Raw genomic sequence first — 59,408 nt, 5'->3', positions numbered from 1 at the left:
ATCCAAGGAAGGGACAAAACATAATGATGTGATATTAGAAACTCGTCCAAGAGAATTACAAGCATATTCTTACCGTTTAAACCTTATATTGCAACACCCACCGCTAGCCGATATTGTTCTCTTTGGGCTTTCCCTTCAAGGTTTTGAAACATGTTTACTAAGGAGAGATTTTCACACCCTTGTAAGGAATGTTTCATTCCTCACTTCAACCGATGTTTGATGTGAGATCTCACAATACACCTCCCTTGAGGACCAATGTCTTTTCCACACCCTTACAAGGAATGCTTCGTTCTCCGCTTCAACCGATGTAGAATCTCCCAATCCACTCCTCTTGAGAAGCCAACGTCCTTTCCACGCCCTTATAAGGGATATTTTGTTCACCACCGATGTGGGATTTCACAATCCATCCCCTGGGGTCAACGTCCTCGTTGGCGCACCGCCCGATGTCTGGCTCTATTACCATTTGTAACAATCCAAGCTCACCGCTAGCAGATATTATCCTCTTTAGGCTTTCCGTTCAAGGGCTTCCTCTCAAGGTTTTAAAACGCATCTACTAGGAAAATGTTTCCACACCCTTTTAAAGAATGCTTCGTTCCCCACTCTAACCGACGTGGGATCTCACAATCCACCTCCCTTAGGGGTGCCAGCATCCTTGTTGGCACACCGCTCGATGATTAGCTCTGATACCATTTGTAACAACTCAAACATACTGCTAACGAATATTGTCCTTTTTGGGCTTTCCTTTCAATGGCTTCCCCTCAAGGTTTCAAAACGTATCTAAGAAATGCTTCGTTCCCCATTCCAACCGATGTGAGATCTCACATATATCAAGTCAAAATACGAGCATTCAAAAATAGAAGGACTTGCAGCCGAGACCATGGCCTGAAGGTTTCAATAGAATGCAAAACTTCCTTTATCCTATCTGTTTCCTTCCTCCTGGATAACAAAAAAAAAAAAAAAAAAAAAAGGAAAAAAACTACACATTCCTAGAAAAGATGAACAAATACAACATGAACCAAAAGAATATCATCACCAGATGCATGAATCCCTCATAACAGACCATTATAAAAGCATAAGAATCTAGGGAAAACCATCAGGCAACATGAATCAAGAACACCAGAATCCTCTTTAAATGTGGCAGGAAGCAACAAACTATAACTTTCAGATATCAACACTAAAGATCTCAAAGTGTATAACTAGCTAAATGCATCTCAGCTCAGGAGTAAAGTGAATGGCAGTGTAAGAACAGAACAACCAGGCAAAAGGCATTGCAGCTTAAAATGATTTGTATACTACAATAACAAAATACAACATCAAGAACATAAGGAAGAGTCTTACTTCAAGAATAACATCCAAGAGCCTCACTAGCTAGCTTTGACCTTATCATCAGCCACAGCATTAAGTATTGGCAGACTACTCAAAAATTCATCAAGCCCCTCAAAGAACCCAATTCCTTCAATGTTATCCTCCCCATGTCCTCCACTTACGCCTGTGGCAGGTTCTTCAACCTCATTGCTGAATTCCACATTCAAATCCAACTTCCCTACCTCCTTTGGCCCTTTTGATCTATGCTTCTTCCCAGTCCCCCCGGCGGCTACCACAGCCTTCTTACTTGACTCGCCCTTCGTGGCGTTCGACAAACCAAACCGCACCAACCCATTCCTATTCTCAACTTCATCTACATTTCCTTGGTTCCCTTTCAGCAAGCTCTCAGAATTTGTTCTCTTATCACTTCTAGTAGCTAAACTTCTCTTAGGCTTCTTCTTTTTACTTACCCTTCCCCATTCTTCATCAGAACTGTCACTTGGTTCTGAAGCTTGGATGTAAAGATCATCCTCTTCACAAACAAATCTCGGTGTGGATTTCTTGGTGGGTTTAACGTTTTTAGCTTTCCCTGGCTTTGTTCCTCCCTTATCAGGCAGAGGACAGGAAAACATAGCTGAAAATGGCGACCAGGGTGCAGACCCCATTGGCCCTTTAGCATTGGGAGAAAACCCAAGTGGGAAAAACCCCCAGCAGCAGAATGTGGAAGCATTTTCAGCTACTGGTGGTGATGGAATAACCAGTGCTTGAAATGCCTTGCCACAATTCTGGCATCTAAGCACACAATCTTCGTAAACCTTGGGGTACTCGTAGAGATTGTAACAGTAAGGGCATGCAGTCCAGAAACTTGGAATGCTAGACTCAGTCGGCAGGGGAGACTCTGGCTCCCGTGAGGGGCGATTGGAATCAATGTGCTGCTCAGTAGCTTCCTGAGCTGACTCATGGACATCACTGACATTTGGTCTCTCTTCCTCTACAATTACTTCCACACTCATTGATTTGGGGGTTTGGGGGGTTTTGGGGGTTTTTCTTACAAATTGCTGCGGATCTTCCTGCTGCTGTGGTCGGTTAGGAAGTTGTGGCTGCGGCTGCGACGGTGGTTGTAGTGGTGGAGGTTGCGGTCGTTCTGGCGACGGCGGCTGTAGGAGTTCCAGCGGTGGCGGATGCGGTCGTTCTGGTGGTGGCGGCGGTGGTGGTGGCTGTTCTTGATGCTGCTCTACCATCATCCTAATCTCCTTTCTCGGACTAGTTCTAACAGGCTGCGGAAATTGGGGCTGCGGCGGCGGGGACTTCGGTTTCTGATTCGACCCAGTCGTTCCAGGGCTAAATTTGGAGTACATAAGATAATCATTATCGTACAAGGCTTTTCTCAAGGGATTCGAAAGCACACACCAAGCATCAGAGATGAGCCTGAAAGCATGATCTGCAAACGCGACTCTGTTCGCCTCAGGGTGAAGAAGAAGCGCTAGTCGCCGATACTGCGTTGCAATTATCTCCATGCTGTGAGTCGGCTGCGAAATTTGCAAAATACCGTACCAATCATACTGATTATTGATCCGTCCCTCCGCCGCTAGCAGCGTATCCGCGACGGCGATTACTCTGTCGGCCGCCTCCAGCACTATAGGGTCCGATTCTCTCGCCCGGATCGCGAAGCTCCTCGTTCCATAAAAGTCACGCGCCGCCAGAAGCTTCTCCGCTATGCTCAGCCACCGCAAAGCCTCCGCTCTATTCCCACCACCGTCGTTGTGCTCCATTTTCCGGCCGTCTCTCTCTCTCTCTCTCTCTCTCTCTCTCTCCTCTCTCTCTCCAGTTTCCACTGATCTGGTGCTCTGTTCATCACTGTAATGAAGACAAAAGAGGTAAGGCCTTTGGATATGTGAAATGACGAAAAAGTCCACAAATCTATACAGAATTACGAACCAGTTGAACTGCATTTGGTAGGTCTGAAAGGGTATTTTCGTCTTCCAAAAAACATAAAAGGATAATTTCCTCTTTTCAGTTCGCCATTGACGCAGTTTTTGAGATGAAAATGTCTGATCCAGTAAGTAACGGAGTTCAATAAATTACAGACGACCATTTCTGAATTTTTCACTGTGGTAATTTTTTCTTTCATCTTTTCTACATGGAGCTGATTAACCCCGGGGTAAATTTTATTTTCCCTTTTTAGTGAGTCAGATTAATTTCAAGAAAGGTCAGAAAATTTGAATTTGTGATGTAAACTTTATTTTCCCACGTGTCGGGCAATGATAAGATTACATCACGTGTCCCGTGACGTGCCCCCCACGTGCACCACGGTTTCCCAAAGAGATGGTTTATTTTAATTATTTAAAAAAAAAACAAATACTTTTATAATTTTACTGAAAATTCAAATGCTTTTTTTTTTTTTTTTTTTTATATAATAACTACAATAAAAATAAATAAATAAATAAATCAGATTTAAAATTTGATAACATGGTAACATAAATAAATAAAATAATTTAAAATTGGAAATTGTGTTATAAATTTTTGCATTTTTTTAATTTTATTACAGTAAATAATAAATAAAAACAAAAACCTATTTTTAAATTTGGAGGATAAATTAGAATTTAATCATTTTTGGGTGAAGTAATGTAAGGGAAGGAAAAAATGGGAGAAAGAAACCGAGAAAAGATAGCAGATTTTTTGAGGAGAAATTGGAAATGACATTTACTTCACGGCAGTAGATTTAATGGGAAAGAGATAAAAAGGTAAGTTAGATCTCTCATCTTTTATTTTTTTTACAAAGAGGCAGAAAAGTTATCTTACTATCTCTTTTTCAATTATTTAGATATATATATATATAATAGTCATAAAATTTTTAATGCTCACATGAAGTTTAACACATGGTAAAATTTAGAGAATTGAAATTGAAATTGATGTCATGGTTCATATACGTTAGCTTGGATACAAAGAACAAAACCAAAGTTGATAAATTGGTGATATCCGTGGCCTTACTATAGGATAGGCTAAAGATTGTTTGAATTATGATGATGTATGAATATGACGTTGTGCTGTGATATATGTTAAATGTACGTTATTTAGGTTTGATACATGACGTACATGTTATATTTGATGCACTTAATGGCTTCTATGATGAGTATGATGTATGCATGACGATGTTATGATGATATTTTTCATGTTGAACATGTCTTATGATGTTGTTTACCATATTGCATCATGTCGTTAGATTGACATAGGACACAACCCTAAGAGTATGAAAATGATATTAATGTAAATATCCACGAGCACGTGTTAATAGTGTAACCGACATAGGACACAACCCTAAGAGTATGAAAATGATATTAATGTAAATATCCACGAGCACGTGTTAATAGTGTAACCAAGAGATGAGGCTAGAGGGTTGTGTCAGAAGAGATGTATATTTGGACTTAGAGGGACCTCATGCATATTGTATGTTCATACGCATAAGGCTACTTCCCCTAGAGATGATGAATGCGGACGCGCACCGTATGATGAGCGCAAATGCGCACAGGTGCGAATGCACACAGATGAGGGTGTTCATGAGGCGCATGACACTATGGGGTCCCGCTGACGTCCAGACGTCACTACAGATTAGCTTGACCAGAGGGTCCAGGGGGTGTGCGAGTGCCTTGGGGATTCACACTCGCATGTGTGAGTCGTGTATAAGGAAGTACTGCACATCCAATTTGTCCGAGACTGGAGGCCACCCTTAAGATGATTAGAGGTCTCTAATTCATAATTGCATGTGTTTGCATTAGCATGGCCCCTATAGTGGGGTTACTTACTGAGTATTTCTATACTCAGGCCGTGTGCCATATTGTTTTTCAGGTAAAGGCAAGGCGCCCATGTACGGTTGACGGCGGCATCGTGACCAGAGACTGTGGCGCATGCATAGGATAGTTGCATATTTAAAATTCCTAGTCTTGGTTAGGATAGAGTGTTTGCATTTCATTTATTTAAATTATATAATTTGTAATTGTTTTATCTTATTTTGAACTCCAGCATGATATTTGAAACATCTGTTTTCTAATGTTTTAATGTATTTTGAAATTTTAAATTTTTCCGCCAATAAAGATGAGCATTCTTATAGTTATATTCTGCATTAGAGATGAGCATGAGACAGTAGTGGCGACTCTAGATATGTGGAAATTTAGGGTCGTTACAGTTGGTATCAGACCCAGACATCGGACGATGAGCCAGCCTTCTCGCTGTTCTCCAAAGGGGGTAGACACGAGGCGGTGTGCCAGTAAAGACGCAGGGTCCCAAAGGGGGGGTGGATTTGGGGGCAGTCCCACATCGATTGGAGGAAGGAAAGAGTGCCAGTGAGGACGCTAGGCCCCAAAGGGGGTGGATTGGGATGTCCCACATTGGTTGGGAGGAGAACAAATCACCATTTATAAGAGTGTGGAAACCTTACCCTAAGGAAGAGTTCAAAGAGGACAATATCTCCTAGCATCTGGGTTTAAATGGCATAATTGTAAATTGATAAAATAAATTGGTTCTTTTTTAGATAATAAAGACTAACATTTATACTTAGTATCTAAAGATAAACATTTTAAAATATTTTAAATCTAATAAATATTTTCTAAGTTGTTTGAAAATTAATATAAATTCTTGTCCTTTTTTCATATGGTTTAAACCTATTTAATTTAATTTAATTTCCATTATTTAATCAAATCTAAAGGCATCCTTACCATTAATGTTATATTTTTTTAGATAAAGAAAAATAAATGGGTAAAAAATTGTGTAATAAACTATAGCCATTTTGAAAAAAAAACAAATCAATGTTAAATTATTGCAACGTGACACGTGCACAATAACATTTAATTTCATACTTTTTATACGATAATTAGTTTAATTTTCAAATGTCCATTTCTATGATAATTATAATTTTTCTTCATATATATATATATATATATATATATATATATATATATATATATATATATGATAATTATATATAATTTTTCTAGTGTAGAAACGCCCATCAATAAAAAACATAAAGTCTTTGAGTCGCCCGACTGACTTCTCCACCCTATTCGTCACCTCTGTGCCACAGCGTTGCCTGAAAGTCGTTTTAAACAGGGTTAGTATTAAAATAGTCAATAAGGAACTCTCATGTTAGGTCAAATACATAAATCATGACATGATTGTCAGACAGCGGTAATTATTACTCCATGAAAATCGACATCCAACCAATCAAAATTACTTAATCTAAATCATACCATCTAAAATTCGAGTCAAGGATGGCATTTTGTTAATATTTGATATTTAAATTTAATAAGATTTTAGTTTTTTTTTTTGTTGGATTTAATTTATTTCGGGTCGATTCTTGGGTTGTCATTTTCTTTTGTTTGATCAACCCAATCAACCCGAAAATAGAGTCACAATCCAACCCTACCCTATCTTATTTTTAAGGTTATTATAAAAATTAATAATATTTAACATCGATATTTTTTAAAATAATTAAAAACATAATTTCACAAGTACTCAAATCTTTAAAAAATTTAAAAGAATAATTAAAAAAAGCGTAAGAAACAGACCTCTCACATGCAAAAGTGGGTTTAGACCGTTACAAATGGTATTAGCGCCAGACACTAAGCCGTGTGGCAATGAAGACGTTGGCTTCGAAGGGAGGTAGATTGTGAGATCTCACATTAACGAAGCATTTTTTATAAGAATGTGGAAATCTCTCCCTAACATACGTGTTTTAAAATCGAGGTTGACGGTGATATGTAACGAACTAAAACGAACAATCTCTGTTAGTGATAAGTTTGGACTATTACACTTAACGCTCACGTTTATTGAATGTCAAACATGTGGCGTACAATGACAATGAATGGGAATGCCTAATAGCCATAATTTCAAGAACTTCCCAGTTAATCCTGCATTTATTTATTGTCTCAGGCAAGAACACCCAAGCACCAACAGGATAATCTATATTCCGACCATTGCAACTCAGGAAGTAACTTGTAACGTCCCAAGTTTACTATGGGTAGATATTGTCCTTTTTTAGTTTTCTCCCGAGCTTCTTCCCAAGATTTTTAAAACGCGTATGCTAGAGAGAGATTTCCACACCCTTATAAAGGGTGTTTTGTTCCCCTCTCCAATCGATTTGGAATTTCACAATCCACCCCACTTCGGGGCCAGCGTCCTTGTTGGCACTCCTTCCCCTCTCTAGTCAATGTGGGACACCCCAATTCACCTTCTTCAGGTCCTAGCATCCTCACCGGCACACCGCCTAGTGTCCACCTCCTTCGAGGTTCATCCTCCTCACCGACACATTGTTAGGAATCACGGATCTACACAATGATATGATATTGTCCACTTTGAGCATAAGCTCTCATGACTTTGCTTTGGGCTTCCCAAAAAGGCCTCATACCAATAGAGATATAATCCTCAACAATCCTCCCCTCGAACAAAGTACACTATAAGCCTCCCCTGAGACTTATGGCTCTCAAATAGCCTCCCCTTAATCGAGGCTCGACTCCTTTCTCTGGAGCCCTCGAACAAAGTACACCCTTTGTTCGACACTTTAGTCAATTTTGACTACAACTTCGAAGCCCACAATTCTTTGTTCGACAGTTGAGGATTTTATCGACATGGCTAAGTTTAGGGCATGGCTCCGATACCATGTTAGGAATCACGGGTCTCCACAATGATATGATATTGTCTACTTTGAGCATAAACTCTCATGGTTTTGCTTTGAGTTTCCCCAAAAGGCCTCATTCCAATGGAGATATAATCTTCAACGCACATCACCCGGTGTCTAGCTCTTACCATTCGTAACACCCTAATCCACCACTAGCCGATATAATCCTCTATGGACTTTCCCTTCCAAGCTTCTCCTCAAGGTTTTTAAAACGCGTCTATCAATGAGAGGTTTCCACACCCTTACAAAGAGTGTTTTGTTCCCCTCTCCTACATGAGATCTCAAACGCCCCAAATGTGAATATGGAACAAAAGATCACTGCGAATCAATCTCGAGCCTAAACTCCCTCATTCTTTCAAGGATCGTTCCTCACATCAGATCAGATCAATGACATCTATAGCAGAAATTCTCTCAAGAATCTAACAAGAGCTCTGAGCTCAATCCATTCCAGAAACGTCTCCATATGGATAGTATGAGGCATATCATGATCTTAGGGTTCCATAAATCTTTCCCAAACCCTAGAAATTGCGTAATCAGAAACTATTTCATTCCTATACTTTGGATCTTTGAAGGTAGGAAAGGATTTCATAAGAAATTTCACAGCCAAATACTCTGTAAGCCAAATTACAGATAATTTCTACCAAATACTCTGTCTCTAAATGCTCGAAATCTACAAAAATAACATCGCAAAACTAGCATAAACGAAAGCCTAAGGAATAGATCATTACAGACAAGAACATTCAACCAACCAGATTTGATTCAAAGTCATTTCACCTCAAATTTCAAGAACAGGCACGCACACACATACCTAGAGGAGAAGGAGCTTCATCCCGCCGAGATTGGTTCGAGCCGAAACCCTTTTCCAGCCCTTCTCTCACTCTGTTGTTCCTCGTTTTTTTGTTTTTTTTTTTTTTTTAATCTTTATGTTAAATTAATAAAATCCCAAAAATATTATTAAACTTCCTAAATTTCAAAAATATTCTTAAATTCTTAAAAATTAAAAATAAATAAATAAATAAATACCCTTGCAATTTATTCTAAAAAATATTACTAAACTTTTCAAAATTTAAAAATATTCTTAAATTCGTAAAGAAATTAAATTAAATACCATTACAATTTTTTCTAAAAAATATTACTAAATTTTTAAAAATTTAAAAATATTCTTAAATACTTCAAAAAATTAAATTAAATACCCTTACAATTTTTTCTAAAAAAATATTACTAAATATTTCAAATTTTAAAAATATTCTTAAATTCTTAATATATATATATATATATATATATATATATATATATATATATATTATTATTATTATTATTATTATTAATTTTAGATAAAAAAAAATAAAAAATAAAAAAAAGTCCACAATTAGTTTAAAAAATACCATTTAAATTTTTAAAAATTTAATTAATACTCTTAAAATTTGTTTATTTTTTTATAGAAAATTTAAAAATATAGTTTCAAAAGTACACCTAATTTTTTTAAACACAATATTAAAAATGTTAAAAACAAAAGTCCTAGTGATCCGACGGTGCTCGGATCATCTAAGAATTATTCGAGCTATATAAAGGGAAACTCTCACGTACAATTTCTTTTTTTTTTATTTTTTTTTTTTTGGGGGAGGAGCCCGATAGGGTACCTCACTGACTGTTCCCGAACCTAAATTTAAAAAATTGAAGGGTAATAATGTTTTCGAAACATGGTTAGAATTTTTAATAGTATTTTTTAAACAAATTACCAATAATTTTCATTTAAGCATATTTTTAAGATTAATTTTAAAGATTAAGGACTCCCTCAATTACATTAAATAAATTTAAAATAAAAAAAAAAAAAGTGAAAAATATGGGTGGGCTGTCGGCCCAAGAAAATGGAACAGAAAGCGGGCCCAGGCCCAGAATTACATAGTACGGAAAAATAAATAAAAAAAAAAAAAGGAAAAGAGCGGGAGAAGTGCGGGATTCACGAGAAAATAAGATAAGAGTCAGAGTGTGGGGAGTTGAGACAGGACGGGTACGAGGGTACAACGTCGTGACAGCGATGCAACACCGGCTCCCCCTCGTACGGTCCACCTCGGAAATTACTCTCTTTTTTTTATTTTTTTTATTTTTTATTTTTATTTTTTTATTTTATCCAAACTTAATAATAATAATAATATTATTATTATTATTTTCACCCCAATATTATAATAATAATTGATGAGTCAGATCCACTTCCCAAACTTCCAAAGTTAATTTTCCCATTATTGGAAAGTGCCTAGATTTTCTCTTTTTATTTTTAATTATTATTTACCTTTTTATTTCCTAATTTTATATTATATTTTATTTTCATTATTTCCCTCTCACTTTTCTATCCAATTATCATCTTAATATTAACATTAAATGGATTTTCATTTTTGGTTTATCACATTATATTTTATCGTCCTTCTCGGTTGCTTTTTCGTGTTACGATCTGTGACTTCAGGTTTTTTTCTCTATTCTTTCCCGTTTTACCCTCACTCGTGAAGACAGAAAACGAGGGCGATATCTTCGTTGCATTTTTCTTCATCGTTCCTAGTATCTAATTATATTACACCTTCTATGTTTTTGTCTCGAAACACAAAACCCTAGTTTCATTCCCTGTAACAGTTCAGTTTTAAAATAAAATACGTCTATTAGGGAGATGTTTCCTCACCTTATGAAAAATGTTTCGTTTCCCTCTCCAACCGACGATACTAGCTTGATTCACTGACTTGATTCGCTAGATGACGATGACGATGGATGTCGAGAGATTTTTAAAACTATTTAGGTCTAGAGAGTTTGTTTTGGATCGAATCGGGGTTTCTGAGTTTAGGAAAGGAACGTGAAGAGGAAGAAGAGGAGAAAGGAAAGTGATCGAGAAAACGAAGAGGGACGGTGGGGAATAACGACCACATGAGAAAGATAGGTGTTATGAACGAAGGACCCGAACGAAACTAAATTCAAAACTCAAAATATTTAATTTCATTAAAACTTAAATATAATATGATTTTGTTGGGTTAAACTAAGTTTTCAACCAACGTTCTTGTATTATAGAGACCTATGATTTATTGATGGGCCACCAATAAATAAACAAACCTACCTTCAACCCTAAGGAACAATAAACCATTCTTTCATATTTTGTGGAATCAAATTTTTTAGGGTAACAAAAAAAAAAAAAAAAAAAAAGTAATCGTTCGAGTTGAGAATTTGTAACAGCCCATCGCTAGTAGATACTATCCGTTTTTGCCTGTTACGTATTACCGTCAATCTTGCGATTTTAAAACACGTCTGCTAGGGAGAGGTTTCCACACCCTTATAAGAAATGTTTCGTTCTCCATTCCAACCAATCTGGAATCTCGCTAGCACGCTGCCCAGTGTTTGACTTTGATACTATTTGTAACAGTTCAAACCCACCGTTAGCAAATATTATCCGCTTTGACCCATTATGTATCATTATCAGCCTCACAATTTTACAACGTGTCTGTTAAGGGGAGGTTTCCACACCCTTATAAGGAGTGTTTCGTTCTTCATTCCAACCAATGTGGAATCTCATAATCCACCCCCTTGAGGTCCCAACGTCTTTGCTAGCACACCGCTAACTGTCTGGCTTTGATACTATTTGTAACAGTTCAAATCCACTACTAGCAAATATTATCCGCTTTGGCCCATTATGTATCATCATCAGCCTCACAGTTTTAAAACGTGTCTGTTAGGGAGAGGTTTCCACACCCTTATAATGAGTGTTTCGTTCTCCATTCCAACCAATGTGGAATCTCACAATCCACCCCCTCGAGGTCCCAACATCTTCGCTAGCACATCGCTAACTATCTGGCTTTGATACTATTTGTAACAGTTCAAACCCACTGCTAGCAAATATTATCCGCTTTGACCCATTATGTATCATCATCAGCCTCACAATTTTAAAACGTATCTGTTAAGGAGAGGTTTCCACACCCTTATAAGGAGTGTTTCGTTCTCCATTCCAACCAATGTGGAATCTCACAATCCACCCCCTTGGGGTCCCAACGTCTTCGCTAGCACACCGCTAACTGTCTGGCTTTGATACTATTTGTAACAGTTCAAACCCACCGCTAGCAAATATTATCCACTCTGATCCATTACGTATCACCATCAACCTCACAGTTTTAAAACGTGTCAACTAGGAAAAAATTTCTACACGCTTATGAGAAATGCCGTAAAATTTTCAACCTAAATAGTCCTTATTAAATAAAAACACTCAATCTAGCTCAACCATAATTATTGAACTCAACTAGATCTAATTTTTAAAAAATTCATAATAATTCAATTTAAATAAATTAAACCCAATTGAAGGCACTAAAATTAAATGTTTTCTAAAAAAAATTATTTCTTACATAATGCTTTCGTCATCCTTTCCTAACTTTAGAAAAAGGCATGAAAATTGGAAAAAAAAAAAAAGAAAAAGAAAAAGCTTCTATTTTTGTGGTTTAAAATGGGTCGACGTTGCACAAATTAAAAGAATAAAAAAGGAAAAATGAAACGTGGAATGTGTGACAATAATAATAATAATAAATTAATTAATTAATTAATTAATGACGACATTAATATCCAATAATAAAATCCAAACACAATACCGGAAGAACATGACGTGGGACACTCTAATTGACTCATAGCTGATTTAAATAGTTTTTGAGTCAACGTGGCATTTTTATAAATTATTTTTTTAAACTTATATTTTAATAAATTTCAATAATAATTCCCTTTTTAAGTTAATATTTTGTTTCATAAATATCATTAAACTTTTAAAAATAGTTTAAAAAATACCTTTGAATTTTCGGAACTTTCATTGATAACGTTAGATTTGTTTAAAAAGTTCAAAAATATTTTAGTGTGTGCGGTGGACGTATCGAACCAAAATAAGATCTCAAATACGACCTATCACAAGAATAGTTTGGTTAGTAGGACGATATTGCTGAAAAGATAGACAGATGGGCTGTGTGTGGTGTGGACGTATCGAACCGAAATAAGATCTCAAACACGACCTATCACAAGAATAGTTTGTTTCGTAGGATGGTATTGCTGAAAAGATAAACAGATTGCCCATCTTTTCTTTAATCTCGGGAGAAATATTCAAGTCCACCTGCCTATGCATCTCTAGTGTAACGGCTCAAGCCCACCGCTAGCAAATACTATCATCTGAGCAGATACTGTCCTTTGTTAGGGAAATGTTTTCACACCCTTATAAAGGGTTTCCTTTTCTGGCTTCCCCTATCCTCTGAGCAGATACTGTCCTTTGCTAGGGAAAGGTTTTCACACAATTACAAAGGGTTTTCCTTTCAGGCTTCCCCTCAAGGCTTTAAAAGTCGTTGCTAGGGAAAAGTTTCCACACCCTTATAAAGGGTGTTTCGTTCTCCTCTCCAACCGATGTGGGACCCCCACCAAATCCACCCTTTTGGGCCCAGCGTCCTTACTATCACATCTCCTCGTGCCTACCCCTTCGGAGAACATCCTCCTTGCTCTGATATCATTTATAATAGCCCAAGCCTACCGCTAGCAAATATTATCCTCCTTTAAGCTTTCTCTTTCGAGCTTCTCCTCAAGGGTTTAAAACACGTTTGTTAGGGAGAGATCTCCACACCCTTACAAAGAGTGTTTCATTCTCCTCCCCAACCAACGTGGGATATCACATCCAAATTGGGGCCAACGCTATGCGAACAGATGGTGCAGGTTCCCCAATCTAAACTACCACATATGTTTTTAACCAAGATGTCAGTGATTCAAAGTTCCCCGCTAATTTTTACGCAATAATAATGACGTCAATTTCAATTTATTTAATAAAAATAAAATAATTTAGGTATTTGAAATTAAAAAAAAATGAACAATAGAATCATAAATATATATATATATATATATACATATATATATATATATATATATAAATTGAAGTAATTAAGAATGGGCGTAGGATGTCAGAACTTGGTTGAGGCCTTTGAGAGCTCGTGTTTCTCGTGATATACGTTTTCTACTGCGTCAGTCAACCTATCCTGCCACTCACTTCACAGATAATAAAATCAGTTTTTTTTTTTTTTTCCATTAAAAAAAAATATATATATTTTTTAATTTTAATTTTTTTTTCATGTTTTTGTGTATTTAGTCCATGAAATTAAATAATTTTCATTTTTTTTTGTTAAATGTCATTTATTTTTTTAATTTTGCGTCTAAAATTATTAGATTTAAAGCGGAAAGTTTAAGGTTCGATATCTAATCAATTAGCTAATTTTTTTAAAAAAATCAAATATGTTAGCGACGTTTTTAGAATTCGATTTACAAAAAATTATTAAGATCCCATAATCCGTTCGAAGGAGAACGAAACGTCCTCTAAAATTTTCCCTGTTAGACGCGTTTTAAAGCTTCGAGGGAAAGCCCAAAAAAGACAATATATACTAGCGATGGTCTGGGTCGTTACAGGTTATAAAGTTTAATAATTATTTTATTAATTTAGAAATTTATTATACACTTAATATTATCTATTTGTAAAGAAAATTTTAAAATTTCATAAATCATTTTAAATATGTTTTTGAAGAAAAATAAATTTATCTAGATAATTTAGAGTTAATTTTATATATGAACTTTAAAAATAATTATAAATTATTTAATTAATATTGAAAAAATATAAATTAAATTTTTTTCTAAATATTAAAGCATGAACTATTTTTTATTATAATAAACTTGGAAAAAAAGAAAAAGTGAAAAAAATGAAAATATAAAATGACGTCATATTTATTTGAGATGGTAAGAAATTGGACGATAAAGTGAAAGAAAATACAAGAAAAAGATCTCATAGGACACTATTAGATCTTGTGGCCCACCATTAATATTCAACATTCAAACCAATTTCACTCCATTTTTAAGGTTTCAATTCATTTAGTACTCAATTGACAATGCACACAGATCGAGTTGAGTGAGACCAACCTGTTGGATGATGGAAGTCCCACATCGACTAATTTAAGGAATGATCATGGGTTTATAAGTGAGGAATACTAACTCTATCGGTATGAGGCATTTTGGGGAAGCCCAAAGCAAAGCCATGTGAGCTTATACTCAAAGTGGACAATATCACACCAGTGTGGAGAGTCGTGTTCGTCTAACATGGTATCAGAGCCATGCCCTAAACTTAGTCGTGCCAATAGATTGGTAAATCCTCAAATCCTTAAATATCGAACAAAGAACTCCTAAAGAAAAGGAGACAACCCCCTCCTCGAAGGCAGTAAAAAATGACTAAGACTCCAAAGGAGTCGAGCCTCGATTAAGGGGAGGCGCACTTTGTTGGATGATGAAAGTCCCACATCGACCACACAATTGTGGAGAGTCGTGTTCGTCTAACACAACCCATTTTGAGTTAGTTGAGTTAGTGACCCGAGCAGATACATGTTACATTAATGACTAAAGTCATATAAAATTCAAATATCAAATATCCACAAGGTCCCACATCGACCACACAATTGTGGAGAGTCGTGTTCGTCTAACACAACCCATTTTGAGTTAGTTGAGTTAGTGACCCGAGCAGATACATGTTACATTAATGACTAAAGTCATATAAAATTCAAATATCAAATATCCACAAGGTCCCACATCGACCACACAATTGTGGAGAGTCGTGTTCGTCTAACACAACCCATTTTGAGTTAGTTGAGTTAGTGACCCGAGCAGATACATGTTACATTAATGACTAAAGTCATATAAAATTCAAATATCAAATATCCACAAGGTCCCACATCGACCACACAATTGTGGAGAGTCGTGTTCGTCTAACACAACCCATTTTGAGTTAGTTGAGTTAGTGACCCGAGCAGATACATGTTACATTAATGACTAAAGTCATATAAAATTCAAATATCAAATATCCACAAGTCACAATGCATGCATCACTAAGATCCACAAGTCACAATGCATCACTAAGATTGTAGTTTGTATTCTAGTTAAACGATGTGAACATTAATGAAAATCAGACTTTTGATCTCACTGATGTTTCTCATTCTTAACATTGTATCAGAGCATCATTCTTAACAGAACACCTATAATTCTCAAACGTTTTAAGACCTTTCAATTTGTGTTAAGTTGATCCGTAAATTTTAAAAAATATGGAACAAAAAAGGAATTCGTGATTTGTCCACAAATAATGATTGTGTCTCATGAAAGAACATGGAGGTATTAAACCCAATGGAAATGAAGAACCATGAAGATGAAATTGATACTCAATGAGGGAGCCAACAAAGAAGAAAAAGGAAAATGATAGCGTCCAATGGTAACGCAAAAGAATCTTATCTTATCTTATCTCATTCAGACACTCTGCACTACTGAACCTAAGCGTACCTCCTTCCAAATTCATGACCCTCTCGAGATCCCCATTCCCGTCGCCGAGCAGCCAATGCGGCGGCGCCGCCAGGATATGGTGGGGTTAGTGACTATCAGCTGTTGGAAAGTCGGTGGTGAGGGAAAGTTTGGCGGCGGAGCTTTTAAGTTGGTTGAATGTGGTTATACATTCTCCTCCTAATGGTGTTCATATGATGCACTAAATAACATTAAAGTTGGTACATTTTGAGATTATTCTCCAAATTTAATCTAATGATATACTACTAATCATTATGATCTCCGATTTTATGTTTGTTTCGATTTCACAAGTGGTGATAAGGCCCAGTTCGGTTTGGCTTGGCTTGGCTTGGCTCGACTCTCTCCTCTCTTCTGAATTCCTTTGCTCCCTTGGTCCCCGTGTCTCTGATCTCTCCTCTCGCGTTGAATCTCTATCTCTTTTTGGTTTCGTTGTGCTCTAGTGCTTCACTTTCGGTGTCACTGTAGCAAGATTAGTCGATTGAGTTTGAGTCTTGTGATCGATTCAACAAAGGTTCTACTTCAGGTCTCTTCTTCGTTAATAGATATTGTCATCTTTAGGCTTTCCCTTCGAAGATTTCACTTCAAGGTTTTAAAATGTGTCTGCTAGGGAGAGGTATCCACACCTTTACGAGGAATAGTTTGTTCCCCTCTCCAATCGACATGAGATCTCACAATCCACCTCCCTTCAGGGCCCAGTGTCTACAATGACTGTCTCTGATGCCATTTGTAACAGCCCAAGCCCACCGCTAGTACATATTGTCTTCTTTGATTTTTACTTCAAGGGTTTCCCTTCAAAGTTTTCAAGCGTGTCTACTAGGGAGAGGTTTTCACACTCTTATGAGAAATACTTCGTTCTCCTCTCCAATCGACATGAGATCTCACAATCCACCTCTCTTCGGGGCCCAGTGTCCTCGATGACACACCGTTTAGTGACTGTCTCTGATACCATTTGTAATAGCCCAAGCCCACCGCTAGTACATATTGTCTTATTTGATTCACTTCAACGGTTTTCCCTCAAGGCTTTCAAGCGCGTCTACTAGGGAGAGGTTTCCACACCCTTACAAAAAATACTCCGTTCTCCTCTCCAATCGATGTACGATAAGTGTGAGTGATCTCTTAACCTCGTGATCTCCAAACAAACAAGTTGTTTGGAGATCATCCAAAGTAAAAGCTAGTGAGATGTGGCACTCAAATAAACGAGGGGTACACGAAAAAAAATTGAAACCAAATTTAAATGAGAATGATCCCGAGAATATAAAATTATCGTTAAACGAGTCATCATGGGAATATAAAATTATCGTTAAATGAGTCATCATGGTAATGATATCAATAGAGGATTCATTTGATGATTAAGTGCCAACTATTATCCATTAGAGTTTAACATAAAACCTACCTAAATCTCAATAGAATTGGCAACAATAGATTGATTTAATTTTCATTATGGCCAACCTAATTATGAATAATTCACTAGGACCACGTTACGAATCGGTAAGCATATGCATCTTTGACTTTAAAAGCGAGATTCCTTTTAGAATACTTTTAATTTTTAACTATTTTCAATGTTTTCTCATCATTATTATACTGATGTTCAAGAATCGAGTAACGAGAATGTTTGTCAATTGTGGTATGAATTTTAGGAGTGTTAAAAAAATTTATTGACCTAATAACTCGAAAATCTTGATCAACTAATTCCCTTTATGATGAGTACGTGTTCGTACTCATCATAAGGGGAAGTATCCCGATGCACGTGAGCATACATTTATGCATGAGGTCCCAACATTTTTCATGCTAAACAAATCATGCAAGACAACCCGTTTTTCAATTTCATTTCACTCATAGCATAACCTTTAAAACATGTCTTAGGGGTTGTTGTACATCGTAAACCTCCTTTTATCTTAAAACATTTCGTTGCATGTCATACATATCATGACCTTACTTAATCATGTCACAGTACGTCATGACATTTCATAGCATTTCATAATTCATCAAAGCATAATATGACATCCATTCATATTATGAAGTTATTTGACATATACAGGCATATCAAATAATAAACCATATCATTGAAACATATCATATTATAAAACATAACAAACATATCAAACATATGACATGTGCAGGGTCACTAGGCACGTGTCATCATACATAAGACAACTTTTCCAACCATACCAATAGTAGAGCCGCTTACTTAGTTTATCTAGACCGAAACTACTATGACCCTTGATTGCTAGCTTAATGTTGTTCTCTGAAATTCAATTCTGTCTAAAGAATCCCACAAACATAAATTAGGATTTCTACCGTGAGTATCAATTCACCTAATTTCGCATAAACTAATTTAAACTAGCTAAAAAGTAGTCATACTAACCTTAAACGCTTCTGAAGATTTAAAACTAGTAGAAAAAGGTCTGAGCACTAGTAGGAAAAAGTCTGATCGTATCAAACCCACATCAGATTAGCTGAAATGTTAGCCTAGAGCCATCAAAAAGTGTACTCTTCGACTGGCTTCAAACCGTTCAAGTGAGTTAAAATAAAAATGAAGGGGCTTCCGAAGAGTTGAAACTAATAGAGACCCAAGCCGAATACGCTAAAATGTCAGTCTACAGCGACTGGCGTCAAACCGTTCAAGTGGGTTAAAATAAAGACCAAGTGACCTCCTGGTCCCTTTTCACAGCGGAGTACAACTCCCCACTTTCTCAACCTATTCAATGTGAGACAACTTATTTTATTTATTGGGTTATTACCGATACCTCAACCTCAACAACAATCACACAAACAACTCAAGTAACATAACTCACCTACAAAGAGATCGACATTAAAGGCAAGACGAAAACCAACCATCCACACCTCGACACAGCCGAGAAAAAAAAAAAAGAAAAAAAAAAGGGAAAAAGCAAAGAAAACCTAAAAAGTTGCTAAAGATTTAAAGTGCCAACTGTATATATCTATCTCCTCAGTAGTTGAAGATAGAATAGAACAGAGAGAGCTGGATTTCATCACCCATTGCCCAATCGCCTCCAAACACAACAACAAGTGAAACAAAGCTCTTTTATGGGAATTGCTTAGCCACAAAAAGTAAAAACGTTTAAATATCTTTACCTCAAAGACTTTTTTTTTTTTTTCTCTCTTTCTTTCTTTCTCTCTCTTCAACCCATTGGAGGGTTCTCCGAATAATGGTATCTTGTCTGCAACCCCTTCTCTTCAAGCTGTGTCAGTAATTAACCCCAAAAGCTACCAACGCCATTACCTCAAATTTAACCCAAAAATAAAATCAAATCAACACCTTCTTCTCTTGTTTTTCCTTGGAGAATCAAATTTTGGCATCAAATCTGAGGTGGGTTTTTGTTTTTGAGGCTCAATTTCTCTCTCTACAATGATTTTGATCCATTTTTGTAAGAAAAATTTCATCTTTTTTTTTGTTTCTTCATAGAAATCTTGCATCAAATCTGAGGTGGGTTTTTGTTTTCAGCTTCAATTTCTCTCTCTACAAGGAATTTGATCCATTTTTGTAAGAAAAATTTCATCTTTTTTGTTTCTTGATGACAAATTTTGCATCAAATCTGAAGTGGGTTTTTGTTTTTGAGGCTCAATTTCTCTCTCTACAATGATTTTGATCCATTTTTGTAAGAAAAATCCCATCTTTTTTTGTTTCTTGATAGAAATCTTTGTAGAAACCATTGTTTTCATCAAAGATCAAAGCTTTTTTGTTTTGATTTTTCAGGAAAAGGAATTGAAATATGACGAGGAAGAAAATTCAGATCAAGAAGATCGACAACATAGCAGCAAGACAAGTAGCATTTTCAAAGAGGAGAAAAGGGCTTTTCAAGAAGGCTAAAGAACTTGCAATTCTTTGTGATGCTGAAATTGGCCTTCTTGTTTTTTCTGCTTCTGGCAAGCTCTTTGACTACGCAAGTTCAAGGTTTCTTCTTCTTACCCTTTTTTTTCTAGAGAGAGAAAGAGAGGAGTGAGAAAACAAATTTGCACTTTTTAAGCAATTAAATAATAGTAAAGAAGCCATAAACATGAGGGGGATGTGAATTTGATGATGAACTCGATCTAAAATCAGACTAGGTGAGATTTGAAAGCCCTTCTTGTAGAGATCTTCCCCCTCATAAAATATAGGGTAGATTTGAAATTTGAGGTGAAATTCATGAAAGTTTTGCATGAGATTTGAGGGAATTTGCAAGTTTTGAGAGATGGGTTTGGTCTAAATTTGAATTTAGATAATGGGTTTTGTTAGAACATAGAAAATTTGTTCAAATGTTCATATTATGTTCATATTATGTTCATATCATGTTCATAGCATGTTCATATCATGTTCATGTTCATATTAAGCATTGTTTTCTTTGTTATGCATCAATTTTGTGATTGTTTCATTCAATTTCTGATATATATGATTCTCTAAACCTTGTTTCTACTTTCATTTAGCTGTTTTTTCCATTCAATATGAGAATAGAAATGAAAAAAAGAACAGAAAAACACATAAACATGTAAGCTTCAATCATAAGATTTAGTTTGTAGTCCTTTTTCTTAACAAATTAGAGCATTTAGGCCCCAAAAAATGGCATTTTTCATCATGGGTTCTCTTGTTTTCTCTTAAATTTTGGATTTTAGAGAAGGATATAGCTTAAATCTTCATTGTTCTTAGTAAATAAAACATGAAATATACAGAATCTCCCTTGAAAAATTATACTCAAACAGTGAAAGAGATTGAAAATGGTTCTCTCTCTCTCTCTCTCTAAACTCCAATAACTTTTTCTCTCTCCATAAAGTACTCACTATATTTTCTTTTTAAATAATCTTCATATGCATAAGCTTCAAAGATTTTTGAAATTGTAACAAAGGACAGACAAGCATGTTTTGAAAGAATAACGTTGTTATATGCTAAAAACATGTTGAAAGAAAAGAATAATGTCTTAAGATCTTGAGATCTTAAGAACATTATAATTATCTTTGTCAAATATGAAGACAATGTAGTTATTAGGGTTTTGTTCGATAGTACTTTTGTTTATGATTTTTGTCCTCCCTATCCTATGATGTTCTTTCATCTAAACCTAACCCTACATGTCTATGTTTGGTCCTTCAATAATGGAAAGCTATGAAATCTCATCTTATGTGTATAAGATTTGCATCTAAGAACATGTTTGGACACAAGTTTTGCCCTTTGTAGGTCAAAAAGTTTGGTTGGGAAGGAACCCCACTAGTCCTTTTTTCTATAAAGATGGTTTCGTGTAGAACTCGGCTAGGATTTTTAGAGGGTTGGCGAAGTTGTTCGAGGAAATGGGGGAAATGGGTAGGTTTAAAGCGTTTTTATGAGCGTTTGTTCATCGGAGTTTTCTCAATTTTCATGTTGGCTTAGTGTTTTTTTAGATTTGAATCCGTTCTTATAGTTTTCGATGTTGTATAATCTTTCGTTTTTGTTAATGTCTTGATGTTGTATAATCTTTCGTTTTTGTTAATGTTTTGTTTAGGACCTACTACCCTAAACTCTTTAGAGTCCCTAGTTTCCACCCCTAACTAAAGCCGTTATCCGTTTCACCTACCTTGTCTTCTTCGTTCGCTACGAATTGGGGTTCAATCATTATGTTCGAGATCTTCTATGTCTTATTTCACTTGATTAGAGCCTCTTCTTATTGTTCCACTCCTTGTGAACTTTATGTTTAGATGATCTTGTATTTTTTTTGTTCTTTCTCATCGAAAGTTCGACATTAGCATACGTAAAACGAATGAGAAAAACATTACACGAAGATTGGTACAAAGCATTAAGAGTTTCACAAACAACAATAAGATTGGACTTAAACCCTATGACTCAATTAGCATTCGCCTAATACGTCCTTACTATGCTAAGTTATAAAAAACTCGGTTAGTAATCCCTCTAATAGAGTCAGACCTACATGCACACGTGACTTATGTCGACAATTAGCCCATTGGATTGAGCTATGTCGATTATCTTGTGGTGCATAAACAAGAGTTTTGGGACACTATGCCCCAACAGATGAGAATTGACACCTAGTTAGTAGAGCCAAGACTCCCTCATCAAATCGTCTCACGATAATAGATGGGTGCTTATCATGATATAACAAATGCATGCACAAACATCGAAATTATCACTATTACGATGCGCACTACACTTCATGACCTAAGACCATCCATTAAGAGAGCCTACCTGAATCCAGAAACCCAAAACGTGGTTTTTCCCACAATGCACAATCAACAACACTGGTAACTGGGCGTGCAACGGTGGTGGTGGTGGTGGGGTGCTGCCTGGTGGACCTAAAACGAGAGAGAGAGAGGGAGAGAGAGAGAGAGAGAGGCGGAGAGAAACTTATAAAGACAATCAACATGGGCGGCGGTGCAGGTAGACCTCGGAGAAGGCAGGAGGAGGGCGTCGCAAGGGGTGATCAGAGGGAGAAAAGATGAGCGAGATAAGAGTGAGGGAGAGAAAGGTGATATAAAAAAATAAAAAAAAAAAAGAATTTACTATATATATTTTAACCTAACCCTAGTTAACTTTACCTTGGTCAACCCTCAAATTTAACCATTATAACTAGAATGTTTAGAAGACCCGATCACTTGAAGAACCTGATTAACCCGACCCAATTGTTTGTATTGAATTATCAATTTATTTGAGTTGGACTCGATTACTTGAAGAACCTGATTAACCCGACCCAATTGTTTGTATTGAATTATCAATTTATTTGAGTTGGGTTCGATACAAAAAGAAATTTATGAGTTGAATTGAGTTGATGGACCGAACTCATAAAAATTTTTACTTATAATATATTTATATATACTTTAATTTATTATAATTTTTTTCTTCTAATAATAATTTTTTTCTTCTAATAACTATTTTTTTATTATTTATTCTTTTAACTATTGGTAAAAATTCAAACTTTAAATCATAAATTTTAATTAAATATTAGAATTTTTTTAAGAATTTTATTAAAAACAAAAAATTAAATTAATGATTTGATCAAACGTGAATATTTTAGGGTTGAGTTAGATTGAGTCGATTATTTAATAAAGGTTACTTGTTTTTGAGTCTAGAAAAAGTTTAAACTCGACCTAACCCAATTCATTAACGTTCTTAATTAAAATCCAGGTATTTGGACATTCTTAATTTGACAATTCTAACCCTCGACCAACTTAATTGAAAATTTATACTTGAAATGAGAATTTTAATTTAAAAAATAAATGAAAATAAAGTTGAACAATTGAGAGCATAAGTATAAATTTTCCTGACTGGAGCTTGAGACGTTACAATCTCCCTTAAGAAATTCCGTCCTTAAAACTTCCTAATCCTTAAAATGTTATGTATATTTGGTCCTCGTTCATCTTCTCATTTTCAAGTCGCTCGAACTTTATGGCATGAAATGGATTTGTCATGTACTTCCATAGCACAAGAACACGAAAAACATTATGAACTACACATAGAGATAGTGGCAAAACTGAACGGTAAGCTACTAGATCAACCCACTCAAGAATTTTAAACGGTCTAGAAAATGTCGCTCAACTTCCTCTTTCCTTTAAACCTCGGAACCTTTTCATAGATGTTACTTTAAGACTTAACTCTTCTGTCTACTCTGTGCTATTTGCATCTTTAACTCTAATATTTTAGATGACCTTATTGAACTTAGATTAACTTAGGGCCCAACTACTCGAGATCTCCTACCTTGTCCTAGTGGGGAATTGCACAGTTTCTTAGATAGGGCTTCAAATGAAGCGATGTCAAGTGTTGCCTAATAGTTGTTATGCGAGGATTTCGTAAGTGCACATGAGAGTCCCAACTACTGACGAGACGAAACTCAACTTGCAAGCGAATAACATGTCTTCTAAAGTTTGATTCAACCACGCAAGTAAACGCTATCAACTTTTAACCCTAGCTACAACTCCAAGAAATATTAATCTTTGTTTGGATTAGAAAATAAAATTTTAAACCTAATTAAATTAATTTACTCAAAACACCGACCACTGACCATATGTGAGTTAATAAGCTTAATTTGTACATGATTTAGCTTTGCACACGATTTATTAATCGTGGATTATTTATAAGTGAAGTTATTAATCTTGGTACATTTACCGTAGAAGTTATTAGGGTTAGGTTAAAAGTTCTCGAGTGAGAACACTTGAGTTCTTTTCCTGTCCATATTTCTCCTGGCAACTTGAACTCTAAGGGTACTGACAACCCTTTATTGATCAAGTAGACTGCTGTATTTATAACATCGGCCTAGAATGTCTTTGGTAATCCAGAATGAATCCTCATACTTTTTGCCCACTCATTCAATGTTCTGTTCATCCTTTCAGCAACATCATTTTGTCTTACTTTATCGGGAACTGTCCTCGTTAATCTGATTCCCTCAGCCGCACAAAATGCTTTGAATTCTGACTTGTCGTACTTTCTTTCATTGTTAGACTTTAGGTATTTGATCTTCAAGCCGGTTTGATTTTCAACTTCAGCTTTCCACTTCTTGAAAGTGGCAAACACATCTGACTTGTGTTTTAGGAAATGAATTCACACCTACCTTCTGAAATCATCGATGAAGGTCACGTAGAGCTTTGATCCACCAAGTGATGGAACTGGAGATGGTCCCTAAACGTCTCTGTATGGACCATTTCCAACCGCACTTTCTTCAATTCTCTAGCAGCCTTTATGAAGCTAACTCGTTATTGTTTGCTCATAATGCAACTCTCACAAGGACCCTATATCAACAGATTTCAAACCTTCTAAAGCTTCTTTCGGAGCCAACATCTTCATCCCTTTGACGCTCATATGTCCAAGGCTATTGTGCCATAGACTTGAATTTGAAGTACTTTAAGTAATATCATCCATGTTAATAGACCCTGCTGTGGTGTATAAGGTTCTAAATTTTGTGCGACGTGCTACCACCATAGCACCCTTCACAATCTTCCATGAACTCTTCCCAAATTATGTTGCGTGCTATCCAACTGACCAATAAAGATCAAGTTCTTCTTGAGACCAACAATATATCTGACATCCCCTTTCCTTCAATCTCCAAGGCTTTGTTGTCGATATGATACACATTCTCGAATTTTTTAGACTTGAAATTTTGGAAGAACTCTTGATTTAGAGACGAATGAAAAGATGCACCTGAATCCAAAATTTAGGATTCAATTGGACTGTCCACTCTGAAGATTAGAGCATCCCCAATGTCTTATGCTGAATTTATAGAATCATCGTCATCATCTGATTTGTGATTATGCTTCCTCTTCAGTCTTGTACAATCTGTCCGAAAGTGGCATTTTTCTCCATAACTCCAACACGTTACGTTTGTTGTACAATCAGTCTTCTACAATTGGTTCTTTGATTTTGATCAACCTTTGTTTGACCCTTTGATTTACATCTTTCCCTTTAGTTTCTCCATATGAATCTCCAGTTTCTCGTTTGTGAATTCTTTCGCTGAGAACTACATCTCAGATTTCATCGAACTTCAGTTTCTCAGATCCTTGAGAATTGTTGATCGTGACAACAACAGTATCCCACGACTCGGGTAAAGATGACATCAAAATCAATACCTTAATTTCATCTTCGAAATTAATGTCCACCGAGCTCGGACTTACAATCATATTGAATTCAATTATATGATCCACAACAGATCCACCTTCAGACATTTGTAGATTGAACAATCTTCGCATCAAATACATCTTATTCATAGTCAACGATTTCTCATACATATTCGACAGCGCCTTCAATAGGTCCGACGTTGTCTTCTCCTTAATAATGTTGAATGCCACTTTTCTGGACAGCGTCAACCGGATCAACCCTAAGGTCTACCAATCCTTGAGCTTCCAGGGCTCCGTGGACATGATATCCAGCTTCACCCCAATAGAGGTTTGTGAAGATATTTCTGATACAGATAATCTTCCATCTACATCTTCCAGAAACTGAAATCAGATCCATCAAACTCCTCAATTCTAATATTTGAACTTTCCATCTTCACATATCGTGATAAATTTCGCCTAACTCGGATACTAGTTGTTAGGATCGCACATCAACGTACACACTCGATCTAGATGAACACAAAGAAGAGGATAATACAGAGAATGCAAAAAGTACATCTTCAAAGTACCATCTAAGAGGTATATATATGGTTTCATTTTAATGTATATATTAGCTTTAATCCATATAACCCTCTACTATATATAAATATCTATCATATATCTCTATTACTATGTTACCTATCCCAACAAAACCGACCTACTCACTCACAATCAGCCCTTCTCAAGAACTCCTTTTCTTTTTAACAAGCGCAACGTGTGGCAACAGGCAGGCAGGCGCTGTGAAGATGAGAAACTCCAAGCCATGATGCAACAACCTGCTGTCTCATTTTCTTGAGGTGGCTAGGGTTAAGCTTGTCCCTTGTCTTGACACCCCTTTCTTCCAACCAAGTCTATGTCTGCAGAAGCTGTGTTCCTGAATCTTTACTGCCATGACTACCCTTTACAAAGCTTGCACCGATGCCTCCACCAAAACCCCTCAGCTCCGTCCATGTCGGTGCTCGGCACTGATGATGGTTTCGTCTTTCTTCTTCTTCTTCTTCTTCCTACCAACTTATTCATAGCTTTGTAGTGGCTGAATCTTTGTTCCCTCCCTCCACATCTTCTCTAGACAAGGAATAGGCAATGGACCAACGCTCTTTTCTTAGAAATTTAGTCGTTTCTTGTAAAGACCCTGCCCACCGTAGCAAATATTGTCCGCTTGGATGGTGAGATTCTGCACGTTGGGGAGGAAATGAAATATTCTTTGTAAGGGTAAAGAAACTTGTCCGTAGAAACATTTTTTTGTAAGGGTGTGGAAACCTCTTAGCAGCAGAAGAAACATTCTTTGTAACGGTGTGGAAATCTCTCCTTTTAAAAACTGCATCAGTTGAGGAGGAGAACGAAACATTCTTTCTTAGGGTGTGGAAACCTCTCCGTAGCAGACGAAACATTCTTTGTTAGGGTGTGGAAACCTCTCCTTTTAAAAACTGCATCGGTTGGGGAAGAGAACAAAACATTCTTTGTAAAGGTGTGGAAACCTCTCCTTTTAAAAACTGTATCGGTTAGGGAAGAGAACGAAACATTCTTTGTAAGAGTGTGGAAACCTCTCCGTAGTAGACGAAATATTCTTTGTAAGAGTGTGGAAACCTACCCTTTTAAAAACTATATCGGTTAGGGAGGAGAACGAAACATTCTTTGTAAGAGTGTGGAAACCTCTCTGTAGCAGACGAAACATTCTTTGTTAGGGTGTGGAAACCTCTCATTTTAAAAAATATATTGGTAAGAAGGAGGAGAACTAAACATTCTTTGTACGGGTGTAGAAACCTCTAAGTCAAAACATTCTTTGTAAGGGTGTGGAAACCTCTCCTTTTAAAAACTGCATCAGTTCGGGAGAATAAAACATTTTTTGTAAGGGTGTTGAAACCTCTCCGTATCTGGCTGAACATTCTTTGTAAGAGTGTGAAAACCTCTCCGTAGCACGCTAAACATTCTTTGTAAGGGTGTGTAAACCTTCCTTTTAAAAATTTGAGAGAAATCCCAAAACGAAAAGTCCAAAAACGACAATATCTACTACCGTGAGCTTGGACAATTACGTCTCTACCCACCATGTTTTTATATCTTATATTTATTAAAATATGCTAGTTAATTCTAATAATTATTAATACTTTTTGTTTTTGGCGATTTCATTTTTTTCTTTAAATATTTATTAAAAAATAGTCTTGAAATTCTTTCAAAGTATATATATATATATATATATATATATATATATATATATATATATATTTTAAACTTAAACCCACTTTGAATTATTAATTAATTAAAACATTTTCCCCATATTAATTATCATAATTTTTCTTTAAATCATTAGCATTTATTTATTAATTAATTTGTATTGGCTTAATTTTATTGTTAATATTCTCTATTGCATATATATTATTTAAAATATAATATAAAATTCCTGTTTTGTTTTTTTCTTCATGTTCTTAAGTATGCAGGCGCTGCTTGAGAAGCGTAGCAGTGTCCATTCTGAGAACCTTCCAAATTTGAATGAACCATCAGTGGAGTTTCAGGTCACTTCTGCTTTCATATCAGTTCCATTTAGGGCAAAACTAGACTATACTTACATATATACATATATATATATATATATGCATGCATGCATATATACATAGCATATATACATATATATATATATGTATCTATATATATATATCTAAAACCCTATTTCAGTCTCGGATGAAAATGGTTAATACTTTGTTTAAAAAATACTACTTTTTAACTTTGCTTTTTTTTTTTTTAAGAAAAGTTTAAAAATATTCTTACCGTTAGTATATGAACTGATTGTTAGTACCACGTTTTAAGCATACCTATGAACTTGCAAAAGACTAAAAAGTTTGGAGATGACCTATGAAGTGTAATTATGCGGTTTTTATTCATATATTGACGTTAGTAACTTTTTTTTGAACGTTTTCTTATAAATGTTAAGGGTGGTACTAATAGTAAGAGTATTATTAAATTTTTTTAAAAAGTTGAAGGGTATTAATGAAAGTTTTTAAAGTTTAAGGGTATTTTTGAAACAAAGTAGTAACGATTTTCATCAGCATTTTTAAAACATTTTAAGAAGTTTATGGATATTTTTGAGACGAAAGAGAAGAATTACAAGTTTAGCATAGAGCTTTTAGGTTGTCCTAATAAGTCTTTCGTTTAATAGGTCATTAAGCTTTAATAACGTCTAATAAGTCCTTAACATATTCGATTACTGGACGTATTTAGCATAAAATTAAATTTCGTGAGTTGCAAGTTTGAGAATAAAAAAGAAAAAGAAAAAAAAAGTCGAACAATTAGGGATTTATTACATATAAAACTAAAATCATAAGGACCTATTAGACACTTTACAGTTTAGAGATATATTGACACTCGAAGATGAAGAACTGTAACGGGTTGTCGATTTGAATCTCTCTATTCGACCTATACGGTAATATTTCCAAACAAAATTGTAATGTCTTCGAGATTTGGCTATGTTTTTAACAGCTAGAGAGTAATATCCGAGCCAAGTTGAACGACGAAGTCGAGAAAAAGAGGCACGAACTAAGGTGAGTATGCAAAACCACTATGGCACTGAAAAATGGTAGCATTTGTAAGGCAGGCTTTGTATGAATGTGTGTAACAAACAGGCAAATGAAGGGAGAGGAGCTTCAAGGATTAGGGCTTGAAGAGCTGAAGAAATTAGAGAAATCTCTTCTTGGAGGACTCAGCCGTGTTGCAGAAATGATGGTTAATTCTATCACACTGCTTTTTTGGGTGTAAATATCTTAATTTAATCTAAGTTGGTAAATTAATTTGATTGAAACTCTTTTGTATATTATGTTTCAGGATGGAAGAAATGCTGAATTGATCTGTGATATTGGAAGGAAGGTAAACGATTACGATTATGATTACGATTTCGTTTTCCCGTCTTTCGTTTCTTAGAAGGAAATACTCGAAATCTTTAAACAAAACTTGGATTAGGGTTTTCGATGTATTGCTTGAAAGTGTCGGATAACGAAATAAAGAAGGTTATAGGTGTAGTAGTGCTTATAGATTTGAATTTCGAGACTAAGAACGAGAAAACAAATGGTTATCAAACGGGGTTTAAGTTATTCAAATTTGTTTCTATTGAAACCGTTCGTCAGGGTATTTAAGAGCTTTGGTGGAACTCTTCTCGGGCTAAACGGTAATATTAAGCGGGAGATGTTAAATTACCACTTAACCCAAAAGCTTAAACGGATGAATTGTAGTAAGTTTAATTACGATCTACGTTCATGCCATCTCGTTGATCCTATACTTCATTTTTCGCTCGATTGTCTTACCTGTTTCCAGCCGGTCATGGTTCTAAGTCTCCCTACAAAACTCAAATAGGTGTCTTACAATGCCTACAACATGCCCCTCCTCTCAATCGAGTCCAATACATTCGTAAAAATAAACCCATTAGCGTAAGCATAAACCCATTAGCGTAAGCTTTTAGGTTCAGTGGTGAGATCTAAGCTCGGATTTTGATATGATAAGATTCTTGGTCATAGTATCATATAGACATGTTTCGTTATAACCCTGTTTGGTTCGAAGTGAAAGGAACAACGAACCTCCACAATAGTATGATATTGTCCACTTTAAGCATAAGCTCTCATGGTTTTACTTTTCGGTTTTTCAAAAGATCTCGTACCAATAGAGATAACATTACCTATTTATATACTCATAATCTTTCCTATTAGCTAACGTGAGACTCCAACCATACTCAACACATAAAATATTCTAATTTGGTCAAAGGACGAGAACTTAACCTAGAAAGACAACGATTTAGGCCAATGATTGAACTTGTTGTAAGACCAAACATCACTTCAAAGAAGGATAAAAAGCCAATTACAAAGTAGCTTTTATCCTTGAACAAAAGAAAAGGGTGCGGGCAGCAAACTGGACTAATTTCTTACCTATTGATACTAACTTTGCTCGTAACAGTAACGGTCCAAGGCCACCGTTAGCACATATTATTCTCTTGGGCTTCCGCTCAAGGCTTTAAAATGCATCTTATATGGAAATGTTTCCACACCTTTATAAATGGTGTTTCGTTCTCCTCCCCAACCAATGTGGGATATCACAATTCATCCCCCTTCAGGGCCCAGCGTTCTCACTGACACTCGTTTCTCCAATCGATGTGGGACCCCCATACCAAATCCTTACTGGCACACCACATCATGTCTACCCCTTTCGGGGAACAACCTCCTCGCTGGCACATGGTCCAGTGTTTGACTCTGATAACATTTGTAATGGTCCAAGCCCACCGCTAGCAGATATTGTCCTCTTTGGGCTTTTCCTTTCGGGCTTCCCCTCAAGGCTTTAAAACGTGTTTGCTATGGAAAGGTTTTCACACCCTTATAAAAGGGTGTTTCGCTCTCCTCCCCAACCAATGTGAGATATGACAATCTACCATAAAAATAAAGGGTCAAATGGTTGTAGTAGAAGCAAGTTCGATCACACTCACACACCCACAAATTAAAATAAACAAAGAGACACAAAGATCTACGTCGGAGAAAAGAAATTTTCCTACATCCACGGGTGACAACCAATCGCTACGATCAAAGTGTTTACAAAGGGTATATCTCACACCCACACACAACAAAAACTCACTCACAATTTTTCTCTCAAATTCCTCTAGGTAAATACAAAATGACACTCAATCTAGAGGTCTCTCAACCATGTTTGACAATCCTTTATATAGACATAGAAACATTAATATTCGTACATGAATTAAAATGATTCATGTATTAATATGAGAGAAAGCTCGACCCTACCATTCTACCCTCACGAAATTGAAGTTTTAAATATTCACATGGATAGATTTTGGGCCAAATCCAAGAGTTAAGATTCATTTGGTAAGATACATGTATTACCGTAACGATAGTACATGTATTAGGTAGATTCGTTATTTAATATTCAGTACATGTATGACTATGGAGGATGTTCTAAAAGACTTATATAAAGATCATCAATGTCGAGATTTTAAAGAAAAAATGAAATTGAATGTTAGAGAATTCTATTCTTTTATGTTTGACTTGTAAGGATATCCATGTCATATCTTCTATGGTGTCTTTAAATCCATTGGCACAGATAATTAGTTGTTGATGATGAGTCACTACCCAATTTTTTCGTTAGGGTATATAAATAAAGAACAATATCTCGATGGGTATGAAATATGTTGGATGGTTCCAAAAGAAAGTGGACAATATCTTACTAGGTTTAAAATATGTTGAATGTTGTTGTCTTAACCAAGTGGTATCAGAGTCATGGTTTATAACCGCTCAAGCCCACTGTTAGCAGATGTTGTCTTATTTGGCTTTCGAGCTTTTTCTCAAGGTTTTTAAAATACGTATGATAGGGAGAGGTTTCCACATCGTTCCCTTCTACAACCGACGTGGGATCTGACATGTGTCTAACGTAGTTTGGAACAACCTTAATGACATTTTTCTCATTGTTGGATGGATTTGAGCTTGTGACTTGTGAAGTGAGCCATTGCCACCTTTTTGTTCATCCAAATGATTTCGTATCATCTTTTTGCTTGATGGTACTCAATTAACACCTTAGACTGTGTTCCAAGCAACTTATCTTACCTGATAGAGCCACACAATTGTATCACTGCCGGGATCTTGACCACTTTACAAGAACTTGTGCTTTTGCCTTTTCGTTAGTTATTCTTAATGTGAGATCCCGCATTGATTGGAGAGGGAACGAAACATTTCTTATAAGGGTGTGAAAACCTCTCCTTAGTAGACACATTTTAAAACCATGAGGTTGATGGCCATACGTAACGGGTCAAAGTGGACAATATCTGCTAGCAGTGGGTTTGGGCTCTTACAATGATATCAAAGCCAGACACTGGGCGATGTGCCAACGACGACGTTGGGCTTCCAAGGAGGATGGATAGTAAGATCTCACATTAGTTGGAGAGGAGGACGAAACATTTCTTATAAGGGTGTGGAAACCTCTCCCTAGCAGACACGTTTTTAAACCATGAGGCTGACAACGATACGCAATGGGGTAAAGCGAACAATATCTACCAGTGGCGGTCTTAGCCTGTTACACTTACGTAGGGTTACCTAAAAAATTTTGTTTGATGGTCGAGTAGCTTTACGAGTCTCTTGTCTCTATGTTTTTTTATAAATTATTCGTAGGGTCTTATTTCTCGACTAGTCTTCTTGTGTTGGGCTGAAGAATGTGTGGGCTCGATGGCTATCAGAATCGAGACGTAATTGTCAACAAATTCTTAGGCCTCTTTTTCCAAAACCCACTTGAATTCATGTGATATTTCTTATGTTCTTGCTAGAAATGAATATCATAAATAGTTTTGAATATGTTCAGGTTGATTTGCTGATAGAAGAAAATCAAAGATTGAACCAACTTGTGAGTATTAAAATCATCAGCTATTTAATACCAATAATGGGATTAGAAAATGATTGCATTTGCATGGCAGGAAGTGGAGAAAATGGCATACCAAACACACAACATGCAAGGCCATTCTTCTGAATCAATAGTCAATAATTCTCAAGATTATGATAGCTCTGATACATCTCTCAAACTGGGGTTAGTTTTTTCTTAACAACTTGTTTGCTTGATCCATTTTTCCTTAGATTAACCACTTCAATCTTGTTTATAAACCTTATTTTCTCCAAAAACTTCCCTGTTTTTTCTCGATCTCTATACAAGAATTGAATGTTCAGAGTGAGTCCCACATTGATTAATTTAGGGAATGATCCTCCGTTTATAAGTAAAGGAATACAGAACAATATCATACCATTGTGGAGAGTCGTGATTGAATTGACATTGTTACTGATGATAGCGTTGTTGAAATGTTGTTGCAGATTGTCATTTCTTGAGCATTGAATTTTATTGCTACAGATTGGCACCTGAATGAACACAAAGATCTGCCATTTTCTTTTGGAAATGGGTGCATTTGTTGGTCAAAAGAATAATAAATATGGTAGATCAAGTGTGAATGTATATGATTTACCCAAGCTCGTACCTGTAACTCATAACTAAAATTTATGTACTCAAGACATATAACTAACTAACATTAAATTGCTCAAATTTGTTAAGGAAGATGGTGTGTGTAATGCCTATTCACTTCATTATTTTCGACCTTTTTTTCACATTTGTCATCTTCGTGTCTCTCACGTTGATCTCGATCATCGACGAAGAGATGACTTTAGAGAGTGAACTTACAATTCTTCATAATTCTCGTTCAAGCGTTTAGATTGAGTTGTTCCATGCATTTTCTTTGACATGACTTCTAGCAAATGTTGCACCTTTGAACTCTTAGTAGACCTACAACAAACGTGTAGGACGGCTCGATTGGCTCATTGTTGTAACAATGACACCTCCCATGCAACAACGACAATGGGACCGTCACTGTGAGCTAATAAACTTGACTTAATAGAATAAGTTATTAATCTATGGAGCAACTTTAGAAAATAGTTAGTAGACTTAAGTATAAGTGCTAACGTTCTTCAATTCAAAAGATCTTTCCTCTCAAATTGTACATTTTGCTTAATTTGTTTGTTTCGATATATTTCGATCGTGGGTCATATCCATTCGTCACTGCGTCTACAATTAGCGAATACCCACACCACATCAAGCGTCTACCCTCTAAATGACCACATACCAATTTACCCATAGCTTATAGTGGTTAGATCTATAAGTTTGAACATATTTAAACACTATTCACTGAAGATTCAAGCCATTTTGATATGATTCATTGGGTAATGACTCATTTTAGGTGTCTTCGAACTCGTTTGTAGTGTTGAAAATTAGGCTCCAAGCCTTGATGTTCTTATGTTATAGTCTTGGTTCAATCATGTAAGATTTAAGGATGACATCAATTAAGGTATTGGTGGGTTATTTACCCGATTAAATTTTAGGGTTAGTGTTGCACGAAATGTTGAAAAGAAAAGCCATCAATCTTAGCGACAACAATGAACGCATGTATTTTATGTCTGCTCGTTAATGATGTTAATACTAATGTTTTGTATGCGAGATCTCATGTATACGTAAGTTTATAAAAGTCGTTAAATGTTGGAACATATCCCTTTCCTTTTATTCATGCATGAAACGGTGCATACTTAGAAGAGAGGCCTAGATTGAAATGACTTTTGTAGTTGATTCAATAAGTTAACCACTTTGAAACCTAGACAAAATAGACTAGGAATTATAATTTTATAGGAGAAATTCACTCTTTCTGAAATAAAATAAGTAGATGAGTAAATACTGATTTTAAGACTTGAACCGAGACCCACCTTCTCGCTAGATCGATTGAGTTAGAAACAAATTGTTCATTAGAAAATAATATATCATAGAAGTCAAACATATCTTAACGTGCATAAGATTGCAATTTTAAGTCCACAAGAAAGGAAGTGGAAACCAAAAGGCTCGGTTTTAAGTCCATCATAGTCAATGTTAGTATAAGTTGTGTTGCATCTAGTTACAATCTCGACCACATGTTTCTTATCCTATAAAAAATGTCTCAACTCGATCCATCTTTTTAATAAAAAAGGAACAAAGTTGAAAAACCTTTTCTCATGTACATCTCCAACTATTACTACTTAACAACGAGTAAATTAATTGGTAATAGCTCGATCTTTTCCAAATCATACAAGGGCAAGCTCTTCAATCGATGATAGGCACCCGACCCAACAACAATAGACTCGAGGACAATGGGGTTCCATGCCCAAAATGCATGACCCAAGAGCCATGGGATAGCATACAATTGGATATTCAATGCTTTTATGTTGATGAACTTTGATTTCTTGATTGTAACAAAGACTAGACATCTTTTAGAGACGTCATTATCTAAGGTACCTAAAAAACTTCCAAAACGAGAAATACCCACTTTGCCAAATCTTGAACTTCATTCATTACTAAAGGTTGAGGTGCATCACTGCCTCGTCTCCCCTCCTCAAAAAATTTGAACGGTCAAAATTGTCAAAGCTGAAACTCCTATAATTGTCCAAATTATCGAAAATTCTCCCTGAATTTCTTGAACCTCTAGACATGTCTAAGCTTGATCTTCCTTGTCATAACATAGTTCAGCTAATTAAGACACATTCATCGATCAAGAAGTCAAAGAATCAAAATCTCCCCTCGATGTTATTAAAAATAATTGTACACATTCATTGAACATACCCTACTTGTCATGCAAAAGTAGATAGCATAGGTTTTCCATTTTTATGTAGTAGATTAAGTTGCACTATTCATTACACAATCCTCCAACCTCAACCATAATAAACCACCAAATTTGACAACATTTAGAGTGCCCATAAATGAAGAAGCCCTTCTACACCAAAACCCACCTCCATTTTAGCTCAAAACTCCTCCATTTAAATTTGCATGCACTCCCCCCTCCATTTACTCACAAAATGGCTCGTCTTCCTATTCTCATTGCTTGTGTTGCAACATTGCTTCTTTCAAGCTTCACTTCGTCGTGTTCTTCGTGTTCTTCGTCTTCCATTGTCGTATCTCGCAAGCTTTTGGCCTTAGAGATGCCTGATATGAAGGTGCCTCCTGTTTCCCCTGGGTTCAGCTTGCCTCCTCCATTTAGCTTCTTTGGCCCCAACACTCCCTCCTCCTCCTTCCCCAACTTTCCCTTCTTCTTTCCACCCACTAATCCTTCCCCTCCACCAAACTAACCTCTTCCTGTTTATGAAGCTCAAGAGGAGGGCTCTCCCTTCATATGTATGAAAATGCACGTTTGAGTGCATGTGTACTGTGGAATAAAGATATATTATTGTATGGAATAAGAATCCTTTTAACTTTTATCTCGGTTTTGTGGTTGTTTTTGATGATTTACTTGCTCGTGATTAAATGGGTTGAACTTGATCGACTTGAGACATTTTTATAAAAATTCAATAGTAAATTTGATCGACTCATAGAACCCTTTTCAAGTAACAAGCTGACCTGAATTTCTTTTCAAATATTCAAAATTTAGATTCCAAAAGCATAAATATTTATTTTTAAGAGGGTTAAATAATTAATAATAATAGTAATAATATATATATATATATATTAATCATAATTCATATTAATTTGGTTTTGGGTAAAGAAGACTTAATCAGACTAGACTAGTCTCAACGTCTCACCCAATGACACCTTAAGTCTTTGTAAATTATATCAGGATGTCGGATGAGATCAATATAAATAGGGAGACACTCTTATCTTAGAAGGTAAGATGTCACATTGGACTCAACTAGACGCCACTATGGAAACGTGTTGGACAAAAAACCACATTAGTGTGAGATCATATCCTAAGTATGGTTGGTCACGAGATAATCATAGTATGAACTTGAGCATCAAAGCGGTTTAGGAAAACACCACACCAGATATATAGTTTGGCCATGAGACGATCATGGTACATACTTGAGCATCAAAGCTACAGGACGAGCATGGTATTAACCACACCGATGACAACTCAAGCATCGAGCCATATGACAATCATGGTATCCACCACACCAAGTATGGTCAGCCATGTATCAGATTTAGTTCATTTTGAACAATTTTACAAAAGCAACGTTGCTATGAACACTTGCCTGCCATAAAATAATATGAAAACTGTTGTGAATCTAAAAAATGTAGAACAGATCAAATAAATGGTAATGATTCACATAGAAATATATGGGGAAAGAAAAGGAATGGACATCATTAAAGCACACTAAGCACTTCTTATTAATGCACTTATAATAGAAGCAGATACTGCTTCATGACCAGGAGATTCAAAAGTTACCTGAATTTAAACATACAAACTATCTCTGGATAGATTTAAAAAACAAAACGCAGCCAAAAGCAGATCTGATCATAACAAACTACATTAGCAGTGCAAAGAGATTGGATTACTGAGCACTCAGAACTTCAATTTCAAAGACCAACACTGAATTTGGTTGTATGCCCCATGCAGGGAACCCACTGGCGCCGTAAGCATAGTCTGGGGAGCACTGGAAAAGAAGCATTCAACATGGAAAAAAACAAGAGGTGTAAGATAAATATATGTTCAAATCACAGTATTCTATCGCCTAATTAGATGCCCTGCAACTCATGGCTCTCAGTGTGACAAGATAGAAAGTTACAGGAAGCACAAAAACCAGAACCCAAATGTTTACTGCACTAAGCATCACATAAAGCTTAAAATAGAAGATATAATCAGGAAAGGCAGCAGTAGAGGTGATTTATTACACAGACATAATGATGTAACAGCAGCCACGACTCCAATATACTTGTAAGAAAATAATATGCTTTCAATAAGGGCCTTTTTTATTATGTTATCAGGGGATCAGGTTCCGTAGGAGAATGGCTACCATCAAACTAAGTAACCTGAAATTGCATGCTTGATTTTGGAAGTCTCATTTCATTTTTTGTTTTCTGTTTTTTCAATTATGGTTTTCATCTTTGTTAAAGAAACACTTGGTTTAATTTTTTAGAACGAGTTGAAAGTGGATAACAAAACATAGAAACTTATAGTCAAATGGTTATTCACCACGACCTAAATTAACCATTACAAGAGAATATGTATAGTTACATCTTAGGTTCAGAAGAGGATAATTACATCTTAGGTTCAGAAGAGGACATTTTTAAACCATTCTGCCTTTACCAAGTTGCTCAAGAAGAAAATTTTCGGCCAAATAATACAGAGATTGGAACATATCTTAGTGACTGGAGCAAAACTATAAGCAACAAAATGTAAAAAACCAAAAAAAGATTTCAAGACATGTTTAAGCTGATAAACAAGAATAGAATATTGATTACAAACTACAGGTTGTCTAAACAGCATGCTAGCATTTTGAAACCAAGCAATTGGAACTAAATATTTTACCCGGAGACGAGCAACTTCTCCCAGTTGCATGCCAAGCACACCTTCATCCCATCCTATAAATTCAATCAGAGAGATGAATCAAAGTCAGATTCAAAACAAACATTCAAATAGCCAACAAAGCCCTGCATGTAGGTGATATTAACCAACAAACATTCAATACATGGAGTATTTTAATTTACAAATAAAATTTTCGAGAATTAGCAGTAAATTTTAACACAATTTACTAAGCATCCCTGTACATAGGATCCACTGTTGAGTGTGATCTGCACAACCAAGACTTAATTGCATCCATTATGCTTAAATGTTTATAACATGAAACATAAATCATACGTGAGATTAAAGATAAAACAGTAAACCAACTTTTAGAGAGTGACTTACTGAGCCATATAAAGCTGCAAGTACATACATTCTCGATTTGAAAACAGAACAAAACAAATAAAAAATGAACTGTCGATATGGCAATGGAAAGAGAACGTACTTAAAAGGAAAGTTAAAAGTTTTTTTGTTACACCAATGAAATAAAGAAGCCTGAATCAAAGATGTAAAGCATTTTTAACCTTTCTAATTATTATTCAACTCTTATAGTGGCCCTGAACGATCATTACTTTATTATTCATCCTCAATCTTCAAAATGCTCGATTTAGATTTCAGTTCTAAGTTTACAATCCTCACTATTGAAAAGGTTACATAACTTGTAAATGAAACAGCCATGTGCTTTTTGCAGAAAAGAGTACGAGTGACTTAGTATCCACACTTTATAAACATAGTTCTTCCAATCTTAGGGCACCCAAATCAATCTTAACTTTCATTGAATGGACTATACTGAATATAATTTCATTGAATGGACTATACTGAATATAATTTCGTCCTAAAGGTATAATCATTTTTCAATTTTGTCCCTAATTTTTTCAAAGTTGAATGTGAAGAAAAAAAATTTGAAAAGCTGACAAAAATGAGCATTTGATTGATGATGAAATGCAGAAGTGTTCAGTTTTCTTAAGCAACTCCAAAGAGAAATATACAGGACGAGTACCTTTTATAACTGAGCCTTGACCGATTTTGAATGAGAAAGGCTTCTGTCCAGGGTCCTTTGTGCTAAAGAAGAGAAAATTATACATCAATAAACAAATTGTACATGGCATGCACATTTGATACAAAGAGACAGGAAAACAACTTACCTCCAAAACTTCTCAGACAAGTTGCCATTTTTCCCTGCAGAAGAAATTCAACAGTGAGGAAAATAAAGAAAAACGAGTTGCGGAGAACATGGTGAGGAAACAACCAAATATTGGATCACTTGGTTTATGTCCATCTTCCAAAACACAGAGATCAACATTAAAGACAAGGAGAAGAAATGATTTCCCTTCATTCATACATCAATCTCTAATGGAAAATCACTGACCCAACTATCAGATTCTTACATAGACACATCAACTTTCAGTACTTTAAACTTGAGTTCAGTATTGAAGCATTGTTTAATAATCTATGGTCTTTTAAGAAATTAATAGCACAAAGAGATACACATCTTGGTTACGCGGTATGATCTTGAGTGAGTAGCCCATCACTCAGAATCGATCTCACGATTCATCATTTCAATCGTACTTCCAGAATCAATAATAATAATCAACAAAAGAAAAAAATCGTAAAAATCAAACAGTAGATAATAAACTCAATTGAGGAAAGAGCAAAGAAATCTGAATCTGGTTTTCAGTATGGACTAAAATGAACACGATTACAGTCCCAAACATTGATTCACAGGCATTTTCTTGGGAACCATACAGATTAAACACATGGAGATTAGGGTTTTGCAGAAGAGAGAAATGGGTAAAGGAAACGGACCGAATCCGGTGCAGTGGACAGTGACCAACTGTCCTGGGACGGGTTTGGGACCGGTTCCAGATCTCAGCACCTCCTTCTCCACTCCCATTGTTCCTTTGTGTTGCGAAGCTCTCTCTGTGGTTTGTTAGGTTAAGGGGGGGCTTAGGGTTCAAGTACCTCACAGCTTAATCTTGGTTATGGACGATGCTTTATTTTATAGAAATTTTAATAGAAAATGCATAAAGAAAATTTCAAAAATCATTAAAAATAAATATTATTTTCAATAATGAAAATAGCATTAATGTTTTAAAAAATAGCAATATTGCCACTTTTGGAATGAATCTATTAATATTTTTTTTACAAATTTTTTTTTTAAATTATTATCGAACTCTCAAAAGTTTTATAAATTAAAAGAAAAATACTTTTATCGATAGTATATAAACGAAGCTGATAGTAATATTGTAACAGCATAAATTCATCCATAGTAGATATTGTTCTCTTTTGGCTATTCCAGTTAATATTGTTCTGTTTAGGCTCTTCCTTTCAGGCTTTTCTTCGTTCTCTCTAGGCTATCCGTGGTAATATTGTTCTGATTAAGCTCTTCATTTCTGTTTTGATTAAGCTCTTCATTTCAGGGCTTTTCTTTTGTTCTGATTAAGCTCTTCATTTCAGGGCTTTCCTTTTGTCTTTTGTTCCGATTAAGCTCTTCATTTCAGGGCTTTCCTTTTGTTCTGTTTAAGCTCTTCATTTCAGGCTTTTCTTCGTTCTTTTTAGGCTATCCTTGGTAATATTGTTCTGTTTAGGCTCTTCCTTTCAGGCTTTCCTTTGTTCTCTCTAGGGTATCCCAGGTAATATTGTTCTAATTAAGCTCGTCATTTCAGGCTTTCCTCCGTTCTCTTTAGGTTATTTCTGGTAATATTGTTCTGTTTAGACTCTTCCTTTCAGGCTTTCCTTCGTTCTCTCTAGGCTATCCCTAGTAATATTGTTTTGTTTAAGCTCTTTCTTTCAGGCTTCCCTTCAAGGTTTTAAAACGTTTAGGCTTTTCCTTTCAAGCTTCCCTTCGAGGTTTTAAAACGTGTATTCTAGAGAGAAATTTTCACACTATACAAAATGTTTCATTTCGCTTACAACTAACGTGGAATCTCACAATACACCTCTTTCGAGGCCAACGTCCTCTAACATTATTCTCCTCTCCAATTAATGTGGGATCTCACAAACACATTTTAAAACTTATCAATGGAGATCGATGCTTATTAACTTAAGTTTGAAAAGCCAAATAATTTTCAAACGGGATCTAAATGAATCCACCTAAAAAAAAAGAACAAAACGAGAAACACAAGAAAAGGAATATTAGTTTCGGTATAATACTTCGATTTTTGAATAATTATTACAACAAAAATTAATAAATACACCAAAAAATGAGCTAGAAAAACTAGAATAATAATGAAAAGCTAACTCCAATTCAAAAGTAGCCAGAGATCTTCATTTCTAAAGTCTATTCAGCTCCAAACTATACCGCCAAGCTTTCACAAGCCTTCAAAGAAAGCAACAGCCCAAAGAACATAATATCCATCGTACACCCACAGCACTTGTGCTTCAACCCTCTGCAGTTCATAAGCCTTCAAATCTGTTCCATGTCGCTCCTGAAAACTACTCTCTGCACAATACAATAATACTTCGTTCATTTGTATTGCTATTAATGATTTCAATCCAAAATGACCAAGAATCAGATGGGATGGGAGCAGCTGAATAGATGAACGGTGGTTATATATTAAATATTTTAATCTATTTAAGCATCATCCCCCAATCACAGGTCTACCCACATCTCAAATTCGTGTTCGGAATTGTAAGCTCGAAAAAGAGAAAGAGCGAGAATTTTGAAAAGAAAATGAGGATACCTTCAGAGCAGCCCATAATTTGTAAATGGCATCTTCATCCTTTGGGGACCTCAGTTTAAAGAGGGTCTTCCAAAAGAATTGGTGGCAGTCGTTGAATCTATTTGAAATGACTTTTCAAGCGTTTAAAAACTTGTTTTTATGTTTAAAAGAAATAAAGAAGAAGAAGAAGCGCATAGTTACTGTTCCAAGCTCACTAGTTGAAATAACCCATCAGAGAGTACCTTGTTCTTGAACAGTGGTTATATATCAAACGTCTAACCAAAAGTCAAATTCATGTTCGGAAATGTAAGCTCGAAAAGGAGAAAGAACGAGAATTTTGGAAAGAAAATGAGGGTACCTTCAGAGCAGGATTTGTAAATGGCAGCTTCATCGTTCAGGGACCCCTGTTTAAACATGGTCTTCCAAAAGAATTGGTTGCCGTCGTTGAATCTATTTGAAACGACTTTTCAAGTGCTTAAAAACTTGTTTTTACGTACAAAAATAGCCCGCAGTTACTGTTCCAAGATCACTAGTTGAAATAACCCATCAAAGAGTACCTTGTTCTTGAGTGATTTCCATGACAGAACAATTGCTTGAAGACAATGTGTAAATGAATCACCAGCAGCCAATTTGTAGCTGCTCATTTGAAGCCTTCAAGCGTATGATGAACCCAAGCTGGAAACCGAGAAAAAAGTAACGCAGCAGATTTCACGAGGGGCCTGCTTTATACCAGAGAAGAATTGTGGGGGAAAAGAGTTATTACATCAACAGATAGAACACTTACAAAAGAAAACTATACAAATAATGGTAAACACCTACCTAGAATGAATATATACTCCTATGAGTTGCAACTAAATGTAGTAAAGTCGAGAAATAACCAACCATAGTAGGTTGTGACCAAATTTTGAAATACGCTACCACGGCTTCTACAACTTCAAACTCTCCCTCTCTAATATTCGTAAACCAACCGTATTCATTCTCATATATACTGGTCACTACCTTATACGTGTGACACAACTCGTAAGTTCTAAGTTTTTTCTCAGATAAATCGCCATACGTACCCATTTCTATTCAAGGAACATTAGTAACCAGATTCACAAGACATAAGCATTCCATAAATAGCTCTATCTCAATATGAAAATTTCCAAGATATGCAACACCAATTTGGAGGAGATCACAAAAATACTCTTCAAATAATAGTAATCAAACAAGAAGAATGTCAGCAGATTCCTTTCAGTGTTTGAAACAAAAACCTTATGCAGCAAAAAACTAGATACACATTCACGAATGAAGATCTAGCCAATCCAATTGTATATAAAAACTGCAATGGCCCAAGCCCACCGCTAGCAGATATTGTCCTCTTTGGGCTTTCCCTTTAGGTTTTTAAAACGCGTCTGCTAAGGAGAGGTTTCCACACCCTTAATAAAGCGGGTTTTGTTCTCCTCCCCAACCGAGGTGGGATCTCACAAAAACCACAAAGTTAAAATGAAGAAAGAAGATATACTCACCAAATCGAAAACCAGTTAGATCCTGATAGCTGACATACAACATTGTCTTCTTGTGAGCTAGAACAAACAAGCCTTTCAAACCTAGATGATAATTCTCGATAAGGTTCAGTTTCAGATGGCTTCACATGTCCAGCTGCAGTTTCTAAATGTTGCATACTTATTTTTGAAGCCTCAAGGTTTTCCTGAAAATAAAAGTAAGATCTATATTATATATAAATAAAACTTTAAAATGAAGTTTGGAAGGCCGGAAGAACAACAGGAACTCCATAAACCTCAAGGGCAAATAAGGCTGCTTCTCTGCAAATTAATGATATGTCAGCCCCTGTACACCCTGGGGTAAGAGAAGCCAACTTCCTTGTGCTGACATCTGGGCTGCAAGGAACTTTGCACAAATGGATACGAAATATCTCTTCTCGTTCGGATTCATTTGGAGGCCCAACATATAGCAACCGATCAAAACGTCCTATTTGAACTTACAGTCAGCTAGTTTGATACAATAGTTTTCTTATTAAAAAAATAAAAATAAATCAATCAAAACTGGACACGATGCATTTGAACTGCGATTGTTGTATTTGTAGATGGGTGGCGTATAAGCGTACAGAAGTTTCGTACGGGTAATACCTGGCCTTAGAAGGGCTGGATCAATCTTATCTGGCCGATTCGTAGCGGCAATGACAGTGACACCAACTCTCTGATGTAAACCTAAATTTTAGAAAGAACTTGTATAGATTGTAAGAACCAGGAAATATTGACGATTGAATATAAAAAATTAAAAAAAAAAAAAACAAAAAGTTCTACTGACCATCCAATTCAACAAGAAGTTGACTCATAACTCTATCAGAGACAGAAACCCCATCACTTTCCTTCCCACGAATGACAGCAAGACCATCAATTTCATCAAAAAATATGATTGATGGGGCATTAGCTCTTGCCTTAGCAAATAGAGATCTAACAGCCTTCTCAGATTCACCAACCCATTTACTGAAAAGTTCTGGGCCCTTTACTGCAAGGAAATTTAGTCCTGCTTCAGAAGCTACGGCACGTGCCATTAGGGTTTTGCTACATCCAGGAGGTCCAAACATTAACACTCCTGTTGGAGGTCGAGTCCCTATTCGCTTGAATGCATCCTGATGTTTTTGAGGCCATTCCACGGCTTCCATCAATTGAATCTTAACCTCCCCTTGTCCACCAATATCCTCCCATTTTACTTTTGGAACCTCAAGTATGACCTGAAATTAGGTGGCCTTTCATTAGATATTGTCAGTTTTCAAAAAGATGATTATCTCAAAACCAAAATCATAGACAAACCTCTCGCATGGCACTAGGCCGCACTTTCATTCTAGCCATCTCAAAGTCTTCAAAAGCAATCTTCAATCTACACTTGATTTCAGAAGAGTTAAAAATATCCTCACTATCAGCAACCACTTCATTCGAGGACACACATGCTAAAGACTCAGATGTAAGAGTATCTTCAGAAAATGATAAAGGCGCTGAGTTTGAGCATATGCCTGATATACTTCTTGCATCTTTTGAGAGAACAGGTTCCGAAATCCTATGATCGACATCGGCTTCGTTATCCACCTTAGTAACCATATGTTGTTCCTCTGCTATAACAGATCTACCAGAACTAACGAAATCAGTAGAAACTTTAAACTCATGATATTGCCTTATACAGATTAAGGCAGCCTCATTGCAAAGGGCAGCCAAATCGGCACCCACAAATCCATGTGTAACCATAGCTAGATGTTGAACTTGCGCCACTGAAAGAGAGTGCTCCATTTCACTTAGTATTGTGTGTAGAATATCTAACCGTTGATTGGGAGATGGCACACCTGTATAAAGCGAGGTACATTAGTAAAAGAATATTAGCTTTTCTAAAACTTTTTTCTTCAAGCATTGCTTGAAGACTAAAAATAAATTTAAAATGTGATGAATATTAGAACTGGAAAGCATATGCAGAAACTATAGAATCACCTATTTCAATTTCCCGGTCAAGTCTCCCAGGCCGCCTTAGTGCAGGCTCAATGCTATCAGGCCTGTTGGTAGAAGCAATTACAAGTGGCCCACCACTTCGGTTGATCCCATCCATTAGATTAAGCAAAGTAGCAACAATTCTTTGAGACAGCTCTTCACCTCCATCTTTTCTTGCAGGCGCAATAGCATCCAACTCATCAATTAATATCTGACAATAAAAGTTATAGAGGAAAATTAAACAGCTTCCGTAAAGAGAATTTACTGATGGGGATAGTCAGTCACTCAATGATAAATGTCAATCATGCAGGCTTCTTTAGCCTTACTTCTTGTACACTTTTTCCAAATCAACACTTATGTAATTGTGAAGGTACTACTCGTGACGTCTGCGCATACATTCGAACTTCAATGAATTATCCTTATCTTAATAAACTTAACCACAGAAACAATTTCTTAAGAAATCACTTGAAGGAGAATCAAGACACTCAAGGAAAATAATCAAGAATACAAGAAATCTAACCACAGCAGGCGCAGCTTGGCTTGCCTCCTCAAAAACACCATGCAAGGCCTGTTCACTTTCCCCATGATATTGACTTATAATTTCAGGTCCATTCAAATAGAATAAGTTGACACCAGCGTCATGAGCAGATAATTGAGCCAAAGAAGTTTTTCCCGTACCAGGAGGACCATGAAGAAGTACACCCTTTGTGGTTCGTAAACCAAGGCTAAACAGTTACATGGACAATTATCATTTTAGATTATGCTCATGGAAGAGTAACAAAAGGTTCAACAAACTACAAAAAAGGATTTGTAAGAAAATTCCTATAAAGGGTTGGGACTACACATATAAACATCCCTTCTTTCCAGCCTAAAATGAAACTCCCAAGAAAGGAACAGTTACAAAACTCTACAAATATTCAAGAGGAGAAAACGGTAAACTTTTAAGCATTTGAAAACCACGGAAGCTACAAGCCTACAAGGAGATTTAATTTTTTTTATGGAAAACGAGAAAAAGAACAAATACAAAGGGCCAACAAAAAGAAAAGACCACCAAGAAAGGAGGCAACCAAAAACCAAAACTGGAAACAAAAAGGGGTCTAATCAGCCAGGATAAAATCTGAGTGATAAAAAAGAAAAGAAAAACTAGTCACAAACACCCGCTGAGAAGTATTGAAGCCATCTAGATACCGAAACTCTCTCCAATTTCAATGGGCTACATAGAGATATAATCTCACATTCTCAAATATATAAAACTGCAATTTTAGTTATGAAGCCAATGACAAGCCATCCAGATCTCACATCAAAAATCAATTTCAAATAAATAAATACATGGTGTCTAAATTCAGATTTCACCAAAGAACAATAAACCATTTAGAAATGCATTCAATCTGGCTCAATAGAGCCCATTTATTGAAAGTGATCTAATGGTTAGGTGACAGTTATATAACACTAACTGAAAATAACAGTTAGTAACTAACAGAATAACAACCTAATAGAAGAATACTTGGGAAAAGTAAAACTGACTCATCCTAGCTAATCAACGCCAACTTCTATGTTCAAATTCGACACCGCCATCCTATCTAAAGAAGATCAGATAAGGAGTATTCATTAGCAAGGATATGATTTAACAGCACATTTAGAAATGTCAGTTGCACATTCAATCAGAATAGGGTGCCAGCAAAACAAGGTCAGTCCAAATAATAAATTCAAATTGCATATATCATACCTTGACACGGTGTTATTTAATGATGAGGCAATTATAATGTCCTTCAAAACTGAATATTCTTTAGAAAGACCACCCAATTTCCAAACTTTAGGCTTTACTTTAGCTCTCATATTTAGATTTTGAGGATCCACTTTTGATGAAACTCTTTCTTGCACTGTCTCTGAGACTGTAGTTGATTGAACATTTATAAATACTTTTGTCAACTGGTCTATACTGAAAGCATAATCCACATATTCATTTGATGAAAAATGTTGAAAATGATCGTCGCTTCCACTGTGCATAGAATCATGCGAGTCATCATATCCTGACAGTCCTTTACCACCCCTCACATGGAATGTACAAAGATCTGAAAGTACTGGGAAAGTTACAAGATTACCCCGCAGCAAACAACGTTTATACAACTCATTTGAAGCAATCGTCTGTAGAGTTTTTCTAACACTATCATCTCCTAAGGCCTCCTTAATAAGTGAATGAGCGCATGGCCTCTCTACAAGTAAATTTGATACTGCATCATCACATTTAGGAGATGTAGACAGCATGGTGCATGGGGATGCTAAAGTACCATTTTCACTATGACCATGAACCTTCCTTGAATAAATAGTTGAGGAAGAGAATAAGCTGTCTTTTTTTGATACATTGGTTGAAGAAACTAGCTCCAGGAACAGTTCCTTACAATTGTATATTCCCAGAGATTCAACTTCTGTGCTTTTCAATTTCCCATTTTCATTTAATGCATCATTGCATACATGGGTCTTTAACGGGAAGATAAACACAACACGACCAATTGTAGGGCAACCCAAGGTAAACGACAGGGTTGTTGATAATTGCACTCCATCATTTAACTCCTATGAAGTAAGAGAAATTAAGCATAAGAACAAATTTCAAGCTACAGTTCGTGTACATATTTTCAAACTGAAGATTAGAAGTTAGAAACAATAATAGTTCTACTTTTTCTTTTTTTCTTCCTTTCAACTTGAGGACAAGGAGAACAACAGTTCTACGTTCAAAATAAGATGAGAAAAAAAAATTTCAAAATAAGAAATGTGAACAAAATAAAACCTGCAATGTCTATATAACTTGGCATAATATAATGTGAAACCCTTTTTCCATTTCCCTCTTCTCCTCTTGTTCATTTATTAACTGTCACATCTACTATGGTGACAGGCCCTTAATATTACTTAGGCAGGAAGAACAAAGAAGGGAGGCCCAATAGGAAAAATCAGGGTAGTCATTAGGCAGGAAAATAGTTAGAAGGACCGTGAGAAGCGGAGGGACCCGTAAAGATTGATATGAATGTAAATAGTTAAGATAAAATATGTGGGGGATAGGAAAACCCAATTATTTTGGGAGAAGAGAAGCTCTCATACCACCTCAATTAGACTAGTTTGGTATACACAATGAAACTATTACTTTGACTTTCTTTTTCTTTTTACTTTTTTTCCTTTGTAGAATCATGGATGTGGATGAGAAAATTACAAGAAAGCAATAAATTCTTTTCTTCTTTTTTTTTTTTTTTCCCATAAGAGGATACTATTGTTTTCGCTTGCAATATCAGGTATATTGAAGAAAGAAACTTCGAATGAGGGTCTGACAAATCCTTTTCAAGTGGATAATGCGGAACCAAAATTACAAGATGGTAAATTTTGTAAGGATGCAAAAGAAAAAAATAAAATAAAAAAGGGAATGTTCTCCTGAATTTGAAAGGTGGAGTGCAAAAATGCATAGGGAGATTGAAGTTATAGCCAATAATGAAGGTCGAAGTTGAGGTGTTCTGGCCAATTATGGTAGTTGGATAAAGCTAAGGAACCTACATTTAACAATTATGACGCTGCTTGGGAGCTAGCCTACCATTCAAAAACAAGACCCTTGCTGCCATCCAAGCCGATGTATAGTTAGATCTCCAATTACAAAAGCATACATCAGAAAGGGTAGGAAAGAAAACTACATTACTCTTAGTTGGTTTATGGACAAGTAATTTCTCTGGGACGTAAATTACAGGTATGCAAACTATACAAGGAGAGTATCATTCTGTAATGAGGAGGTTTTATGTTTCAAAGACAGTTAATGCTGTTAGGAGAGATTATGGGCCTCTCAAATTGCTCATAAGAACATAGGTTGCAATCTCCCTTGGGAAGAACTCTTAATAAAATAAAGATAACGTCAATGTCAAAATATCCAATCATCAACCCCTTGATAAAGTTTTAGGGACTTCACTACAACAAGATGACGAGGTGCGTCTTCTTTCAAAATTAGGTGCACTAAACACAAGATCTAATGTAGAGTCATTCATCTTCCTCCCTCGAGAAAGTAATTATTGGAAGTTGCTTAAGCAAAAGTTCAAGCAATAAACGTTTTACCTCCATACCTTACTAGAAGAGAAAATTCTCGCAAGAACAAAGTAATTTCCCGCTTCATGGATTAATGAATCTCCATAATCAACCCCAAAGTGCCTACCACATTCATCTGCTAACGAGGAAAGAGGAAAGCCCTGTAAACTGTTATCTCCCACGGAACTAAGTGCTACCTGCCAAAGGAAAAAAATTGTCAGAAGAAATTCGGCTTTTTCGAGTGTTTATAACACTAATCCTTTACAAAGATGATCGTAGGAAGAATATTAATTCCTTTGTAACGGAAAGAAGAGAAAAGGAAATTACCGAGACAATAGCCCCTTGGGTGAAGCTAGAAGAAACCATAGAAGATTCAGAAACCCAAACTTTGCAGCCAGTAGATTGAACTGAAGCATTAGTAACTCTTCCAACAAAAGCAGATTTACCTATCAAAGAAGGATATTTACTTGAAGCTTCTTCAATAGAGGAAAGAAAATCATCTTCACAAACTTCGGAGGCAGGAGGTATTGCCAATCGTGACACTGGAGATTGAGAGTGGTTCGAGTTTGATAATCTAGAGACGGTCTTTGAGTTCTTCTTCCCCTTTGACGGCATACTTGTGCAAGGATGAACGTTCTTAGAACCCCTTTTGAGAAACTTCCTTAAGCTAGCTGCAAAAGCATACTCAGATGAAGCTGATAATCTTTTCAAATGAACCGAGAAAACCTAAAAGCATAGCTGGCAGTCAACACCAAAGAATAAAATTATGGGTAATTGAGCTAACGGCACTCCAAATACTTCATATTTGTAAAATTATACAAAAGTTAAAAGTAAAATTAACTTCTTTCTTATTAAAATGCTCTAATTTTTCCGGGAAAAATAAATGCAATAGTCACAGGTTTTTTAATTAAAAGAATCAAGCCTTTTAAGTTTTAAAATGTTATATTTTAAAAAAATAAACCATATATCATCTTAATATGTTCTTAAATGAGACAAATATCACTGTAATTACCATCACCCACATCATTATCCATATATTCACTTGTAAACTCTGTAGTAATGCGAGTGTCAAGTGCTCAATAAGTTGCTCATTGCTTGAAGAGCCATGCATCAATTAAATAATATTCGTCATATACAACACTAAAATAACGATCATGAAACAGTATAATTGAAGATCAAGTAACTCACCTCACCCATAGTTTTCTTAAGTCATACTTAAACAAAGCTTAACCAACCAGTTCCAAATCTTTGCATCCAAAAGATAGACTCCTAATCTTTGTACTTAGGAATCCTAATATGACACCCAAGTAAAGGAAAGATACATGAATGAACCAAGTCTGAATGAGAGGAATCCTGATGATAGGATAACTAAGAAAGACTTAAAGGAAATGAAAGTTACTACCTATACCAATAAGGTGCACCTTCCTTTTCGGTGGCTCAATCATAGAAACTTCATGGCTTAGCATATTTTGCTTGGAGCAATTCTATGTTGGGTGACCTATTGGAAATTTTCCTAAGATGCATATAAGTGAGGACAAGGCATGCTAGAAGAACTCGTGTTGGTCTACGGGGATAGTCTTCACTCTTACAAAACGAGAGGTAAGTAACTTGACCATGTTGTAGGGGGATGGAAAATGTCGAGGCCAGGTGCCGAATCTGGATTCCAAATCATGGGCATAGGGCATTTCAAATGGTATCTCCAAGTAAGATGTAGTTCGGGGACGAACCAAGGCGAAAGCTGGTAGGCATGTGACACCCAAGTAAATGAGGGTAGAAAAATGAACCGGGACCACATCTGAATGAGAGAGATCTAAGGATAGGATCACTAAGATAGACTTAAAATAATGAAAGTTACTACCTATACCAACAAGGTGTACCTTCCTTTTCCGTGGCTCAATCATAGGAACTCCATGGTTAAGTGTGCTTTGCTTGGAGCAGTTTTATGTTGGGTGATCTCGGAAATTTTCCTAAGATACATGTGAGTGAGGACAAAGCATGCTAGAAGGACTCATGCTAGGTAACGTGATCATGTCGTAGAGGATATGGTGGAATTTCGGGTCAGGCGCCAAATCCGAATTCTGAATCATGGGCATGGGGTGAATCATGGGCATGGGGTGTTACACCTGATGCCCAATATAACACACTTCACACCCAGGTTTATTAAAGCTCAAGGTACACTAAAGCGCAATAGTCTTCCAAGGCTTGAAATGCAAGGAAAAGCACGTGAAGCGCACTATATATAAATACCTAAATATAGATGTAGATATACATACATAATAACAAACATTCATGAAAATAAATGATCTATAATAAAGAAAATGATATAACATATGGAAATTTAGAGGCAAACAGGGTTCAAATTTTCTATACTTCAGAGGAAGTTAGGAGGAGGAGAAAAAGAATGGTGGAGAAATAGTAGAGAAAGCATAGTTTGAACTGGGAGTACAAACAGAAAAAAAAACCTTAAATGCAAGGGTTTTTGTTTATAAGGTCAGGATTTTTATGAAGTAAAGACAGAAAGAAGCCTAAGGTGTCAAGCTCAGCGCCTTATGGCTTAATGGAAAGCACACCTTCTTAAATGCGCCTAGTGCTTTTTGAAACACACATCTAACTCTAGGCTAAAAAGAGCTCCAATGGCATTAACTAATTAATTACAAGTGTATCGACTCCTAGTCTTTATATCTAGGCACTTTAGTAATTATATTAGGTGGTTACAACCTTGATGTGTGTTTTCAGGCACCCAATGTCACTTGCATACAATTATAAATATCAACATCCAACCTTTGTACGCAGGCACCTATCCACACATAACATGCTCACACTCAAAACTATAAGTAGAACTCTACTTGCATACATATCTTACGTTAAGTATTGACTCTTAACTTTGTACCCACACCATACACAAATCGGTTTCCCCACCTTCTGCAAAGGGACCAATGAAGTTTATAAAAAAAGCATCAAAACCTCATTACCAACTGCATTCATCCTAGGGTGGGTGATGGAGGAGACACATTTTTTTGAACTAACCCTCGGATTGACATCACCAAGCTAGCTTGGTGGTATCCTCTTTTATACAGGCTTTCTCACGACCACGATCAAAGAAACATATAAAGATGTTAATAAATTTGGAATATGCAGCTCGGTAGGAATCTAAAGGATAACGAAGCTACTGAATGGGACAAATTAAGCCTTGACCTTGCCCCAAAAGTGTTGTCCCAAAAAGCAAACTCGTTAAAATGGCTTCCTAGTATCGACGGAGTTTTCTCGAAAAATCTTTGATGATGAATATGGGAGAAAAGAAAAAAAAGTCATAAACGCCACACTAGCAAAGTTAATATGGAAAAGAGAACACCTAAAAAAGGTGGAGTTTATCCTATGGAAAATAGTGCACGAAGTCATTGGCACAAACGAACGCTGAAAAAAATAGAATGTACTATATGACTTACTTCCCATTTGGAGCCCTTTACGTAGGAGAGACGAGTCTCAAAAATTACTTGTTTATACAGTGTACATATGCTTATAATTTCTAGATAAAGATTATCAATATTTGCATATTTGCAAATGGCACCGTACCTTACCTAGGGAGGTAAAGGAGTTATTCGATATTCTCCTAACGTACCACCCCTTCAAGAATGCAAAATCTCTATGATTGACAAATTTCATCATGGCTTTCCTTTATAAAATACGGAAAGAGAGATATCAAAGAGTATCCATAGAGAGGACACATACTCAAACTAAGATCTTTGACAATGTTGACAAACTACCGTGCCATTTCTTGGTGTAAATTATCCAAATACTTATAATTCTTATAGTCATACCTCCCTCATTGGAAATTGAGAAGGTTTTTTTGTAGACATCATTGATAACACTATCCCCTTTGTAAATTTCAGCATCAACCAAATTGTCTCTTACCAAAAAAATAATAATACTAATAAATAAGCCTCACACTTATTCAATCTTAAACACTTCTTTTATCCAAGATAAACATTAAACATCTAAACCTTGTTAGTTGAACACGACCCTCCACAATGGTATGATATTGTCCACTTTGAGCATAAGCTCTCATGGCTTTGTTTTGGGCTTCCCCAAAAGGCCTCAAACCAATGGAGATAGTATTCCTTGATTATAAACCCATGATCATTCCCTAAATTAGCCGACGTAAGACTTTCATCCAACACCTCCCCTCGAACAAAGTACGCCTCCCCTTAATCGAGGCTCGACTCCTTTTCTTTTCTTTTGGAGTCTTCAAACAAAGTACACCCTTTGTTCGATACTTTAGTCACTTTTTGACTATGCCTTCGAGGCTCACAATACTTTGTTCGACATTTGAGGATTCTATTGACATGGCTAAGTTTAGGGCATGGCTCTGATACTATGTTAATTGAACATGACTCTCCACACTGGTATAATATTGTCCACTTTGAGCATAAGCTCTCATGGCTTTGCTTTGGGCTTCTCCAAAATGCCTCAATCCAATGGAGATAATATTCCTGGATTATAAACCCATGATCCTTCCCTAAATTAGCCGAGGTGGGACTTTCATCTAACAAACCCCACTTAAATATATCAAACTTAAATCATAAACAAAACGACATGTTTCTTTTCGTCGAATACAAATATCGTAAATGTTCTCACAATATTTTCCAGTATGCTAAACCATCAAATTTATACTTATAATGGGCATCCACATGCAACATAAAGGCAGTTTATACCAAATACACAATGCCCAACAACGGACCACTTACCTCGACAGAGAAAATGCCTTCAGAAACTAATCGAGCTGAATTCTATGCTGAACCGATCTCATTGAACGATTTGATTGAACAAAATATCACCTCTAAATCACTTGGATATTTCCTGGTTCAAGTTCAAAGAAGTTTGTTGCTTATTGTGCATTAACCGATGAAGTGTCACTGCGGAAGAAGCGCTTCAATCGCGTAAGTACAGCCACGCCGCAGGGGGAGTGTTGATCGTCGGAAGGAGATTTTGTGCACGGCGAAGTTCTACTGCTTGCCGCTAGAGTGAAAATCGTGACAACGGCTGGGAGGAGGAAGACAAGAAAAGTGAGGAAAAGGGGGAGAAAACAGAGGTGGTCAAACTAGGGCTTTGACTTTCTTTTTTCCCCAATACTTAGACAAATATTTTAAAAATTAATTTATATCTCAATTTTAGGAATTATCCCAAAAAATTGATTACAAGTATTTAAATGAATTAACAACTATTTTACTTTCTTTTTTTTTTTTTAATTGTAACGAATATAAATTTCTACATACTTAGAGCCGCTACTAACGTCTCATGTTCATCCTCTATGCGAAAATATAACTCTTAAAAGAAAACATCATCTATAGTATAAATGTCGAAAAAAATTTAAACCTTCTGTTCTCTGGAAAACACAGATATGGTCTTAGGTGTTTAAATACGAAATAGTGAAATTTAGAGATTAAAAACAAATACAAAATAATTTAAAACGATAGAAATGCAAAACAACTTATTCTAACATTAGATTAGGAATTTAAATATGAGTTTACCCTATGCACGTGGCACAGTCTCTGCACGCGATGTTGTCGTCCTCTGTACAGGTGCGCTTTGCATTTACCTAAAAAATGACGTGGGACACGACTTGAGTATTTCGAAGAATATTCGGTAAGTGGCCCATTATAGGGATCATGCAAATGCAAACACATGCAATCATGCTCTAGGGACCTATCTTTATCTCATCTAAGGGTGGCCTCTAGTCTCGGACTACTATAGATGTGTAGTACTTCCCTACACACGAGTCACACGTGCGAGTGTAAATCTCCAGGGGGCTCGCACACCCTCTCTGGTCAAGCTACTACGTAGCGACGTCTGAGGTCAGCAGAACCCCTGGTGTCATGCTCCCATGATCACCCTACTCGTCATACTGTGCGCGTCTGCACTAATCATCTATAGGGAAAGTATCTCTATACTTATGAACATACAACATGCATGAGGTCTCTCTAATTCCCATCTTAACATCTCTTTTGACACAACCCTCTAGTCTCATCTCGTTACATTAAGTAACACATGCTCGTTGGATATTCATATTAATATCATTTTCATGCTCTTAGGGTTGTGTCTTATGTCGGTCTATCGACATGTGCAATATGACACTCATCATCATATATCATATTTATCAACACATTAAGACAAACATCATGCAATCATCATACTCATCATATCGCCATAAAGTACATCAAGCATATTAAGTACATCATACCTCGAAATATATATATTACGCACATCATCATGTATCATAACTCATATATCATCATACACTAGTATACAACATCATACTATACCGTTCATACATCATCATATACTAGTATGCAACATCATACGATATTGCTCAGACATCATCATAAATTGTAACTCGTACAATTTCTAGCCTATCCTATAGTAGGTCACACTTACTTCATCGGCCTTAGCCGGAGTACTCCCTAATTAACTAAATGTAAGCTCTCGTTCCTCGAGAGCTGCTCCAAAGGTCGTCGGGGTTTGTTTCCTAGCACACCATTCGTCACCTTCTATTAGTATTTCATAATTAAATTAATAAAATTAGGCGAAAATCCGAGACAAAAGGATATTATTATTATTATTATTTATGAATATTAAAAAAAATCTAATGACTCGAAAAATCAGATCCAACTATTGATTTGGGTTGAGTTGAGTTCCAACAAATGAAAAATTCCATTTTAATTATATATTCTCATATTTATTTTATTTTTATAATTATTTGTTATGTTTATTCTCTAATAACACTTAAAAAAATAATAAATATATATTAAAATTGAGTATTAAATTTTAATTAAATGTTTAAAAATATATAAATTTTAATTAAAAGATATATTCTTTCTCTTCCCTATCTCTACTTTAGCACATGATTCCTTGGTAGGGGAGAATCTAATCTTCCAATAAATTTTTGGAATTTAAATTTCATTTACTTATAATTTCATTTACTTATGAATTCCAACATGTTGCATTACAAACAATTATCTATTCATCAAATTAAATAAATTAAATTAGTTTTTAGAAAATCATTTCATAATTTATAGGCCTAATCACTAAAATAATAATAATAATAATAATAATAATAATAATAATAATAATATATTAATAATAATTATTATTCGAAATAGAATTTGAGCTAATTTAATCACATGTTTTTTTATTTATTTTTTCTAGAAAATTTAAACGCTAAATTTGCATCATTAATTTAGAATCAAATATTAGGATGGAACATGCACAATCCCCACATATTAGATTGGATGAATATGTTTGATGCGTATTTAAACTATGTGATATATGTACTTTATTTTATATTTGATTATGAGTATCATATTGATATTGATCATGATGAATTTACGTCATTACGAGTATGGAAATACAGAACCTCATGCATGTTGTATGTCATATGATCATGAATTACCTCTACAACATGTTATGTACGTATATGTACACCATAATATTGGTAGTGTGAGCATGTGATATCTCATAGTAAGACCTAGGAGGCCGTATGTTTAACGAGTCTGCTTGGTCATGCATGAGTCGCGTGTAGAGAAGTACTATACATCCAACCTTATCAAAAAAAGGAAAGTCGAGCCCATGAAAGTGGAGTCATGTCTCGTAAGTAATCTTAACCTCGACCGAACAACTTTCTTTCGTTACCTTTAAAAACGTATGGTTGAAGAACCATATTCTTATTTTAAGACTAGACATAAGCATCCATTTCTCACGATAATTTCTCAATCTTCCCTTCAAGAACTTAGCCTTTTTTACGTCCAAATCATCAAGCTTCTATAAATAACTCAAAACAACAAAGTGAAGCCAACCCATCATGAGTTCTTCAACGATAGTTAACGTTGGTCAATACGACCCTGGCCATCGTGTGATAAACGATCTGAAGAATTGCTGCCCGAGCGGGTGGACGCCGATTCCCGACGTCGATGAGGGCTGCGTGCACGAGGCTGCGAAGCATGGTGTGGCTGAGTATAACATGGAATATAATGAAACTCTGAAGTATGAAGGCATTTTGCGTGCTTGGTATATGGAGCTGAAGGAAGGTGGCCTAGATTATGGCTTTGTTCTTGAGGCCGTGGACTGTGTTGGACGTGTGAATAGATATAAGGTTGTCGTGTCGGAAGACAAAGGTGGCGGTGAGAAGATTTGGAAGCTCAAGACTTTCATGCTTTTCCAAAGGAATAATTGATCAAGCTTCCTTAAGTGTTCTACGTACTATCTTCGACTATCAATATTTAAATAAATGAATGATGCTATGATGAAATAAAAGTTTGTTTTGACTGAAAAATGATGTGACATACGACCCGAAGAATATTCAGTAACTCAACTACTATAGGGGCCATACAAATACATTAATCATGCTTTAGGGACCTATCTCTCTCTCTCCCAGGGGTGGTATCCAGTCCAGACTACTTAAGATGTGCGAGTGAACAGATATAAAATTGTCATGTCGAAATCAGTGACTATCTAGGACGTGTGAGAACAGATATAAGACTATCGTGTCGGAAGACAAATGTGACTGTGAAAAAAATTTGTAATTAAAAAACTCTAATAAAAGAAAGATATAATCTTCTTTCTGAACATTCAAATTGTAATAATTACAACAAATATTTAAAAAATCTACCAAATATTATAATTAGAATCTCAAAATTATAAATAAAGAAAATAAATGGCAACAAAATAAAAATTGAAAAAAAAAATCTACCAAATATTATAATTAGAATCTTAAAATTATAAATAAAGAAAATAAATGGCAACAAAATAAAAATTGAAAATTATAATTAGAATCTCAAAATTAAAATTATAAATAAAGAAAATAAATGGCAACAAAATAAAAATTGAAAATGAAAAAAAAGATTTCCGTTGCCGGGACTTGAACCCGGGTCTTTCGGGTGAGAGCCGAATATCCTGACCAACTAGACTACAACGGACCTCGTGACTGATTTATCATTTAAATTATATATTTACTAATTATTGATTTATATATATATATATGTGTTAAATATTACTTTTAAACTTTAATTTTATATTCAAATTTCATGTGAAATTTGAGGAAGAAAATGGGAGGGATTGACATAAAACCCATCGAGAAGAAGTTACAGAACTGAGTTGATATCTGCAATGAAGTTAAAATCTCAAAGGATGAAGGATATAAAATGATGATTCACGTGAGTCAGGAACACTCATCTACCGTGCAAGAAGAATTATGAGGCCACTAAGATGGATGAATGATTATGAGAGTGGTTAATGTTTTTCGATGACCTGAAAATTCGATTGACCCAATCTAACTTGTACGGTTTGAGTTGAGTTCAAGTAAATGAAAATTTTACGGGTTAAATTAATTCATGTGTTCTCCTAAAACTAGATTGGATGAGATCGAACAAACTCGAGTTTATTATTAAAAAATACATTTTTGCGATGCA

The 59,408-nt window shown here is 35.7% G+C and overlaps 4 protein-coding genes, 1 long non-coding RNA gene and 1 other non-coding gene across 21 annotated transcripts; 1 reads left to right on the top strand and 5 right to left on the bottom strand.

The window, feature by feature from the left end:
- Window positions 1–1,103: 1,103 nt before the first annotated feature.
- On the bottom strand, window positions 1,104–3,162 carry LOC111811895 (uncharacterized). Its single transcript, XM_023698947.2, has one exon. The coding sequence runs from the start codon at window positions 3,075–3,077 to the stop codon at window positions 1,365–1,367; it is 1,713 nt and encodes a 570-aa protein (XP_023554715.2). The 5' UTR covers window positions 3,078–3,162; the 3' UTR covers window positions 1,104–1,364.
- Window positions 3,163–6,267: 3,105 nt separating this feature from the next.
- LOC147789253 (uncharacterized) lies at window positions 6,268–8,891 on the bottom strand. The gene is made up of 2 exons (XR_015411901.1): window positions 8,784–8,891; window positions 6,268–6,388 (listed from the first exon to the last, which is right to left on the bottom strand). It is a non-coding gene; the product is annotated as an uncharacterized LOC147789253 (long non-coding RNA).
- Window positions 8,892–19,333: 10,442 nt separating this feature from the next.
- On the top strand, window positions 19,334–34,001 carry LOC111776493 (MADS-box protein JOINTLESS). Of its 5 annotated transcripts, none has more exons than XM_087118222.1 (9): window positions 19,334–19,673; window positions 20,061–20,258; window positions 28,326–28,407; window positions 29,369–29,430; window positions 29,512–29,611; window positions 29,711–29,752; window positions 33,227–33,271; window positions 33,345–33,448; window positions 33,764–34,001. In XM_087118222.1, exons 2-9 carry the CDS (start codon window positions 20,077–20,079, stop codon window positions 33,777–33,779), a joined length of 633 nt encoding a protein of 210 aa, XP_086974348.1. In that variant the 5' UTR covers window positions 19,334–19,673; window positions 20,061–20,076; the 3' UTR covers window positions 33,780–34,001. The 5 variants fall into 5 exon arrangements, with proteins under 5 accessions (XP_086974348.1, XP_086974346.1, XP_086974347.1 ...); XM_087118220.1 differs by having other exon boundaries at window positions 19,339–19,673; window positions 33,727–34,001; XM_087118221.1 differs by having other exon boundaries at window positions 19,341–19,673; window positions 33,227–33,268; window positions 33,339–33,448.
- Window positions 34,002–37,552: 3,551 nt separating this feature from the next.
- FKBP12 (FK506-binding protein 12) lies at window positions 37,553–40,735 on the bottom strand. Its single transcript, XM_023655805.2, has 5 exons — window positions 40,560–40,735; window positions 39,899–39,932; window positions 39,754–39,815; window positions 38,721–38,773; window positions 37,553–37,845 (listed from the first exon to the last, which is right to left on the bottom strand). Exons 1-5 carry the CDS (start codon window positions 40,645–40,647, stop codon window positions 37,744–37,746), a joined length of 339 nt encoding a protein of 112 aa, XP_023511573.1. The 5' UTR covers window positions 40,648–40,735; the 3' UTR covers window positions 37,553–37,743.
- Window positions 40,736–41,870: 1,135 nt separating this feature from the next.
- On the bottom strand, window positions 41,871–55,058 carry CIP111 (Cam interacting protein 111). Of its 12 annotated transcripts, none has more exons than XM_087118132.1 (15): window positions 54,693–55,058; window positions 50,275–50,618; window positions 49,986–50,144; window positions 47,621–48,465; window positions 46,415–46,619; window positions 45,898–46,105; window positions 45,232–45,755; window positions 44,726–45,152; window positions 44,545–44,625; window positions 44,196–44,386; window positions 43,924–44,105; window positions 42,973–43,134; window positions 42,774–42,865; window positions 42,437–42,663; window positions 41,871–42,195 (listed from the first exon to the last, which is right to left on the bottom strand). In XM_087118132.1, exons 2-12 carry the CDS (start codon window positions 50,560–50,562, stop codon window positions 43,056–43,058), a joined length of 3,189 nt encoding a protein of 1,062 aa, XP_086974258.1. In that variant the 5' UTR covers window positions 50,563–50,618; window positions 54,693–55,058; the 3' UTR covers window positions 41,871–42,195; window positions 42,437–42,663; window positions 42,774–42,865; window positions 42,973–43,055. The 12 variants fall into 12 exon arrangements, with proteins under 12 accessions (XP_086974258.1, XP_086974261.1, XP_086974260.1 ...); XM_087118135.1 differs by having other exon boundaries at window positions 42,437–42,533; XM_087118134.1 differs by having other exon boundaries at window positions 42,774–42,819.
- A 3,785-nt stretch (window positions 55,059–58,843) lies between these two features.
- Window positions 58,844–58,916, bottom strand: TRNAE-CUC (transfer RNA glutamic acid (anticodon CUC)). The gene has a single exon. It is a non-coding gene; the product is annotated as a tRNA-Glu (tRNA).
- Window positions 58,917–59,408: the final 492 nt, after the last annotated feature.

The sequence above is a fragment of the Cucurbita pepo genome, chromosome 15 (assembly GCF_057944985.1).
Source record: "Cucurbita pepo subsp. pepo isolate OVF chromosome 15, ASM5794498v1, whole genome shotgun sequence".
Classification (NCBI taxonomy): domain Eukaryota; kingdom Viridiplantae; phylum Streptophyta; class Magnoliopsida; order Cucurbitales; family Cucurbitaceae; genus Cucurbita; species Cucurbita pepo.
Note: the sequence above shows the minus strand (reverse complement) of the source record. Positions and strands in the feature narration are given on the sequence as shown.

Bases quoted from the DNA above. Each gene is read 5' to 3' on its own strand.
- LOC111811895 (XM_023698947.2), bottom strand. From the start codon at position 3,077: ATGGAGCACAACGACGGTGGTGGGAATAGAGCGGAGGCTTTGCGGTGG.
- LOC111776493 (XM_023655951.2), top strand. From the start codon at position 20,077: ATGACGAGGAAGAAAATTCAGATCAAGAAGATCGACAACATAGCAGCA. The intron at 20,259-28,325 runs GTTTCTTCTTCT...CATGTTCTTAAG, and splicing joins TTTGACTACGCAAGTTCAAG to TATGCAGGCGCTGCTTGAGA. The intron at 29,431-29,511 runs GTGAGTATGCAA...TGTAACAAACAG, and splicing joins AAAAAGAGGCACGAACTAAG to GCAAATGAAGGGAGAGGAGC.
- FKBP12 (XM_023655805.2), bottom strand. From the start codon at position 40,647: ATGGGAGTGGAGAAGGAGGTGCTGAGATCTGGAACCGGTCCCAAACCC. The intron at 39,933-40,559 runs GTCCGTTTCCTT...TTTCTTCTGCAG, and splicing joins TGTCCACTGCACCGGATTCG to GGAAAAATGGCAACTTGTCT. The intron at 39,816-39,898 runs GTAAGTTGTTTT...TCTCTTCTTTAG, and splicing joins TTGTCTGAGAAGTTTTGGAG to CACAAAGGACCCTGGACAGA.
- CIP111 (XM_087118130.1), bottom strand. From the start codon at position 50,562: ATGCCGTCAAAGGGGAAGAAGAACTCAAAGACCGTCTCTAGATTATCA. The intron at 46,106-46,414 runs GTTAGATTTCTT...TTTTATTGTCAG, and splicing joins GCCAAGCTGCGCCTGCTGTG to ATATTAATTGATGAGTTGGA. The intron at 44,387-44,544 runs GTATTACCCGTA...AAGTTCAAATAG, and splicing joins TCCAGCCCTTCTAAGGCCAG to GACGTTTTGATCGGTTGCTA.